The sequence below is a fragment of the Anomaloglossus baeobatrachus genome, chromosome 8, assembly GCF_048569485.1.
Source record: "Anomaloglossus baeobatrachus isolate aAnoBae1 chromosome 8, aAnoBae1.hap1, whole genome shotgun sequence".
In the NCBI taxonomy this organism is placed as follows: domain Eukaryota; kingdom Metazoa; phylum Chordata; class Amphibia; order Anura; family Aromobatidae; genus Anomaloglossus; species Anomaloglossus baeobatrachus.
The window spans coordinates 99247079-99319167 of record NC_134360.1 but is presented as its reverse complement, the minus strand read 5'-3'; the positions used below and the strand labels follow the sequence as shown (position 1 = coordinate 99319167).

Genomic DNA, 72089 nt, shown 5'->3' with positions numbered 1-72089 from the left:
CATTATGCTACTCTCAGATTAGGTGTTAAAAACCTGGTAACAGATTCCCTTTAAGCAATAACTGGCTTTCTTTGTGGGAAGCATGAAGGGAAGTTCTGCCACCAATGTCAAGGGCGGTGACCCATGATCATTCATGGAGGGCTCTTTGTTCTGTTTAGAACCCATATCCCGTATGCGGCTAGACACTCGTCCAACTATACAAACACTGTTAATTGTATGGAGGGTCAGGATCCCCAAGCTGGAGACCCAAGGGTAGACACCTCGACCCATACTGCACTGCAAGGCAGAATCAAAGCTACTTGGTCCTATTCAGGTTTCTTATATGGAATCCCACTGAACCCTTCTACATTCTCTCTATTGCAAAAAAAAGTAACAGAAAATTGCCACTACCACTAAGGCCTGCAACACACATCCGTGTCTCCGGTACGTGCAAAAACGTACCATTTTTGCACGTACCGGAGACACGTTGACCAATGTTACTGACTCGCCCACCCCAGGGCTATGGGACACCCGGTGCTGGGCCGGACTAGTCTGGGAATCGTCAGTGGTGGCTGGGCCCGACTCCGTACCCTGGTGGGGTCAATTAATATGGCTGGTGACTTAGGGGTGATTAAAGTTTATAATTCGTGACGCCACCTGTGGTTTGCGGCTACTAAGCCGCCGCTGCTGTATGAGGCCTCCGGGGCTGGTGGAATGGCAGCTTGGATGGTCCTGCTCCCCACAGGTGGAGCGGTGCCCCGGGGACACTGTTGGTGCTTGTGAGTGTCGATGTAGTTGCGGTGTAATGCAGGGCCGACAGGGCAGTGAAAGGACCGGACACAAACAACAGTCTCTTTACCTTCTCCTCTTTTACTGTGCAAACGGTTAGTCCTGGGAGACCGTTACAGGTGGTAGAGGGCTCCGGCCGGCCTAGAAGTAACTGAGGTATCTTTTTGGCCAGCTGAGTATGAGGCCTACTCCCTGTTCTTTCTTTCATAGGACCCTGCACTCTGAGTCAGCAATGGCCCTCTTGCTGCTGGGACCGGTGGTACGTCCCTCTCCCTGTGTGGTAGGCTGCGCAGGCCCTCTCTGATGCTTCTCTGCTGGCATCCACACCGGGCCCTGGTGATGCAGCTCTACCTTCAGGTTGCTTTGGGGGGCCAGGAGACCTGCAGTCCTCCTGCCCTTCGGATTCGGCTACCAGGGAAGGGTTTTACACCCTGGCAACCACAGACTCCGATGTCTAATTCTCCTCTGTGCCTCTCTGCCAATCCTGCTTCACTGGGCCAAGCTATTCCAGCTCCAGGCCCCAGTCCACAGGACAGCACCACTCTGTGTCTTCACTCTCCAACTTCCCTCTCAGACTGAACACTAACTCCTCCCCCAGGTCAGGCTTGAGGAATGCTCCCTGGAACTCCAGGTTCAGAGCTCCCTCTGCTGGCCTGAGGGAGAAACTGCGTTGGATGTTGGTACCTACTGGCCAATGATTTCCCCAATTACCTCCAGGCTCAGCATTAACCCTTTGGAGGGGCAATGCTGTTGTGGCGACCAGGTCCTGGGGCGCCACACTCCCCCTTAGTTAAAACCAGTACTCCCGAACTGAGGAAACAAAAACAAAAACATAACAAGACATAACATGTTAGAACATTTCATCCCATTATGGGAGGCGCATTACTTAAATGTTACAACTTAAATAACAACTATAATGAGTCTAGTGTGGCTCCCTGCCGGGTGTCCATTACACTGCTCCATGGGGGACCCGCCGCGATAAAACCCCCAACGTAGGCTCTGGGCATGCGTAAGAGCATTGATGACCCCACTATGCACGCCGGACGGGTTTTTCCTTTAGGAGTGCTGAGCACACTGGTGCTAACTATGTACAATTAAAGTGTTGGCCACCCATAGTCCAGTGGCCCAATTGTCCATTTACTTAATCACCTAAAATAAAACATTATAGACAGACATTTTCACATAACTATTTACACTCTGATTGGTATTCTATATTCTATATCTTGGAGGGGGCTGTCCCCGAGTACTACGTTGGGACCTGCGTAGTTGGGGTTGTAATTCTTCGCTATCTGGTGTGTGTACTACCTCGATGTTGCATGTTGGCCTAGCCGGTAGGGTTGGCAATCTCCTACGGGGTCTTAGGTTCGCCAAGGGTACGACAGGTTCACCACTGGCAGGGGGTTGATTCTCCTGTTCCACTGCTGGTGGGACATCTATTGTTGGGGCCGACTTGTCTTCAGGTGGATCCGGGACCTCGTCCGCTTCTGGTTCGACCATTTGCGGGAATGTCAATACTGGTACCACTATTGCATTGTTTATTCGGGTCCATGTTTTGGGGAATTTTCCAAGTATTGTTTGGATCATCTCTTCCTCTTTTTCTTGCATTTGGGGACTTTCTTGTACTTCTTCTACTTCCTTTTGGATTTTGCACCGTTCAGGGCACACTTTCAGGCGGTCTCTGGAAACTGCTTGATAGGTCTTGCCTTCATCTTTGCTTATGAGACACACTTTACTATTGTCAAAATTGGAGGGAATAATGGTGTAGGGTTCATTCTCCCACTGATCATCTAATTTATGCATTCTCCGCTTTTTCTTGAGGACCTGTTCTCCAGGTGCTAAGGGAGTTGCTGGAGCTGTTTGATTGTAGTTCTTTTCTTGTCTCATTCTGGCTTGGGACAGGTTCTTTTCCACGCATTCCTGAACTTTGCGGTACTGTTGTTGTCGCTCTGTATCCCAATCTTCTATCTCTTGAACTGCTTCAGGTGACACAGTTCCCATTTCAAAGTCTACAGGTAACTTGCCAGGTCTTGCTCGCATCAGGTAAGCAGGGCTGCAGTTGGTCGAGTTTACTGGGATATTATTGTACAAGTCCACTAGATCTGGTAACTTCTCTGGCCATTGGTTTCTTTCTTCCAGAGGTAGAGTCTTGAGCAAATCAATAACCACATGGTTCATCTTCTCGCACAATCCATTGGTTTGGGGGTGGTACGGTGTTGTTCTTATTTTCTTACAGCCGTACATGTTACAGAACTCTTGGAACACTTCTGCCTCGAATGCAGGGCCTTGATCAGTCAGTACCCTTTCAGGATAACCGTGAGGTCGACAAAAGTATGCTTGAAATGCTCGAGCTGCTGTTCTGGCTGTCTGGTCTTTCACAGGCACTACTACCAGGAAACAAGAGTAATGGTCCACAATGGTGAGGGCGTAAACATAGCCTGACCGGCTTGGTGTTAACTTCACGTGGTCCAGGGCCACCAACTCTAGGGGCTGCTTCCTGACAATTGGCTGTAGGGGAGACCTCTGGCTGGTATCATCCTTCCGCCTCAGGTTATATGGACCACAGTCTCTGCACCACTTCTCGACTGCCTTTCGCATGTGCACCCAGTAGAACCGATCACGGAGTAAGACCTCCAACTTCTTCCACCCGAAGTGTCCTGCTCTGTCATGTTAAGCTGCTAGGAACATTGGAGCATCCCTCTGTGGGACCACTATCTGCCAGACGAGTTCATTCGTTCGCCAGTTGACATATCTCTTGCAGAGCTTGCCTTTGTAGAGAAACAGTTTTCCCCTCTCCTTCCACAGCTGTTGGGATTCTTGTGGAGCATCGGGACCAAGATTGGTTTCGGCTTGTGCCAGCTTTTCTTTAACTAATCGGATTGCCGGGTCACTGTTCTGGGTTTCTTCCCATTTATGGTGGAGTAATGGGTTGATAGAAACCTCTTGCTGACTCGAGCGCTTTCTTCTTACAGCATGCTCACACTGGGAGACACCTTGTCCATGGAAAGCTGGTAACTCTATCATTTCCAGTTCATCCAGGTCTTCTCCAGACTCGAGTAAGTGAGGCATTCTGGACAGCGCATCTGCATTGTTATTCTTCTTGCCAGCCCGGTACTTGATGGTAAAGTCAAAGTTGGACAGTCGATCCATCGCTGTTCTAGTGCACCTAGCTAAGCTGTTGCCAGGTGAGTCAACGGATTGTTGTCCATGAAGATGGTAAACTTGGCTGACGCCAGATAGTGCTTGAAGCGGTCAGTCACTGCCCAGACAATCGCGAGGAACTCCAGCTTGAAGAAACTGTAGTTTTCTGGATTCCTTTCTGTGGGACGAAGCTTCCTACTAGCGTAAGCTATCACCTTCTCTCTGCCTCCCTGCACCTTGGACAGAACTGCTCCCAATTCCACGTTGCTGGCGTCTGTGTACAGTACAAACGGCTGGCTGTAGTCAGGGTAGGCCAGAATTTCTTCTCCGGTGAAAGCCATCTTCAGCCGGACAAAGGATGCTTCTATTTGGCTGTTCCATTCAAATGGAGGGCTTTGCTTCTTAGCCTTCTTTGGCTGGCCCACCAGGAGATCTTGAAGAGGCGCTGCTATCTTTGTGAAACCATCTATGAACCTTCGGTAGTAGCCCACCAGCCCAAGGAACTGCCGCCCCTCCTTTACCGTGGTGGGTCTTGGCCAGTCCTTGATTACTGTGACTTTCTCTGGATCAGGTGGCACACCTTCTGCGCTGACCACATGACCCAGGTACTGTACCTTTGGCTTCAAGAGGTGACATTTGAACGGTTTTATCTTCAGGTCATACTCTGACAAGGACTCGAACACTTCTGCTAAGTGCCTCAGGTGGTCTTCGAGTAGACTATGACGTCATCCAGGTACAATAGCATGGTTTCAAAGTTGTAATGGCCTAAGCAGCACTCCATCAATCTCTGAAATGTTCCTGGGGCGTTGCAGAGCCTGAATGGCATACAGTTGAACTCGCAGAGGCCCATTGGTGTCGTGAATGCAGTCTTCTCCTTGTCCGCCTCTGCCACAGGAACCTGCCAATACCCACAGGTAAACTGAAAAATAAGGAGCGCTGATAGTGTAATACCAACAGATCAGTGAGGTAGATCAGGAAAAATACACTCACCTGAAAAGGTTGTGATAGTCACAACCACTGATAGAGCATAGGATGATGGCGTCTGCTGCAGCCCCACGTGGATGTGCATACAAATCAGAGTGAAGAGGGGGTTAATGCCGCGCATCAGCCAAAATGAAGATGTAGCACGTTGATGTTATAAACGCATTCTTTTATTCCATCGGTCTACGCGTTTCGAGGATATACCTCTTCTTCAGGACCAGTGCATCAACATAGTATCAGATAGTGGAGAAATAGTTAGCTGATTTTAAAGCTGCTAATGATTCTTCTATTCTGGGTAGTGGATAAGCATCTTTATGTGTAATGCGGTTAATTTGCCTGTAGTCAACACACATTCTCATTGTGCCATCTTTTTTCTTTACAAACACTAGGGGAGCTGCCCAGGGGCTACAACTATCTCTGATAACCCCAGCCTCCTTCAGTTCCCGTAACATTTCTTTGGCACGCTGATACTGTGCTGGGGGTACAGGGTGGTATCTCTCTTTAATGGGATGATGGTCACCAGTGGGGATTTGATGTTTAACCCCTTTTACCTGCCCAAAATCTAGGGGGTGTTTGCTGAAGACCCGCTCGTATTCCTGTACCACCCGGTAAACCCCATGCTTTTGGTGTGAGGGGGTGGAGTCGGTGCCCACATGTAATTTTTGGCACCAGTCTTCCAGCTGTCCCTTGGAGCCATTGTCTTCCGCCTGGTCGGACGGGATCAAGGGTTCCACTGCTTTGATGGTATTGTTACAGACAGTGTACAGTTTTGCTACAGTGGCGTACTGGGGCAATTTGGCTTCCTCCTCCCCACAATTCAGGACGCGGACGGGCTCTCTTCCCTTGGGGACGTCTGCTACCGCTCTGGCTATCAGGACTCCAGGCCTACTGTCTGAATACACAGGTTCCACCAGGGCCTGGTAATCTTGACCCTTGAGGCCTATTGCTGTCCGACACCATATTAACATTTCACTTTTTGGGGGAATTACAAAGGGGAGAGGGTCACTTACCCTTACACTGCCAATTTCTCCTCCGGCCAGCTCTACCTGCTGCCTTCTCATCAGGGCTCTAATCTCCCTCTGTAGGGCATGATGCTGCCCGGAGCTGGCATTTTCGGATACCTGCTGCAACAAAATTATCACTTCGGCAAGACAATTTTCCATCACATTTGTACCAATGGTTAGCAGTGCGTTAGATTCTTTGCGATCAATATCTACAATTATCATCCCCTGACATGGCAATTCAACCCACCCCATTTTAATGGTTACTTCCTTATACCCAATTTGAGGCAAGGGCTGACCATTACTGGCCACAATTGTTAAATCATCATCTGGGCCATGGTCAATGTCTGAATCAGCCCAATATCTTTTGTACAGTTTGTAAGAGATGGTTGTTACCTGGGACCCCGTATCCAGGAGGGCATTCAGAGGGATCCCATCCAGCACAATAGGAAGGACCAGTCGTCCTCCCACATACTTGCTGCGACTGGGAGTTGAGCCGGGATTTCTTACACCTGGGGGTTGGCTCCTGGCCCCAGGGTCGGCCCATTTGAAGGACAGTACCTCGCTATGTGGCCCGCCTGGCTGCAGCGGCGGCAGATCGGTTGTCCAGCTGAATCATACCGGTCTGTGTCTTTTCCTCGGGTCGGCGGAATCCTCCTCTGCCGCATCCATGGGACGTCATCTGGACTGGAGGCCAACTCGATTCTTGCAGGTGATGGGGTGACTTGTAGAGACTGCACGGTCTTTGTAAGGGCAGCCACAGTCTTGTCTTGGTCAGCTCCTGGACCTGTTGCCTGAGCTCGGCAGCGGGATCTTTATCCAGGGACTGCGCCTCAGCCCCTGCAGTGGCTCGGGTTGCAGGCACTACCTCCGGGTATGTGATAGCAAGTAGCCGGAGGGGTATTGGGTCATTTGGTGTAGATTCTCTCAGTACCCGAATGGCCTGGTCCTTAAACTTTGCAAAGTCCAGAGCAGGGTTCTGCAGGACCATGATACGCAGCTGGGTCCTGTGAGCGTCTGACAGGAGCCCTTCTATGAACTGCTCAGTTAGGAGCTTGTCTTCTTCACGTACACTCTCTGGGTCCACCTGTTTAACGGCTCTAAGGGCCTCCTGCAAGTTTAAGGCATAGTCCCGTATGCTGTCTGTGGCCCGTTGCTTGCACCCAAAGAATCTCATTTTTATTTCTGCTGCGGTGCGTGTGTCAAAAGTACTCTTTAACTTAGCCAGTATCTGGGTTGCTGTCCCTTTATCTGTGTCAGGCCAGGACTTCACTTCACGCTGGGCCGCGCCGGCTAGCTGCCCCATTAATATGCCCACCTTCTGGCTCTCAGTCAAAGGATACACTCTAAACAAGCTGTGCAGTCTTTCTCTGAAGTCGCTCAGGGTATGTGACTCCCCGGAATACTGCGGTAGCCAGTCCGCTCCCGGAAGGTATGGCATGGTGAGCGGCATTACAGGCACTGCAGCGGGGGCTGGGGTGACGACGACTGGGAGTGCATCGGCTGGTGCTGCGACGTCTTGGGCTACAGCACCCACCTGCCCTTCCTCGACGTTGGACATCTTTCTTCCCCCTTAGCGAACTTTGCCAGGCTCCGCTTTCTTTTTCAAATCTCTTCTGGGTCGCGCGGGGTTAACAGCTCTCCGCTCTGCTGGCGCGCTTCCTTCGCGCTCTTTTTTGGACACGCCCCCTTTCTTCCTGCGCTCAGCAGCGCTAATGGCGGCGGCAATTTTACAGTCAACCAGTCCTTAAACACACAGTCTTTTCAGGCGCACAGTACCCGGTTGGTCCGGGCACGAAATCCTGTTCGTGACGCCAAAGTTGACTCGCCCACCCCAGGGCTATGGCACACCCGGTGCCGGGCCGGACTAGTCCGGGAATCATCAGTGGTGGCTGGGCCCGACTCCGTACCCTGGTGGGGTCAATTAATATGGCTGGTGACTTAGGGGTGATTAAAGTTTCGTGACGCCACCTGTGGTTTGCGGCTATTAAGCCGCCGCTGCTGTATGAGGCATCCGGGGCTGGTGGAATGGCAGCTTGGATGCTCCTGCTCCCCACAGGTGGAGCGGTGCCCCGGGGACACTGTTGGTGCTTGTGAGTGTTGATGTAGTTGCGGTGTAATGCAGGGCCGACAGGGTGGTGAAAGGACCGGACACAAACAACAGTCTCTTTACCTTCTCCTCTTTTACTGTGCAAACGGTTAGTCCTGGGAGACCGTTACAGGTGGTAGAGGGCTCCGGCCGGCCTGGAAGTAACTGAGGTATCTTTTTGGCCAGCTGAGTATGAGGCCTACTCCCTGTTCTTTCTTTGCTTTCATAGGACCCTGCACTCTGAGTTAGCAATGGCCCTCTTGCTGCTGGGACCGGTGGTACGTCCCTCTCCCTGTGTGGTAGGCTGCGCAGGCCCTCACTGATGCTTCTCTGCTGGCATCCACACCGGGCCCTGGTGATGCAGCTGTACCTTCAGGTTGCTTTGGGGGGCCAGGAGACCTGCAGTCCTCCTGCCCTTCGGATTCGGCTACCAGGGAAGGGTTTTACACCCTGGCAACCACAGACTCCGATGTCTAATTCTCCTCTGTGCATCTCTGCCAATCCTGCTTCACTGGGCCAAGCAATTCCAGCTACAGGCCCCAGTCCACAGGACAGCACCACTCTGTGTCTTCACTCTCCAACTTCCCTCTCAGACTGAACACTAACTCCTCCCCCAGGTCAGGCTTGAGGAATGCTCCCTGGAACTCCAGGTTCAGATCTCCCTCTGCTGGCCTGAGGGAGAAACTGCGTTGGATGTTGGTACCTACTAGCCAATGATTTCCCGAATTACCTCCAGGCTCAGCATTAACCCTTTGGAGGGGCAATGCTGTTGTGGCGACCAGGTCCTGGGGCGCCACATTAGCCTATGGTAGATGGCACACACATGTAAAATCACACAGAATGTGTGTCCGTGTGGTAAATACGTGTGTGCGTTTTCCCACACGACCGACATGTCCGTTTTTGGCAGTCAGCACGCATGCACGGACCCGCTAAAGTCAATGGGTCCGTGCCTGCACGGACGGCACACGTAGCATGTCCGTGTTCAGCACGTATTGTCCGTGTGCGTTTTTAATCCAAACATCAGCAACACTTGTTTCCAATCGTGCAGGTCAATTGAAGGCCATTAATTCTGGCGCCAAACACTCATATCCTGTCTCATTTGCAAGCCAGATGGCAGCTGGGCACCTGTCCTCTCACTGCAGGGGAACACTTAGCTAATACAACACCACAGGTACTCATAATGGCGCCTAGGATCGATACAGAGAGGCTGATTGGGGAAGTAGAGAGGCATCCAGAGCTATGGAACACACGTGTTGATGGATACCACGACAGGTTGATGGTGGAGAGAGCAGGGATGCCTGTATCTGAACAAGTCTACCCCAGAAATGGATGGTCTCAAAGCACCCCTGGAAGGAAAAATAAATATGGTGAGTACAGATATTTTCATGGCTTCTGTCATTACCTACATGTGCTCAGTCTGTAGGGAGATTTTATCATTATTTTCATAGCATATTAGGCATTTTTTAATGCCCCTGACTCATTTTGAGCTACACTAGTGGCACACATACTGGAAAGTGTGGATTTTGTTGGTTTTGGATACATCTTTGCTTTTTCCATAATGTACAAATGGATATTTGGCCTTCTAAGCATTTCATGCATTTTCCAAATACATTTCATGTTGGTAAAGCTACAGGCCTACATGTTTTAAATCTGACATACCTATATAGTATATTGTTGTTGTGCAACATCCCTATACACATTGCTTCACCTGCATAGGACTGCAAGGGGTTTTTGTTTGTGTTTGGATCCATTTTTTTAAATGTTCTATTCTTTTTTATAGTCTTTGTGTTCACAAATAGTACACATATGGCAATGCATGTTTTTTTGGTCAGTATTTTTGTCAAGGTTTATGTATGCCTTAACAGTTGTTGTGTAGATACAAAAAACAAGCTGGATTTTTTACATTAGAAATTTGTATTGTCATATGAACTGGGTTATTATGGATTGCTTATGTGTTTAAAATGACACTATATGCTAGACTTAGTTGTTGGCTGTGTTTTCTTAAAAATTTTATAAAGACATATATTATGTAGGAACATTACAAGAACTTAGTGGCATAGATTTGGTAATTTGATTATTGTTCTAAAAATACTGTTGTTGAATTGTTACAGTGGATATGGTGAAACGGCGGTGGCGGTCTGCACGTGACCAATTTCGTCGTGAATTTAACCCAGTGGCTACCACAGCTGCAGCTTCCAAGAAGAAAAAAATATGTCCATTATGACAGACTCAGCTACCTTATGCCAATTATAGAGGTGACAAAGTAAGTATAAAACATGTGATCACATGGGTTTATTGATTAAATTTAAACCCTCATTAATATTCATTTCTTCACATAGTACCAAGGATAATCTTGAAGACAGTGAGGAAGCACAGTCCACAATCTTATCAGCAACAGCAACATCAGCATCAGAGATGGAGCCAACCTCCTATCAACAACCCACAACCCAGAACACCATCCAGCCAGAAGCAGACGAAGTGTCATCTGATTTAGGTTTGGGAACAAGTCAATCCACTATTCCAATCACAGGCCAGTCTACAGGGCAACAAAGTGGTCCTTCACCAGTTCTTGCAGAGAGTAGTCCACAACAACATGTTAGCACACAGCCAAGAAAAACAACAAATAACCTGCGCACAATAGCTCAATATATCTATGGACGCAGACATAGACGTTATGAGGATTTACGCTCCCTGCCAGATATCATTGATACCAGAATAATACACATGATGAATTCACTGATACCAGAGAGTGATGGAGAGAGATTTTGTCGCTCCCTCTCTCCCTCTCTTGCATTGGTTGCACCTTATAGGCAGGACAGATTGAGGGCATCCTTAATCACACTGATTTCTGCTACCCAACATCAGCCTGAGCCCATATATGTTTTCGAAGTGATAGAGCAATGGAGAGCAAATCCACATGACCCACACACAAACACGACACGACTAACTGTGGAAACCCAAATTGGTGAACATACATCTAATTCTCAACAAAATACTGTAGTGCAACAAACACATATACAGTGGCCATCTACTTCTTTGGGTAGTGACTCACAAAATAGGCCAACAACTATCCCACACCAAACAGGTACGTTATTTACGCAAATGCCATCACAATAGCCATCTATTTACCAACAAGGCCCCCAACAGACACCTATGCAATCCTCTATTAGCTATCCAAGTAATGTAAGTAATGTTCATAGACTACCACAAATGGTTCATCAACCAGCATCCTTCCATATGCAACCTAATCCACAGCAACAGTACTTTCAAAGTCAGCCTTACCCTACCAACTTCACATACACACATACTCAGCTTCTGCCGTCACATCAATATGTACCACCTACACTTGGTCTTCCATCTGGTCAAACAACTACAGCTATGTTTGTTCCAAACAACTTATCCTTGCAATGTAAAGAGCTGCAAAACCTGCGCTCATGTAGAGACCAAAGACTGGATACAGATCCCTAACACAGAAGGACTATAAGATTACTGGGACATTCGCCAAAGGGAGAAGAAAAAGAGTATACCCACAGAGGGATCACCAAGAGATTATAAAAATAGAAAAATCTTTATTACAATTAGGAATGCATATGGAACTCCACGCTGGGAGTAAACACACAAAGGACAATTAAAAACATTTAAAACAAACACATATCCCCTATGCCAAAGCACATATGAAATTGGTACTGAATAGATCAATATTATACACCACCCCTTAAATAAGTACAACCAGCAGTACTATGACCTACTGTAAACTGGACACACTGATATTTATTACGGTGCTAGAAAATAATAATATACAATATATCCGCATCAAAAAGGCTGAAAATACCCTTAGAAACACATTGGTAAGGTCACAGATATATGAAGCACTCCCATAGCATCTATAGTACAGGCAAAAAAAAAAAAAAAGGGGTGAGTCAGGCTCAGGTTTAGCATGTAATAAAGCACACAGGGTGTAACCCTGAGCGACAGAGCCTAAACCACAAGATATTATTGATAGGACTTCTGAGAAAGGCTTGGCTATATTTTAGTGAAGTATATAAACAGGATTAGACATAACATCCATTCAACAGTTAAATGAGCCAGATGAAAAATATTAAACCAGTGCACATTAGTAGTGTGCATTACACATGATCCATCAAAAGTAATCTGACAGGTGCCCCGCCCCTATCAAAATGTGTCAAAGTTGTGCTGTAGCACGCCCCTTATCTATCAAACTGTATCAAAATGTGTTTTCTTTTATTGATTCGTGATATATTTATTGGATTTTGATAAATCTTGGTGTTGTAATTCACAATCTATATTCGTGATATATTTATTGGCTTTTGATAAATCTTGGTGTTGTAATTCACAATCTATAATATTAGTTCATAGGACTAATATTATAGAATGTGTATTACAGCTTACAATTAACACCAGCAGTTGAAGAGACGGTGTAGAGAACTGCTTATAAAGCGCTTTTCTACATTTGTGCTTGAAAGTTTCAAATAGCATATTCTTTAAAAAAAAAACAAAAAAAAAACTACAGTGCTGAGCATAGGATCGTGTGTCACTCTGATTAAGTCCCATTATCTTGCGTGTGCCCACATCTAGCAAAAATGTGAATGACCATACATTAGTGTGTGAGTTTGATTAACTGCTTTTAGCCTGTGTGATGACCACAACTAACAAGAAATGATAAGCCTGAAATGCTGTCCATGGCTGTGTCCAGAGATTACATGTCACAATTAACAGGGTCAGAAACTGCAGTGTGTGCAAAGAGGAAAAACAGGATAGCATACACACTATTAGTTAATAGAATATTGCTATTATATCATATTAGAGTTGTATTTAACTCTACTAGTGTATTTCACAATGTATAATATGTCAGGATTTTTTGAAACAGTAATCTGTAATGCGTCATGACATGTTGTGTTCTCTTTTATTGCCAGTGATATATTTATTGTTTTATATCAAAACTCTGCTAGTGTAATTGAGCCTGTATAATATTAGTTACTATAATAATATTATTCTGCTACTGATATATTTCTTGTTTCAATATCAAAACGCTGCTAGTGTAATTGAGCTTGTATAATATTAGTGACTATAATAATATTATTCTGCTAGTGTAATATTAGCTAATATAATATTATCTACTATCATTCAAGTGTGTATTTGATTTTGATTGGGTATATTATGTACATGCTCAATCACACTATTAGCTGACCTGGGCTATTAATCATGTTTTATAAGTCACCGAGTATAAAGTTATACTGTTTGTATAAAAGACAGACACATTAAAAGTTTAAAAAGTTTATTGAGACCAAAAAGTAATTACATTTTAGATAAAAACCAAATACATTTTCAATGGCTCAGTCACAGAACAATCTGATACATTTACAGAATATCATTAGAGCATTAGAACACATCATTTCTGCTTATAGGGTCAAATATCATCTTCTGTAAAGCTATATTGCTGACCATACAATACTGTGCCAGGCTGCTTAACTAGCTTAATTTTGCTTACATACAAATGACCATACAGCTGTGTTGAGAGATACCATACTACCGGCTCATCAATGGTTGCAAAGAGCTATGCAAAACTGCTTATGTAGACAAATTGAAAAGTCAGTGTGATTAGATAATTTAGCCTGTACAAAAGCAGATACTATACGGTCATTACTGTTTGAATCAGTAGTAAAGCATTGTAATATTTTATCGAATGATGTACCCCGTGCTAAATGGTACAAAATGTAAACGCAGTACTGCCCGCAAACACGTGAATATGTTGATTGTAATTTATTATTTTGATAACAATATAGTTCAGCGTTTCTGTTTAAGAAGCTTACAAACTCAGCAGGAAAAATTATGGAACAAGGCGGGTAGCCATAACTATCAAAGAATATTGCCTTCTTATCATCGCAGAGTACAATTAATATCCAATGACGGCCGCTTTGACTGGCGGTGTCTGTGTTCACGATGTAAGCAGCGGGTCTCTGATTCACTCTATATGACGGTAGCAAATCACACGGAAACACACCAGTAAATATACGGTCTGTATAACGATCGGACTTCAGCAGATTTGTGAGTTGCAGGGTATTCATAATTAGATATAATCAAATAATACTTCTCTTCTGTTGTTGATTTCAAGTATAGTTGAGCTGAGAGCATATACGATCATATTTACAGTATGTGGTGTAGCTACCGCAAACCGCACTTCAGCGCGTAGGTTACCGGTTTTCACAAGCGAGAAATGACCACCGGGCTCTTGATAGGGGGATAAATCAAACGCAAATAATGTGAATCCATCCATAAATTCTTCACGGTCTATTGCCAAAGCAGAATCGGACCTTTGTTTCCCAGAAATCTGGGCTAACGACATAAACTCTCGAACGGCTAAATCAACATTGAAATTAGGTTGGTATGGCCGTGCTGGTATTTGTTGGCCATCGACATAAATTGCTGCCTGGCTTATGTTGAAATGAGCAAAGCACAAAGGATTTTTATTATATGAGCCACTAAATGCTTCATTATCTACAAATCCTAAAATTACTGTTGAAGGAATTTGGCCTAAGAAGAGGTTCTCGTGGTTTGAAATGCGTGTACCAGCCGGTATACTGTATACTTTCATGCAGGCCCTATCAATAGCATATTTGGCGGTTGCAGCTAGTAGGGCCTGACTGTGGCCTATTCGTACAGCTGGAGAGACCTGAACTTTTTTTACATACAGAGCAGCGTGTGAGATTTCCACTTTATATTGCTCAGCGTCAGCGGACATCAAACAAAAACTATCCTTATTTCTTGACAACTTGATCTTGAGGTCAAGACCGTTAAGTATGAGCTTTGGTTGATTAGATATATCTCCAAAAATTGGCCCCATGAGATCTACAAGTTTAGAGTTGGCTGATATAAAGGCTCTTTTGACAAAACCAGCATTTGCGCCATCCAAGGTCCGATCATTATGATGTCCTGCAGTGTCTTTATAGAACAATCCAGCAGTAAATTGCGATGATAATGTTTGTGAGCTGTAATTTAAAAGCGTTTCAATGTACGCTCTATAACTGTAGAGGTTATCCGACTGTGAGATAAGGCGATCGCCCAGAGTGATGTCAACCTGATTAAAGAGCGTAGCGAGGGGGTAATTTATAAAAGATACTCTGGTGTCAGCGCCGATAGCTGTATTATCTTGTTTGACGATGCGGCAATTTATGTACAGCAGCGTATTGTTTAGATCATAATAATATTCACCGCTGCCCGATATAAAAAATTCCAAGGGTGCATTGTCTGACAGAGCCGCAATAGGTTGAACTTCTACAAAAAGCGATTTCTCTATACTTGTCTGTGTTGGAGGAGGTCAAAAATATCCAGTTCGGATTTTGCACACTCGATCGATGCTTCATGTATGAAAGCCATGATAAGCGATTAGAAGATGTCACCGAGAGAGCGTCTCACCCTTTTCTGGCGGTTTCGTCTCTTGGTAGTATTTTTAACCATGAGCATAGGGGGTTGTGAATAACGAGCCTGCCTTTTTCTTTTCTGCTGTTTTTTAGCAACATAAATAATTCCAGAGCCCTCCTGTGGGTCCGTGTTTATCCGATTCATTACGGCTGATGAGAGGGATGTGACCGCATCTCTAGCTATGTTTTTGACAGCTGTCTTTACGTGCGGTTTTACTAATTCTATACCTTTCCTAAACAACGGTACGGCTCGCCTAAAAAGGCCTCTAAAAATACCTGCAAGACCCCCGCCATACATGTGCGCATCACCGCGAAAGCCCTCTAAACCATGGCCCGTTTGAGCCATATAATACCTTGCATAAATTGCTGGCTCGCCATACACCCTTTGAGACACCATTTTACTGTGTTAGCCCTTTCTCGGTCGAAAGTGTAATCGAATAATTACCTTGCCGTGTTTGAATTTAACAGGCACACCCTGATCTGATAATATAGAGATCGTCACAGAATCAAAATGTTGCTTGCAAAGCGGTACATAATCGGGCCTTGTGTATTGGAGAGTGGTCAGTTCGCCACTCTTTCCCGTTACTTGCGCTGTTCGCAGAAGCTGAACATAACTATCCCCCACAAGCTGGTGTTGTATTATATCTGTGTACACATATAATGTATAAAACCCATCTATATATATAATTGCCTTATTCTGTCTGTCTGTCTGTCTGTCTGTCATGCTCCGAAATTGTGTCCTTACGGTGACACAAAGCTGATTGGCCGCTGGGCTCGCCATGGCCCCGCCCCCCCACACGGATTGGCCTCTCGCCCCGGCTCTCTGCAGGCCCCGCCCCCCTCACGCAATGCACGCTCGCTGTGGCCCAACTGACACGGGGCTCCGATTCCCAGGTGAGTACACACACATCAGATCACACTCACTCTCACACACACCTCACACATCACATCCACACATCACAACATGCTGGGATATCACTTGCTTCTACACCGGCTCCGTCAGGATCCCGGCAGCGCCAGACATAACCTTGCGATGCTGGGATCTTAACGGAGGCCGTGAAAGCTGGTAACCATTATACACATCGGGTAACTAAGGTCCCTTAGTTACCCGATGTGTATCATAGTTACCAGTGTACACCGGCTCACACACACATCACATCGCATCCACACATCAAGGTCCTGCAGCTGCGGAACATACATAACATAACAGCACACACACACACACATCAGATCACACTCACTCACACACACACATCACATCGCATCCAAATACTCACAACATCCTGGGATATCGCTTGCTTCTCGGCGGCGATATTGTGCTGTGAGCTTCCAGGACCTGACGGAGGATCACATGGCCAGAAGCATGTGATATCCCCGGATGTTGTGAGTATCAGCGCGTATGTGCAATATCGTCAGTGTCTGTGTGTGTGAGTGTATGCGATCGGGTGTGTGTGAGTGGATGCGATCGGTTGTGTGTGTGAGTGGATGCGATCGGTTGTGTGTGTGAGTGGATGCGATCGGTTGTGTGTGTGAGTGGATGCGATCGGTTGTGTGTGTGAGTGGATGCGATCGGTTGTGTGGGTGAGTGGATGTGATCGGTTGTGTGGGTGAGTGGATGCGATCGGGTGTGGGTGAGTGTCGGCAGAGGAGCACGGCGTGCTGGAGGAGGCTGGGAGCAGAGAGGCTGATCTTGGGGAAGGCTGGGAGGGGGAGGCTGATGCTGAGGGAGGCTGGAAGGAGAGAGGCTGAGCAAACGTGCTCCATCCGCCATACTGCGCACTCCCCATCGTGCTGCATCCCCCATGCTGCGCACTCCCAAACGTGGTCCATCCGCCATGCTGCGCACTCCCAAACGTGGTCCATCCGCTATGCTGCGCACTCCCAAACGTGCTCCATCCGCCATACTGCGCACTCCCAAACGTGCTCCATCCGCCATACTGCGCACTCCCCATCGTGCACCATCCGGCATGCTGCGCACTCCCAAGCGGATGGAGCATGATGGGGGGTGCGCAGCATGGCGGATGGAGCACGTTTGGGAGTGCGCAGCATGGCGGATGGAGCACGTTTGGGAGTGCGCAGCATGACGGATGGAGCACGTTTGGGAGTGCGCAGCATGACGGATGGAGCATGTTTGGGAGTGCGCAGCATGCCGGATGGTGCACGATGGGGAGTGCGCAGTATGGCGGATGGTGCACGATGGGGAGTGCGCAGTATGGCGGATGGAGCACGTTTGGGAGTGCGCAGCATGGCGGATGGAGCACGTTTGGGAGTGCGCAGCATGGCGGATGGACCACGTTTGGGAGTGCGCAGCATGGCGGATGGAGCACGTTTGGGAGTGCGCAGCATGGCGGATGGAGCACGTTTGGGAGTGCGCAGCATGGCGGATGGAGCACGTTTGGGAGTGCGCAGCATGGCGGATGGAGCACGTTTGGGAGTGCGCAGCATGCCGGATGGTGCACGATGGGGAGTGCGCAGTATGGCGGATGGAGCACGATGGGGAGTGCGCAGCATGGCGGATGGAGCACGTTTGGGAGTGCGCAGCATGGCGGATGGAGCACGTTTGGGAGTGCGCAGCATGGCGAATGGACCACGTTTGGGAGTGCGCAGCATGGCGGATGGACCACGTTTGGGAGTGCGCAGCATGGCGGATGGAGCACGTTTGGGAGTGCGCAGCATGGCGGGTGGAGCACGTTTGGGAGTGCGCAGCATGGCGGATGGAGCATGATAGGGGGTGCGCAGCATGGCGGATGGAGCACGTTTGGGAGTGCGCAGCATGGCGGATGGAGCACGTTTGGGAGTGTGCAGCATGGCGGATAGAGCACGATGGGGAGTGCGCAGCATGGCAGATGGAGCACGTTTGGGAGTGCGCAGCATGGGGGATGCAGCACGATAGGGATTGCGCAGTATGGCAGATGGAGCACGTTTCGGAGTGCGCAGCATAGCGGATGGACCACGTTTGGGAGTGCGCAGCATGGCGGATGGAGCACGTTTGGGAGTGCGCAGCATGGGGGATGCAGCACGATGGGGGGTGCGCAGCATGGGGGATGGAGCACGATGGGAGGTGCACACCTCCCCCCAGCACACACACACACGCGCACTGCACAACACACACACACTAGGAATCACAAACAACGCCCTACACAGACACCCACACACATAGACAACGCTGCACACACAAATATACGCACATACTGCACAACACACACATTGCTCAAAACATACCTCCCCCCAAAACACACCACACCCACACAAAACGCACAACACACACACACACAACGCTACAGACACACAGCGCTCCACAAACAACGCAACACACGCAACACACATACAACACCGCTCTCACCCCCCGCGACACTCAGAACATGTACAGCGCCCTACACAAACACTTGGTAACTACACACAACAACATCTATATATATATATATATATATATATATATAACAAAAATCATACATGAACTACACAATACGTAAATTCTAGAATACCCGATGCGTAGAATCGGGCCACCTTCTAGTCTTTTATATCTGCATACGTCTTTTTCCTTTCCAGATGTGCATTATCTACAGACGCCTCAATATAGGGTGGTAGTCCTAAAATATGCGCGAGTTTCTGCCCTGGCGCAAAATGTATAGTCGGTGAATCCGACATGGTAACAGTTCTCTTCACATCGTCGTATCTTAGTTTAAAACCATCAGGTGCTACCTTCAATGCATCAATACGCTCATTAATGGCTCTTATGAGTTCAGCAATGTTTGAATAAAATCCCGGTTTCAAATAAAACTCCTTCATAACTTCACCACGCTTCCCTATAAAGAAATTTCCATCATTCTGTTCAAACGTATACCATGTATGCGGGTATTGAATCTCGGTGAGCGCGACTTCAAAAGGTCCAGAAAGGTGTACAGGCTTTGCCAATTTGGTGGTATAAGTTGATATTGTGTTCTCAGGATATATTCTAGAAGATGCATTGCTCGGTAATGTTATATAAAATGATTCCGCCTCCATGATTTAGATGTCTGTCAGCTGATCTTCTTTAATCCAACTGTTAAACTTTGAAGGAAAACCAAGCCACTTAACTAATACCAGTCGCTCACCGCTCTTACGCTTGCGTCTCAAAATTTTTTCGACTCTGTAGATGCGGTTCTCATCCATTGGTATTTTTTGCAGCTCTTCTTTATAAAACGAGCCCTGTACATCTTCACCGCTCAAATCAGCAATTTTATAGAGAGGTTTTTGAAATTTGACATTGATGGCTGTAATAACAAATATCTCATCTATGTACGTTTGTTCATAACCCTTAGCGAAAATGCCTTTATAGCGTGACACTCTTACATGATCGCCAATTTTTAAAGAAGGTTTAATAGACTTAGCAGCGTTACTAGAAGCGTAAATATTTCTCCAGATTTGTAACGAGTTATGTTTGGTCACATCAATGGGTCTACAACGAATTGCAGTGTGATACGATTGATTATAGCTATACACCAAATCAGGTAAAATATCAATATATCTAAAGGTATTATTCTTCGTAAAATATCGCCAGATTTTCGACTTAAGTGTTCGATTAAATCTCTCCACCACGGCGGCCTTTACTGTATTGTTAGTAAAAAAAAGATGAATGTTATGTATATTACACACGCGCTTCACGGCATTATTCATAAACTCGCGCCCCTGATCCGTCTGTAACTTCCTTGGTATCCGCTGATCATTTTCAAATATTAATTCGAGTGATCTGGCAACACTTGTTCCTGTCTTGTTTGATAAGGCCACGCACCATGCATATTTCGATAGGATATCAATAACTGTTAGAATGTATCTTATATTGTTATTTTCTCTTGAATAATCAATCATACTGACAAGATCGGCTTGCCACTGGGAGTCGATGTTTGCCACGATTATTTTATTGGTCAAAATTTTTTTTCTGACTGGCTTGTGTAAAGAATATGTATCTTGATTAGCCAACCAATTAAGCACATCTTTCTTTGTAATATTGTGGTTACGAATTCCTCTATATAAACTTGCAACACCTCCAAAAGAACCAATATTTTTAGGATTGTAGTACTGTTTTTGTAATATCTTTTCACAATGCCCAGACATCATCCTTTAAGTGTGTTGTGTATCTGTCAAAGTGTATCAAAATGTGTTGTCTATTATTGCTTAGTGATATATTTATTGGGCTGTATATATATATATATATATATATATATATATATATATATATGTGTGTGTGTATATATATCTCAAAATTCGTGTATCAATATGTGTTCTTTTTTCTTTTTTTTTTTTTTCTTTTTTTGCTTAGTAATATATTTATTTAATGCTGATACAGCAAACGTGCGTAACTGGTCAGTTCTTAAGGGCGTAAACGGTAGATGTGTTATCTCTGTACAGCTTTAAATACAGAGCGAGAGCTCTTGTCAAACTAAGTGTCCTGGCTACTATCAGCGACTGACCGACACGCTCCCTCTCGACGCTTTCAGGAAAACTTCAAAGATTCTATAAGCTGTAAGTATTTAACTTTTAACATCTAATATGCTTTTGCTGGTATTAAATCTAAATAGTGTATTTAATAGTGACTATGTTTATTTATAACAATAATAGATATATTTGTTAAGTTATAGAATGTAGCTTATTTATTATACACGCTATTATCTGTATTTGTCCTCGATATAAATATGTATCAAATACTATAGAAAATTCACACAGACCTAATATTTTAGATGGACGCCCAAAATAGTGTGGATCAATTCAGTGATATTCTCCCAGATGCGCAACAATGGGGTAGGCATTATATTTAATAGTTATATATTTAATAGTTATTATATTTAATAATTTCCTATGTTTTGCACATTATTTTCATATTATTTCATTCCTGCTTAAGGTGAATTCATGGATTACCGTGATGACGATGCTTTTTTAGAAGCTATGAATACGGGTGTTTCTGTACCGCCTAATACCCCGGCAAATTCAGAATGTATGATGAATGAGGATAGAGAAGGTAACATCTCTTTTATTATAGAAAAGTCAGCATATAGTGATTAAGGTTTTGATTGTACATTATTTTTATATTATTTCATTCTTGTTTAAGATGACTTCATGCAGATCGAAATTGATCCGGCATTTGTAAAATTTATGAATACAGCAGCGATACCGACTGGCAGTAATACTAGAGGAGAAACAAGCCAAATTAATTTTCTGCAATCTATAGCCAGTAAGTTGCATATACATTATATATATATATAAACGTAATTTAAACATGTATTTAGACATGAAAGTAAATACTAGTTCTTATACAGATGTTGTGCAACCGGGCTACATTATTGGAGATGGTGATGTTTCTATACCGGCTATTACCCCGACATTGCCAGAATGTGTGCTAAATGAAGATAGAAAAGGTAATCTCTCTTCTATTATAGAAAAGCCAGCGTCTCTTTGAAAAATTGCTTTTGCGCATATGTATGGCTCTCTTTGAAAATTTGCTTTTGCTCATATGTATTTACACATGCAACTAAAAATAAACTCTTATACAGGTGATGGTAAGATGCGTCAAGCGGCCTACATGACTGGAAGTCGGCAGCTTTCTAAAACACCTAAGAAACAGGGCAAGCCGCTACACCTGAAGACAGCGAATAGGAAAGGTGATGATGAGTATATGAAAAACAGCGTGCAGAAGAAATGCATTTGTACCTCAGGTTAATGGTTATATTTTATTCACAGACCGTAAACTGAGTGGTAGGAAACTCATATTCTCCAAAGAGAATACACCCAAGTTGTCAACTACCCAGACACTTCCTAGCACATGTAAGTATATATTTAGATTTATTTATTTTTTTTTTTCTATGCAGGCTTTATAAAGGCCCTGTCACACACACAGTTGTATCTGTGTGTGTGACAGGGCCTTAAAACAATGTTACACAATGATTCAGGTATATCTGACACAACTGTAACTCTTTTCTTTTAGCCACACAAAGTGTCCAGAAACAAACAACTTCTACTCTACAGCCTCTAGCGGAGCATGACGGAAACATCGCTGCAGCACAGTTCACACTACAGACAGCATATGGATCTGCGAGAACACGCCCCGTATCCCCATTTTCTGTGGTACGACAAGAAGGAAGTGCTGTGCCAGCCAAGCATCATGGGGAGAGATGGCCAAAACCGACAACCCGTAAATACAAGCCACGTTCAATCAAGACAGCTACGATACCACTACCCACCATCACGCCGCAGACCATGACCACGATTGACTTGACACAGACTGGTTGTGGAGTGTCAGCAACACAGATCATTCCAACGATTGACCAGACACAAGCTGCTCGTGAAGCACTCGATAGAGAAATTGACCAGTTAGCTGACGGTAAGAATGTGTGTCATGATTTTAATATCGTGAATCCTTTGAAGAGGAGGCGAGCACATTCAGTACCGAGTAAAAGTAAAAAGCAGAGAGTTGACTCTACATCAGTTTACACAGTGAAACCTGTGTGGTCTGATGAACAGGAAAACATGCTTCACGCTATGTCTGGTCAGTACGTCCAAAGCAAAATCTACCAGAACAAACTAAAATATTTCTGTGAAACGTATGAAAGATTGATAAATGCATGCCCAACACATGACATTATCGCAGAACTATATGCATTCAATAGAGAACATGCTATTGTATCATCACAATCTAATAAAATTAATTTGCTGTGACTAGGCATGGTTGGTTATGGGCTGCCGAAATTGCCCAAAATAGGACCACAGAGGTCTTATAGATCGAGAGTAATTAAAAGGGCTCTAGCGCTGATGGCTAGATCGAAACGCTCACTAGCAGATAGAAGACGACGGGTGGCAGCTCGCAGATCTATAACTACACAAAATCCACAGATACTGATACATGCACAGAGTCCATCCTTACACACTCAAGATGTTCCTGGTGGCATTAGCCCCAATGTGTCTCCAAATGCTCAAAGCAGCACCCATCTTGAAACACACGGTGAAAATGTAAATGATGGTTCCGTTGTCTCTGGTGTTGGTGATAATGTGCGGACCGTTAATGCTGATGTTTTACAACATTTTTATCATCACCAAAGACAACTCTGCAATTTTAATGCCCTCATGTATACCGATCATTTCAAATTTGTAAATTTAGATCGTATACAATCATTTGAAGAGGCCCTGAATGTTGTCCATGAGGGCATTCAATCATTACTGGACAGAATCATCAGAGACATTGAGCCTGGTGACTTTATTCAGTTAAGACTTGAAGGAGGTGACACGTTAGATCCCATTTTTACTACAAAACAAAGTCGTGAGAATTTTAGCTCTGAATCGTTTTTAAATTCTGTTGCTCGCACACTGCAAAGTAATGCAGAATGCATAGCATCCAACACCCTGAAATTAGTTGTAACAATAATTAAAAACAGAAGGGGCGGCATCAAACGCTGTTTAAAATCCATAGCAAGCACCCAGATACTTAAACAAAAGAGACGCTGGCTGTACGACTTTAACAATTACAACACAAATCTGTGCTTTGCCGCTAGTGTGTGCGCACTGATTGCTGACAGTGATGTTGGGGATACAATTTTGCTGAATCGTGCTAAAGCCGTACAAGCAGCGCTAAATATCCCTGAGAATCACCTAGTAAGCTTTAGTGATATTGCGAGTTTTGAAAAACATCTGAACGTCAACATAAAAGTGCTGTACTATAGCTGGGGTGATTGGCGTTACTTTGACACAGGTAATTCATCTGGTGCCAAAACTGTTTTCATACTGCATCATGATAATCACTACTATGGTATAAAGAATATGAAGGGTTTTATCGGCGAATCTTACTTTTGTGAGAGGTGCAACTCAATGTATCACCACAAGTATAACCATTCTTGTCAGTATTTTTGTAAAGCTTGTCAAAGAGAGGGTTGTGTGGAGAGCCCTGGTGCAGAACAACCCCGGTGTCCTGTCTGTCGGCTGTATTGTCGCTCAAGCGAGTGCTTAGTCCAACACACACAACTAGCTGTAGTTAATCCAGCTTTTTGCAGACTTAAAACATTCTGTGATGAATGTCACCATTTTGTGCCCAGAAATAGTGAGACCGAGCATAAATGTAGAGGATTGCGCTGCAGTGTTTGCGGCATTCGTCTAAATAAATTTGATGCTCATCTTTGCTACATACGGCCGTATGTACCAAAGGGCGAGACAGATCGATATATGTTTTATGACTTTGAATGCATGCAGGAGACAGGCACGCACATCCCAAATTACATTTATGCAACAACGCTGTATGGTCACCCTTCCTGGGAGTTTGAAGGTAAAACATGCACTCATGACTTTGTTCAGTTTCTAACCAGCGGTAAATTTTCAGGCTATACGTGTATAGCGCACAATGCCAGCAGATATAACGCATACTTTATTGTTAAGGAGTTGATATCTGAAAAACTACAAGTGAAGCTGATAGCCCAAGGTGGTCGTCTCTTGTGTGTGATGCTGCCTGATTTGGGAATAAGATTCATAGACTTGCTCAATTTCATTCCCATGAAGCTTAGTAAACTACCGCAGGCTATGGGGTTTTCAGGATCAAAAGGACATTTTCCACACTTTTTTAACACCGAGGAAAATCAAAACTATGTGGGTCCCCTACCACCTGTAAAATATTACGGGGTGGAGTATATGACATCTAGTGAGAAAACTGAATTTATAGAATGGTATGAGGGCCACACAAACACAACTTTTGACTTTAAGACGGAACTAAAATCTTATTGCAAGCAAGATGTTGAGATTCTGAGGCGCTCGTGTGAACTCTATAGGGAACGTGTTATGGACATGACGAGAAAAAATGTTAAAATATACTGTAAGCGAGAAAAGAAAAAAATTGAAGTGTGCAGATGCGTTGATCCGTTTCAACTCATCACCTTGGCATCTGTATGCATGTCAATGTACAGGTTTAAATTTCTTCCTAAACATACCATCGCTATTTTACCCGGTGATAATTATCACAAAACAAAAAAGCGTTTCTCGTCCCCCGCTATACAGTGGCTCATGTTTGTAGCACACACAGAGAACATTACCATTCAGCATGCTTTGAGAGGTGGTGAAAAACAAGTCAGTAAATATTTTTTAGACGGCTATGCCTATGTTAACAATCAACACATAGCCTTTGAATTTCAGGGATGTTTTTACCACGGCTGCCCTGTGTGTTATAATGAAAATGATACCAACAAGGTCACAAACACATCCTACGGTCAATTATATTACGCCTTTCTAGCTAAAAAGCGTTACTTGCAGTGCTGTGGGTACACACTTAGATTGATGTGGGAACATGAGTGGAATGAAATGGTTGAAAAAGATTCTAACCTTCAAACATTTCTTCACCAAATGGATTTCCCTACACCTTTAGACCCCCGCGATGCGCTTTATGGGGGTCGGACTAATGCCATTAAACTCTATCACAGTCTGAAAGATGGGGAGACATTACATTACTATGATTTCACAAGTCTGTACCCTTTTGTAAACAAAACTAAAACATCATCCGCACATTATCTATGAGAATTTTGGGTTCATTAAAAAATACTTTGGTATTGCCAAAGTCAAGGTCTACCCTCCAAGAGATTTATTTTTTCCTGTTTTGCCGGTAAAACTCAATAAAAAATTAATGTTTATTCTTTGCCACACATGCGCTGTAAATTCACAGACAGAGGTTTGTGGGCATACTGATGAGGAGAGATCGCTGACCGGTACATGGTGCACTATAGAACTTGAAATGGCCATAGAAAAAGGGTATAGGATAGCGCACATCTATGAAATCTGGCATTTTCCTGAAACCAGCGATGATTTGTTTGCCCCATACATTAAATTACATCTTAGGGATAAACAGGAGGCTTCCGGCTATCCCAGCTGGTGCACTGATGACGCCAAGAAACAACAATACATTGACTCCTTTCTAGAGAGAGAAGGTGTGCAATTACGCCCTGAAAATATAGGGGTGAATCCGGCTAAGAGACAGATCTCTAAATTGTTCTTAAATTCTTTATGGGGCAAGTTTGCACAGAGATCTAATTTACCATGTACCAGTATTGTTAGTGACCCCGATGAGCTTTTTCAGCGTGTGTTTCTACCGTACTATGACATCTCAATGGTTCATTTTATTGATGATGAAACAGTCACCATCAATTGGAAATATGTAAAAGGACACCACACCGTCAACAAAAACACAAACATTTTTATCGCCTGTTTTACAACGGCGTATGCCCGACTAGAGCTGTATTCTCTGCTGGACAGGTTGCAGGAAAGATGTCTTTATCATGACACAGATTCAGTAATTTTTGTGCAGAAAGCTGGTGAGTGGAACCCGACTTTAGGTGATTACCTGGGGGAATTGACCAGTGAAATACCTGATGACACGTACTTCACTGAATTTGTATCTGCGGGACCAAAAACCTACGGCTACAAACTCAACACTGGTAAAACTGTCTTAAAAGTGAAGGGTATAACACTAAATGTTGCTAACACACAGTCTATTAATTTCAACAGTCTAAAAGATCTAGTTCTGGACTACCAGCGTAATTCTGACTCAGAAACACAGAGACGCATTATCATTGAACAACCGGGTATTGTGAGAAATAAAAAGTACTGGGACATTGAGACGAGGCCATTGCGCAAAACACAAAAGTGTGTTTATACAAAGCGGCGACTGTTAGACAATTTTACCACCCTACCCTTTGGCTATTAGTTGTGACTCAAGATGGACCCAAGACTGCAGCACCCATTCTCATGTATTCTAGCAGGGCCGTCTAATTCTGGAAAAAGTTATTTTGTAAAACAGTTATTACATAATATTGATACTCATTTTTCGCACAAACCAGATAATATTGTTTGGTTTTATTCGTGCTGGCAAAAATTATATGACGAAATTTCTCTCTCTTTTCCCAACATCAGATTTGTGGAGGGTCTGCCGCATACATTCGTAGATGATAATTTATTCCCGCCTGACAAGGTAAATTTGACTATTGTTGATGACCTCATGGAGAGTGCTAGTGATAACTGTGAGATAGAAAAAGCATTTACCAAGTATGTGCACCACAGAAACCTCAGCATTTTCTACCTGGTACAAAACATATTTTGTCAGGGCAAGAAAAGTCGCATGATAAATTTGAACACAAAGTACATGGTACTTTTTAATAACCCTCGAGATAAATTACAAATTGTAACTTTAGGTCGCCAAATGTACCCCGGAAAAACACGCTTCTTCTTAGAAGCTTTTGAGGACGCCACACGGGAGCCTTATGGGTATTTGCTGTTAGACTTGAGAGCCAATACCCCTGAGGATCTGCGCTTAAGGACAGGCTTGTTTCCACCAGCTTTGCCAGCTGTGTATATTCAAAAGAAAAATACTTCTAAAAAGTGAATTTTACAATAAATCAGACATTCTATGCTGTGTACGCAGTGTTGTAAAGATGTCTGAGAGAATCCGCCGTAACTGGGCTCTCTTAAAAACGCTAGTGAAGGCAACTCCTGCTGTCAGAAAATCTATTTTATGCACTGCAAAGCGTGATTTAATTATCGCCATTGGAGAGATTGCATTAAACATCTTAAAAGGCCGAATTCCTCTGAAAGAGCGTCAAAAAAATATACTAAAAAAGTGGCGTAAAGCTATAAGAACCCTGAGTGATAAATCACAGCCCATAAAGAAAAAGAAACGTCTACTAAACCAGACCGGCGGGTTTATAGGTCCTCTTTTAGGGTTTGCAATCCCGATAATAACAAGTCTACTCACGGGCAAATAATGCAGCATACAGAGAAAATGTATCTAGTCCCCAAACAAGATCTAATCAAACTAAGCCCCCCTGTTACAACCAACATACGGCAGAATGTCATTCGCCGCCTTGATGATGAAATTAGTGACATTTTACAGCGTCGTGACATACCTGACGACGTGAAAATTAAAAAATATAGCGAGGTACTACAGAGATACTTGGTTCATGCTAAACATGATGCGATGGAACTATCAACTTTAAAGATCATTAACACTCCTGAGTCTGATCATCGGCAAATGTCAAATCCAGACCCTGATGAAAACAAAACTGTTATTGAAATTGTAAGTCATGTAAACCAGCGATATAAAAAGAATGCTGAATTTTTACTAAACAGACTGCTGCAGAACAAAAATATTGCAACATGGAATGATAAAAGCGAGTTTATTTTCAAAGGCTCTGTAATACCGGGCTCGAACATGTTGGATTTAGTGCGTAATACAACACAAAGTCATGCCTTGACTAACAGAAATTTACCCCAGGGATGGAATACGTTTATGCAGGCATTGGCCGAGTTAAATATACCGTCGACCATTGTGGGTAACCCCACTACTAGAGCGGTTTTAGACGGATTGAAATTGCCTATCAATGAAGCTAATGGTGTATCTAAACCTCAGACTCTATCCACACCGCGACGACCAATTCAATCTCTACATTCTCCATTAGGTATCACACAAGCAAGTTTGATGCCTAAAAAAAGGACTCTCCCGATACTACAATCAATGTGGCTCACAATGTAACAGCCAGAATGCTGAAATGTAATGTAATAAATTTTTATGTAAGAGAATTAATATATATTTGTATTTTATTAAATAGTGCATTATACTATTGCTTGTAATACTTTTATATTGTTCTGTTTTAATACAGTATTAATTATAATCCTCTGACATTTTACTGATTGCAATTGACATTTTGATCAATAAAGAATTTAAACTTTTAATGTGTCTGTCTTTTATGCAAACAGTATAACTTTATACTCGAGGAGTTATAAAAAACTCATTACTAGCACAGGACGGGGGTAATAGTATAATTGGCCATATACATAATATGCCCAATCAAATGTTAATTGTAAGCTGTAATACACATTCTATAATATTAGTCCTATGAACTAATATTATAGATTGTGAATTACAACACCAAGATTTATCAAAAGCCAATAAATATATCACGAATATAGATTGTGAATTACAACACCAAGATTTATCAAAATCCAATAAATATATCACGAATCAATAAAAGAAAACACATTTTGATACAGTTTGATAGATAAGGGGCATGCTACAGCACAACTTTGACACATTTTGATAGGGGCGGGGCACCTGTCAGATTACTTTTGATGGATCATGTGTAATGCACACTACTCACATTGTCTGTATAGATCAATCCCTGTACAGATAATCAATTCTAGAAACTAGTGCATTCAGTTGGAGCACACAAACGGCAAATAGGGCATAAAGTAAGACTTAAACACAAAAACAGCAGCACATTGGATACGTGCTGCTGCTATGTCAGCTAGCCGAACATTGATACCAAAAACCTTTTCAGTGGCCCAGGTGTTACAGAAAAGCCCATACTCACTATCCTAATAACCAGGGAGCACAGACAAAAACCAAGTTGTAGGAAGGGGGGGAAAGCTTTGGCAGAGTTACCCCACGCGTATCGCCTCCAAACAGGAGGCTTCCTCAGGGGAAGAAAAATAGACAGTGTGTAGTCCAAAGTGTGTCATATTTAAATCATGCAGCAAATTGGGTAATTACTCACCAGCTTGCAGCTTGAGAGAGTGCAGCATTATAGTATAAGGTGTTTCTGCATGGCGGCCGCCATTTTGGCCGAATCACATGATTCGGCTGAAAACCCTCCCTAAGTCTCTACAGCTCATGCGTCCACAAGATGGCGCTGTTTAACATCAAAACTCATATTGCTCTGATGTGCAAGTCCTTATAGGTGGAACATAACGGTATATAGGTAAAGTAACACATTTTGATTAAGTAGAATAACTTTACAGGGATAGGTATATCATACTCGGCGGCGCATGCGCAGTAACCGTTTATGGGAACTTAGTGCATAACTTGAGGTGTCACAGCACACTCGTACAGGAAATATCGGTAGCCACCAATATAAAACCCTAATAGTATAGAGAGCTTATTTATGCTTATTTTCTTTTATTTTACCGTCCCACTTCGGATATATAAGGTATTATAGATAACACCCAGCAATAAATACATGTGGTTAGTACAGGAAAACACAGAAAAAAAAAATAAATAATTGGTATACCCAACTTGGCGGCGCATGCGTAGTAGCAGTTTATTGGGACTTAGTGCATAACTTAAGATGTCCCAGCACACTTGCACAGGGAATACCGATGGCCACCACTCTAAACCCCTGATGGTACACAATACTTATTTATGCTTATTTATGCTTATTTAAGCTTATTTTACAGCCCCACTTCAAATGTATAGGGTATTATGAATAACACCCAGCAATATATAGATAGAATACAATTCTGTTCAACAAAGGTACAGTCTGCCAGCTTATGTGGCATATGTGCAATAACAATTTTATTGGGACTGAATACATGGCTTGTCAAAGCTCCCCATACCATGTGCAGGGAACACCAGTGACAACCACTGGAATACCCCATCACATGTGAGGCTTGTCAAACAGCCTCATCAAGCCTATAAGACAGAGGATAGAGGAAGTTTTAGGGATCCAATACAGTCTGATATCACTCAAGGTGCATAGTCTAAGGGGATGGGCCCAGACAGAAGTCATCCTTCAATCCCATGAAAGATAACATTCTGGTACGGCTCCGTCAGTAGAACTCTAGAAACCTGTGGGTATACTCTTTTTCTTCTCCCTTTGGCATATGTATCCGTATACCCGGAGATCCCATTTAGGTGGTGCCCTTCCCCCCTTCCTCTAATTACTGGGACATTCACATGCTCCTCTTCCAACGTGGTGTACTTAATCCTGTGCACTATATGTCCTATTGGGGGCCTCTATGTTGGAGAAACAGGACAGAGGCTGAGAGCAAGGATGAGATCTCACCGGCACACAATTACAGACAAAAAAATCCATTTACCTGTGGCCAAACATTTCTGTGCTCCAGGACACAACATAAACCACATGAAAGTTGTCATATTAAAAGGCAACTTCACATCACAGAGCCATCGCCATCGCAGGGTCTGGGAATACAAATTCATCACAATGTTTAACTCTGTGGACACAGGACTCAATCTCTCAGAAGAATTTATGACTCATTACAAAATCTGAGAGGTCAGCTCCAGAGACTACGAGGGCACCAGGCCTCTGATCCTACATGGATATTGGGACAATAAAACTCACACCACTAATCAAATCTAATTAAGGATTCACTTTCCAAGCTCAGTGTTTATTTAAATATCCTTTTACTATGCATCCCTCTGCCCTGTTTTGTGTATATATTTGTTTCTTCAGTTTCTTCAGATATTTTTTTTTCTTCAACTTTTTATTTTTGAAAGAAGATTTTTAAACAGGTTTTACAGTAAAAAAGGAAACAATAATACATGTAAAGGAAACATTTCCCAGGTATGCAGTTAGATACATTGTGTAATACACAAATTAGAAGTCAAGTGAAGGGTGGGTAGCTTCACAGCGCACATCGGACTCGGAAAGGGGAAAGAGATCAACACCACATCTATGGGGTCTCAAGATACGTGCTCGTCTCCTCTCAGTCTTGTGTATAATAGGAGTACCCATTGCAGTAAATACCTATTCAGCCTTCAAATCTGGAAAGTGTTTCCAAAGTCATCCCATAGAGACCATGTCGTTATGAATCCGTCCATTGAATTGTGGAGCTGGGCCGTCAACCTCTCCATATTTCTAACATCCTTCATCCGAGCATATAGATCTGAGATAGACAGCGGAGCCCCCTCTTCCAGAATAGCGATATTAGACATTTGGCAGCTGTGAGAATATGTAGGAGAAGCTTTAATTCAGGTTTGCTTAAAAACGGTGGAAGGGCATTTAGTAAATACACCACCGGGTCCCTACTCACATTTCTACCTACTAATCTACCCATCAGGGACTCCACCTCCTCCCAGAAATCACTGATACCTGGGCATGTCCAGAATATATGGTATAAGGATGATCCCCCAAGTCCACATCTCCAACATACATCTGGGTAGGTGCGGTTGAACTTATGCAGAAGCTCTGGAGTGTGATACCATGTCATAAGGACCTTGACTTGATTCTCCTTATAGAGCAGACCTGGGCAAGGAGTTGGAGACGTGGTGCTGCTTTTCCTGCCGGGCAGGAACTTTTCAAATGACACACGCCCGCTGTACTGACGACATCAGGGCGCGCGTGTGTCACAGAGAACGCTGCAGGACAGGGAACAGAGGACAGATTCCTGCGTTCCGCTGCTACACTGTGCGGAGCTTCAGGATCGGTCCTCTGTTCCCTGCGGCAGCTTTCTCTGTGACACACACGCGCCCTGATGTCAGCAGTACAGCGCGTGTGTGTCATTTGAAAAGTTCCCGCCCGGCAGGAGAAGCGGCACCAGCCAGTGCCTGAACAGAGAGACTCAGCGGCGGGGGCAGGGGCCGTACAAGAACAACAGCGGCGCAGCCAGGGCCCATACCAGGGAAGAAGCAGCTCAGCGGGGGACCCGTACGGAGGTGCCTAAGGAGGGAGAGATGAGTGGTCACTAATAACCTGAGGGGGAAGGGAAGGGGAAGGGGGGAGGGGGTAACTGGTGTAATATTTGGGTGTAGTGATGTAGTATATGGGAATGTAATGATGTAGTTTTACAGGTGCAGTATATAGTGCTGTAGTGTATTACAGGTGCAGTATATAGTGCTGTAATGTATTACAGGGAAAAAAACCAAGGAGAAAATTGTAGAAAAAATACCCTGACTATAAATAAATAAATTGCAAGTGCTTAATAAACAGGGTACTTAGTATATACATTTTTGCAAAAAGGTAAGAAGCTGTCTCACCTCGTCACGGTGTACCCATCTGAGACAGTCCCTAACCTACTAAAGTTAAAAACATATTCTGTACCTGACTAGTGTCATGTCAAAACTTCAATATGGATGGTAAAGTGGTTAGCTGGGTCCCAGATTAAATACACAGCAAAAAGTGAGAAGCAGGTAATTGTTCAGCCTCAGTATCAGGAGGGCTGCACCCCCAACTTGCAATTAAAGCAAGATAACAGACAAAAAACCCAAAAAACTGAGCTGTGACAAATGTTCAATAAACATGCAACATTACAAGCATGTGAATTGCAGCCTCAAGACTAGAAAAAAACCAAGGAGAAAATTGTAGAAAAAATACCCTGACTATAAATAAATAAATTGCAAGTGCTTAATAAACAGGGTCCTTAGTATATACATTTTTGCAAAAAGGCAAGAAGCTGTCTCACCTCGTCACGGTGTACCCATCTGAGACAGTCCCTAACCTACTAAAGTTAAAAACATATTCTGTACCTGACTAGTGTCATGTCAAAACTTCAATATGGATGGTAAAGTGGTTAGCTGGGTCCCAGATTAAATACACAGCAAAAAGTGAGAAGCAGGTAATTGTTCAGCCTCAGTATCAGGAGGGCTGCACCCCCAACTTGCATTAAAGCAAGATAACAGACAAAAAACCCTAAAAACTGAGCTGTGACAAATGTTCAATAAACATGCAACATTACAAGCATGTGAATTGCAGCCTCAAGACTAGAAAAAAAACAAGGAGAAAATTGTAGAAAAAATACCCTGACTATAAATAAATAAATTGCAAGTGCTTAATAAACAGGGTACTTAGTATATACATTTTTGCAAAAAGGTAAGAAGCTGTCTCACCTCGTCACGGTGTACCCATCTGAGACAGTCCCTAACCTACTAAAGTTAAAAACATATTCTGTACCTGACTAGTGTCATGTCAAAACTTCAATATGGATGGTAAAGTGGTTAGCTGGGTCCCAGATTAAATACACAGCAAAAAGTGAGAAGCAGGTAATTGTTCAGCCTCAGTATCAGGAGGGCTGCACCCCCAACTTGCATTAAAGCAAGATAACAGACAAAAAACCCAAAAAACTGAGCTGTGACAAATGTTCAATAAACATGCAACATTACAAGCATGTGAATTGCAGCCTCAAGACTAGAAAAAAACCAAGGAGAAAATTGTAGAAAAAATACCCTGACTATAAATAAATAAATTGCAAGTGCTTAATAAACAGGGTCCTTAGTATATACATTTTTGCAAAAAGGCAAGAAGCTGTCTCACCTCGTCACGGTGTACCCATCTGAGACAGTCCCTAACCTACTAAAGTTAAAAACATATTCTGTACCTGACTAGTGTCATGTCAAAACTTCAATATGGATGGTAAAGTGGTTAGCTGGGTCCCAGATTAAATACACAGCAAAAAGTGAGAAGCAGGTAATTGTTCAGCCTCAGTATCAGGAGGGCTGCACCCCCAACTTGCATTAAAGCAAGATAACAGACAAAAAACCCCAAAAACTGAGCTGTGACAAATGTTCAATAAACATGCAACATTACAAGCATGTGAATTGCAGCCTCAAGACTAGAAAAAAACCAAGGAGAAAATTGTAGAAAAAATACCCTGACTATAAATAAATAAATTGCAAGTGCTTAATAACAGGGTACTTAGTATATACATTTTTGCAAAAAGGTAAGAAGCTGTCTCACCTCGTCACGGTGTACCCATCTGAGACAGTCCCTAACCTATTAAAGTTAAAAACATATTCTGTACCTGACTAGTGTCATGTCAAAACTTCAATATGGATGGTAAAGTGGTTAGCTGGGTCCCAGATTAAATACACAGCAAAAAGTGAGAAGCAGGTAATTGTTCAGCCACAGTATCAGGAGGGCTGCACCCCCAACTTGCATTAAAGCAAGATAACAGACAAAAAACCCAAAAAACTGAGCTGTGACAAATGTTCAATAAACATGCAACATTACAAGCATGTGAATTGCAGCCTCAAGACTAGAAAAAAACCAAGGAGAAAATTGTAGAAAAAATACCCTGACTATAAATAAATAAATTGCAAGTGCTTAATAAACAGGGTACTTAGTATATACATTTTTGCAAAAAGGTAAGAAAGCTGTCTCACCTCGTCACGGTGTACCCATCTGAGACAGTCCCTAACCTACTAAAGTTAAAAACATATTCTGTACCTGACTAGTGTCATGTCAAAACTTCAATATGGATGGTAAAGTGGTTAGCTGGGTCCCAGATTAAATACACAGCAAAAAGTGAGAAGCAGGTAATTGTTCAGCCTCAGTATCAGGAGGGCTGCACCCCCAACTTGCATTAAAGCAAGATAACAGACAAAAAAACCCAAAAAACTGAGCTGTGACAAATGTTCAATAAACATAAAATGTTTTGACATGACACTAGTCAGGTACAGAATATGTTTTTAACTTTAGTAGGTTAGGGACTGTCTCAGATGGGTACACCGTGACGAGGTGAGACAGCTTCTTACCTTTTTGCAAAAATGTATATACTAAGTACCCTGTTTATTAAGCACTTGCAATTTATTTATTTATAGTCAGGGTATTTTTTCTACAATTTTCTCCTTGGTTTTTTTCTAGTCTTGAGGCTGCAATTCACATGCTTGTAATGTTGCATGTTTATTGAACATTTGTCACAGCTCAGTTTTTTGGGTTTAATGTATTACAGGGGCAGTATTTAGTGCTGTAATGTATTACAGGTGCAGTATATAGTGCTGTAATGCATTAAAGGAGCAGTATATAGTGCTGTAGTGTATTACAGGTGCAGTATATAGTGTTGTAATGCATTACAGGTGCAGTATATAGTGCTGTAATGCATTACAGGGGCAGTATATAGTGCTGTAATGCATTACAGGGGCAGTATATAGTGCTGTAGTGTATTACAGGTGCAGTATATAGTGATGTAATGCCTTACAGGTGCAGTATATAGTGACTGTAGTGTATTACAGGTGCAGTATATAGTGCTGTAATGCATTACAGGAGCAGTATATAGTGCTGTAGTGTATTACAGGTGCAGTATATAGTGCTGTAATGTATTACAGGTGCAGTATATAGTGCTGTAGTGTATTACAGGGGGAGTATATAGTTCTGTAGTGTATTACAGGGGGAGTATATAGTGCTGTAATGCATTACAGGTGCAGTATATAGTGCTGAAGTGTATTACAGGTGCAGTATATAGTGATGTAATTGACTCGCCTAACCCCAGGCCTATGGGACACCCGGTGCCAGCCGGACTAGTCCGGTGGTAGTCAGTGGTGGCTGGGCCCGGCTCCGTGGCCCTGGCGGGTGTCAGTAGAATATGTGGCTTGATGAATAAAGTTTGTGTTCGTGACGCCACCTGTGGTCTGCGGCTATTAAGCCGCCGCTGCTGTGTGAGGCCTCCGGGGTGATGATATAGCAGCAATGGTGGTACTGCTCCCCACAGGTGGAGCGGAGCCCCGGGGACACTGTTAGTGCTCGTGAAAGTCTATGGTGTTGTGTGGCTAACACGGTGCAGGGCCGACAGGCAATGAAAGAACCAGGCACAAACAACAGTCTCTTTACCTTTTCCTCTTTTACTTTGGGAACAGTCCAGTCCTGGGAGACCGTTACAGGTGGTGATGGGGATCCGGTCGGCCTGGAAGTACTTGGGGTGATCTTTCTGGCCAGCTGAGTATGAGGCCTACTCCTGTGCTTTTCTTTGTTATGATAGGACCCTGCTTCTCTGAATCCAGCAATGGCCCTCTTTGCTGCTGGGACCGATGGTACGTCCCTTTCCCTCTGTAGCAGGCTGCGCAGGCCCTCTCTGGTGCTTCTCTGCTGGAGTCCACACCGGGCCCTGATGCTGCAGCTGTACCTTCGGGATGTTTTTGGGCCAGGTGCTTGCAGCTCTCCTGCCCTTCGGATTCGGCTACCAGGGAGTATTTTAAGCCCTGGTGGCCACAGACTCCGATGTCCGAGTCTCTCCGCTGCCTCTCTGCTACTCCTGCTTCCCTGGGCCAAGCTACTCTAGCTCTAGGCCCCAGATCCACAGGACAGCACACTCTGCGTCTGCTCACTATCACTTCTCTCTACAGACTGAACCTACTTCCTCCCTCAGGTCAGACTTGAGGAAGGCTCCCTGGAATTCCAGGTTCAGAGCTCCCCCTGCTGGCCGGAGGGAGAACTGCGGTGGATGTTAAACTTGCTGGCCAATGGACCTCCCCATTACCTCCAGGCACAGCATTAACCCTTTGGAAGGGCAATGCTGTTGTGGCGACCAGGTCCTGGGGCGCCACACTCCCCCTTAGTTAAATTCAGTACTCCCGGACTGTAGAAAACAAAACAAGACATACATGTTACAACCTTAAACAACTATAAGAGTCCAGTGTGGCTCCCTGCCGGGTGTCCATTACACTGCTCCATGGGGTACCCGCCGCGATAAAACCCCCAACGTAGGCTCTGAGCGTGCGTCAGAGCATTGATGACCCCACTCTATGCACGCCGGACGGGTTTTTCTTCAGGGGTGCTGAGCACCCTGGTGCTAACTATGTACAGCTAGGTGTTGGCCACCCATAGTCCAGTGGCCCAATTGTCTATTTTCTCAATCAAATAAAAGAAAAACATTTTGTACACAACATTACAGACATTTCACATTTACATTCTAATAAGTACTCTTTCTTTTTACTCTCTATACCTTGGAGGGGGCTGTCCCTGAGTGCTGCGTTGAGACCTGTGTAGCTCTGGTGTTTGTCCCTGACTACTTGGTGTGTCTTCTACCTCAGCACTACAGGTAGGCCTAACCCTGATAGGTAAGCGTGATGATTGCCTATGTGGTCTAAGAGTCGCCAAGGGTATGACAGGCTCACCACTGACAGGGGGTTCATTCTCCTGTTCCACTGCTGGCGTGTCATCTCGTGTTGGAGCGGACAGTTCTTTAGGTGGATCTGGAACCTCTTCTGTTTCTGGCTCGACCAACTGCGGGAACGTTAACACTGGTACCACTATGGCATTGTTTATTCGGGTCTAAGTTTTGGGGAACTTTCCAAGGATTGTTTGGGTCATCTCTTCCTCTTTTCCTGGACTTTGGGGACTTTCTTGTACTTCTTCTACTTCTTTTTGGATTCTGCACCGTTCGGGGCATGCTTTCAGGCGGTCTCGAGAAACTGCTTGATAGGTCTTGCCTTCATCTTTGCTTATGAGGCATACCTTACTATTGTCAAAGTTGGAGGGGATAATGGTGTAGGGTTCATTCTCCCACTGATCATCTAATTTATGCGCCCTCCACCTTTTCTTGAGGACCTGTTCTCCAGGTGCTAAGGGAGTTGCTGGAGCTGTTTGATTGTAATGCTGCTGTTGTCTCGTTCTTGCTTGAGACAGGCTCCTTTCTACGCATTCCTGGACCTTGCGGTACTGCTGTTGTATCCCAATCTTCTATCTCCTGAACCGCTTCAGGTGACACAGTCCCCATCTCAAAGTCTACAGGTAACTTGCCAGGTCTTGCTCGCATCAGGTAAGCAGGGCTGCAGTTGGTTGAATTTACCGGGATATGGTTGTACAGGTCTACCAGATCTGGTAACTTCTCTGGCCATTGGTTTCTTTCTTCCAGAGGTAGAGTCTTGAGCATATCAATAACCACATGGTTCATCTTCTCGCACAATCCATTGGTTTGGGGGTGGTATGGTGTGGTTCTGATTTTCTTACAACCGTACATGTTACAGAACTCTTGGAACACTTCTGCCTCGAATGCAGGACCTTGATCAGTCAGTACCCTTTCAGGGTAACCGTGAGGTCGACAAAAGTATGCCTGAAATGCTCTAGCTGCTGTTCTGGCTGTCTGGTCCTTCACGGGCACTACTACCAGGAAACGAGAGTAATGGTCCACAATGGTGAGGGCGTACACATAGCCTGACCGGCTTGGTGTTAACTTCACGTGGTCCAGGGCCACCAACTCCAGGGGCTGCTTCGTGACAATTGGCTGTAGGGGAGACCTCTGGCTGGCATCATCTTTCCTCCTTAGGTTACACGGACCACAGTCTCGGCACCACTTCTCGACTGTCTTTCTCATGTGCACCCAGTAGAACCGATCACGGAGTAGGGTCTCCAACTTCTTCCACCCGAAGTGTCCTGCGTTATCATGATAAGCTGCTAGGACCATTGGAGCATCCCTCTGTGGGACCACTATCTGCCAGACGAGTTCATTCGTTCGCCAGTTGACATATCTCTTGCAGAGCTTGCCTTGGTATGTGAACAGTCGTCCCCTCTCCTTCCACAGCTGCTGGGCTTCTTCTGGAGCATCTGGGCCAAGATGGGTCTCAGCTTGTGCTAGCTTTTCTTTGACCAATCGCACGGCCGGGTCACTGTTCTGTGTCTCTTCCCAATTATGGTGGAGTAATGGGTTGACCGAGACCTCGTGCTGGCTCGAGCGCTTCACTCCTACAGCATGCTCACACTGGGAAACACCTTGGTGATGGAAAGCCGGTAACTCTATCTCTTCGAGTTCATCCAGGTCTTCTCCAGACTCGGGTAAGTGAGGCATTCTGGACAGCACATCAGCATTGTTATTCTTCTTGCCAGCCCGGTACTTGATGGTAAAGTCAAAGTTAGACAGCCGGGCCATCCATCGCTGTTCCAACGCACCTAACTTGGCTGTTGCCAGATGTGTCAACGGATTGTTGTCCGTGAAGATGGTGAACTTGGCCGATGCCAGATAGTGCTTGAAGCGTTCAGTCACTGCCCAAACAATAGCGAGGAACTCCAGCTTGAAGGAACTGTAGTTTTCTGGATTCCTTTCTGTGGGCCGAAGCTTCCTACTGGCGTAAGCTATCACCCTCTCTCTGCCTCCCTGCACCTGGGACAGAACTGCTCCCAGTCCCACGTTGCTGGCGTCTGTATACAGTACAAACGGCTGGCTGTAGTCAGGGTAGGCCAGAATTTCTTCTCCCGTGAGAGCCCCTTTCAGCCGGACAAAGGATGTTTCTATTTGGCTGCTCCATTCAAATGGAGGGCTCTGCTTCTTAGCCTGCTTTGGCTGGCCCACCAGGAGATCTTGAAGGGGCGCTGCTATCTTTGTGAAACCATCAATGAACCTTTGGTAGTAGCCCACCAGCCCAAGGAACTGCCGCACCTCCTTTACCGTGGTGGGTCTTGGCCAGTCCTTGATTACGGTGATTTTCTCCGGATCAGGTGCCACACCTTCTGCGCTGACCACATGATCCAGGTACTGTACCTTTGGCTTCAAGAGGTGACATTTGGACGGCTTTATCTTCAGGCCATATTTCGACAAGGACTCAAACACTTCTGCTAAGTGCCTCAGGTGGTCTTCATAAGTCTTGGAGTAGACTATGACGTCATCCAGGTACAACAGCACGGTTTCAAAGTTGTGGTGGCCCAAGCAGCACTCCATCAACCTTTGGAATGTCCCTGGAGCGTTGCAGAGCCCGAATGGCATACAGTTGAACTCGCAGAGGCCCATTGGTGTCGTGAATGCAGTCTTCTCCTTGTCCGCCTCTGCCACGGGAACCTGCCAATACCCACAGGTGAGATCCAAGGTGGAGAAATAGTTCGCTGACTTTAAGGCTGTTAGTGACTCCTCTATTCTGGGTAGTGGATAAGCATCTTTATGTGTAATGTGGTTAATTTGCCTGTAATCTACGCACATTCTCATTGTACCATCTTTTTTCTTTACGAGCACTAGTGGAGCTGCCCAGGGGCTACAACTATCTCTGATAACCCCAGCCTCCTTCATTTCCCGTAACATCTCTTTGGCACGCTGATACTGTGCGGGGGGTACAGGGCGGTATCTCTCTTTAATGGGATGATGATCACCCGTGGGGATTTGATGTTTAACCCCTTTCACCTGCCCAAAATCTAGGGGGTGTTTGCTGAAGACCCGCTCGTACTCCTGTACCACCCGGTAAACCCCATGCTTTTGGTGTGAGGTGGTGGAGTCGGTGCCCACATGTAATTTTTGGCACCAGTCTTCCAGCTGCCCCTTGGAGCCATTGTCTTCCGCCTGGTCGGACGGGATCAAGGGTTCCACTGCTTTGATGGTATTGTTGCTGACAGTGTACAGTTTTGCTACAGTGGCGTACCGGGTCAATTTGGCTTCCTCCTCCCCACAATTCAGGACATGGACGGGCACTCTCCCCTTGCGAACGTCTGCTACCCCTCTGGCTATCAGGACTCCAGGCCTACTGTCTGAATACACCGGTTCTACCAAGGCATGGTAATCCTGACCCTTGAGGCCTATTGCTGCCCAACACCATATCAACATTTCACTTCTTGGGGGTATTGCAATGGGGAGGGGGTCACTTACCCTCACACTGCCAATTTCTCCTCCGGCCAGCTCTACCTGCTGCCTCCTCATCAGGGCTCTGATCTCCCTCTGTAGGGCACGCTGCTGCCCGGAGCTGGCAGTTTCAGACGCCTGTTGCAACAAAATTATCACTTCGGCAATACAATTTTCTATCACATTTGTACCAATGGTTAGCAGTGGGTCAGATTCTTTGCGATCAATATCTACAATTATCATCCCCTGACATGGCAATTCTACCCGCCCCACTTTAATGGTTACTTCTTTATACCCAATTTGAGGTAAGGGCTGACCATTACTGGCCACAATTGTTAAATCATCATCTGGGCCATGGTCAATGTCTGAATCAGCCCAATATCTTTTGTACAGTTTATAAGGGATGGTTGTTACCTGGGACCCCGTATCCAGGAGGGCATTCAAAGGGATCCCATCCAGCACAATAGGAAGGACCGGTCGTCCTCCCACATACTTGCTGCAGCTGGGGGTTGAGCCTGGCTTCCTTACACCTGGGGGTTGGCTCCTGGCCCCAGGCTCGGCCCATTTAAAGGACAGTGTCGTGCAATGTGGCCCGCCTGGCTGCAGCGGCGGCAGATCGGTTGTCCCGTTGAATCATACCGGTCTGTATCTTTTCCTCGGGTCGGCGGAATCCTCCTCTGTCGCATCCATGGGACGTCATCTGGGCTGGTGGCCAACTCGATTCTTGCAGGCGATGGGGTCACTTGTAGAGACTGCACGGTCTTGGCAAGGGCAGCTACAGTCTTGGTCAGCTCCTGGACCTGCTGTCTGAGCTCTGCAGCGGGGTCCTTATCCAGGGACTGCGCCTCAGCCCCTGCAGCGGCTCGTGTTACAGGCACCACCCCGGGGTACGTGATAGCAAGAGGCCGGAGGGGTACTGGGTCATTCGGTCTAGATTCTCTCAGTACCCGGATGGCCTGGTCCTTAAACTTTGCAAAGTCCAAAGCAGGGTTCTGCAGGACCATGATACGCAGCTGGGTCCTGTGGGCATCTGACAGGAGCCCCTCTATGAACTGCTCAGTTAGGAGTTTGTCTTCTTCACGTACACTCTCTGGGTCCACCTGTTTAACTGCTTTCAGGGCCTCCTGCAAGTTTAAGGCATAGTCCCGTATGCTGTCCGTGGCCCGTTGTTTGCACCCAAAGAATCTCATCTTTATTTCTGCTGCGGTGCGGGTGTCAAAAGTACTCTTTAGCTTGGCCAGTATCTGGGTTGCTGTCCCTTTATCTGTATCAGGCCAGGACTTCACTTCACGCTGGGCCGCGCCGGCTAGCTGCCCCATTAATATGCCCACCTTCTGGCTCTCAGTCAGCGGATACACCTTGAACAAGCTGTGCAGACTTTCTCTGAAGTCGCTCAAGGTATGGGACTCCCCGGAGTACTGCGGCAGCCATTCCGCTCCCGGGATGTACGGCATTGTTATCGGCATTACCGGCGCTACAGCGGGGGCTGGGGCGACGGTGACTGGGATTGCTTCGGCTGGTGCCGCGGCATCTCGGGCTATGGCAGCCACCTGCCCTTCCTCCGAGTCGGACATCTTCCTCCTCCTTAGTGAACCTTACCAGGCTCCGTTCACTTTTCAAATTCCCTTCTGGGTCGCGCGGGGTTAACAGCGCTCTGCTCTGATGGCGTGCTCCCTTCGCGCTCTTTGTCAGGCACGCCCCCCTTCTTCCTGCGCTCGGCGAGGCTAATGGCGGCGGCAGTTTACAAACAGTAACACAGTCTTTTAAGCACAGTTTCTGCAGGCGCACAGTACCCGGTGGGACCGGGCACGAAATCCTGTTCGTGACGCCAAAGTTGACTCGCCCACCCCAGGGCTATGGCACACCCGGTGCCGGGCCGGACTAGTCCGGTGGTAGTCAGTGGTGGCTGGGCCCGGCTCCGTGGCCCTGGTGGGTGTCAGTAGAATATGTGGCTTGATGAATAAAGTTTGTGTTCGTGACGCCACCTGTGGTCTGCGGCTATTAAGCCGCTGCTGCTGTGTGAGGCCTCCGGGGTGATGATATAGCAGCAATGGTGGTACTGCTCCCCACAGGTGGAGCGGAGCCCCGGGGACACTGTTAGTGCTCGTGAAAGTCTATGGTGTTGTGTGGCTAACACGGTGCAGGGCCGACAGGCAATGAAAGAACCAGGCACAAACAACAGTCTCTTTACCTTTTCCTCTTTTACTTTGGGAACAGTCCAGTCCTGGGAGACCGTTACAGGTGGTGATGGGGATCCGGTCGGCCTGGAAGTACTTGGGGTGATCTTTCTGGCCAGCTGAGTATGAGGCCTACTCCTGTGCTTTTCTTTGTTATGATAGGACCCTGCTTCTCTGAATCCAGCAATGGCCCTCTTTGCTGCTGGGACCAATGGTATGTCCCTTTTCCTCTGTAGCAGGCTGCGCAGGCCCTCTCTGGTGCTTCTCTGCTGGAGTCCACACCGGGCCCTGATGCTGCAGCTGTACCTTCGGGATGTTTTTGGGCCAGGTGCTTGCAGCTCTCCTGCCCTTCAGATTCGGCTACCAGGGAGTATTTTAAGCCCTGGTGGCCACAGACTCCGATGTCCGAGTCTCTCCGCTGCCTCTCTGCTACTCCCGATTCCCTGGGCCAAGCTACTCTAGCTCTAGGCCCCAGATCCACAGGACAGCACACTCTGCGTCTGCTCACTATCACTTCTCTCTACAGACTGAACCTACTTCCTCCCTCAGGTCAGACTTGAGGAAGGCTCCCTGGAATTCCAGGTTCAGAGCTCCCCCTGCTGGCCGGAGGGAGAACTGCGGTGGATGTTAAACTTGCTGGCCAATGGACCTCCCCATTACCTCCAGGCACAGCATTAACCCTTTGGAAGGGCAATGCTGTTGTGGCGACCAGGTCCTAGGGCGCCACATAATGTATTACAGGTGCAGTATATAGTGCTGTAGTGTATTACAGGTGCAGTATATAGTGATGTAATGCATTACAGGTGCAGTATATAGTGCTGTAGTGTATTACAGTGGCAGTATATAGTGCTGTAATGCATTACAGGGGCAGTATATAGTGCTGTAGTGTATTACAGGTGCAGTATATAGTGCTGTAGTTTATTACAGATGCAGTATATAGTGCTGTAGTGTATTACAGGTGCAGTATATAGTGATGTAATGCCTTACAGGTGCAGTATATAGTGCTGTAGTGTATTACAGGTGCAGTATATAGTGCTGTAATGCATTACAGGAGCAGTATATAGTGCTGTAGTGTATTACAGGTGCAGTATATAGTGTTGTAATGCATTACAGGTGCAGTATATAGTGCTGTAATGCATTACAGGGGCAGTATATAGTGCTGTAATGCATTACAGGGGCAGTATATAGTGCTGTAGTATATTACAGGTGCAGTATATAGTGCTGTAATGCCTTACAGGTGCAGTATATAGTGCTGTAGTGTATTACAGGTGCAGTGTATAGTGCTGTAGTGCATTACAGGGGCAGTATATAGTTCTGTAATGCATTACAGGTGCAGTATATAGTACTGTAGTATATTACAGGTGCAGTATATAGTGCTGTAATGCCTTACAGGTGCAGTATATAGTGCTGTAGTGTATTACAGGTGCAGTATATAGTGCTGTAATGCCTTACAGGTGCAGTATATAGTGCTGTAGTGTATTACAGGTGCAGTATATAGTGCTATAATGCATTACAGGAGCAGTATATAGTGCTGTAGTGTATTACAGGTGCAGTATATAGTGCTGTAATGCATTACAGGGGCAGTATATAGTGCTGTAATGCATTACAGGGGCAGTATATAGTGCTGTAGTGTATTACAGGTGCAGTATATAGTGCTGTAATGCCTTACAGGTGCAGTATATAGTGCTGTAGTGTATTACAGGTGCAGTATATAGTGCTGTAATGCATTACAGGGGCAGTATATAGTGCTGTAGTGTATTACAGGTGCAGTATATAGTGTTGTAATGCATTACAGGAGCAGTATATAGTGCTGTAGTGTATTACAGGTGCAGTATATAGTGCTGTAATGCATTACAGGAGCAGTATATAGTGCTGTAGTGTATTACAGGTGCAGTATATAGTGCTGTAATGCATTACAGGGGCAGTATATAGTGCTGTAGTGTATTACAGGTGCAGTATATAGTGCTGTAATGCCTTACAGGTGCAGTATATAGTGCTGTAGTGTATTACAGGTGCAGTATATAGTGCTGTAATGCATTACAGGGGTAGTATATAGTGCTGTAGTGTATTACAGGTGCAGTATATAGTGCTGTAATGTATTACAGGTGCAGTGTATAGTGCTGTAGTGTATTACAGGGGCAGTATATAGTGCTGTAGTGTATTACAGGTGCAGTATATAGTGCTGTAATGCATTACAGGTGCAGTATATAGTGCTGTAGTGTATTACAGGGGCAGTATATAGTGCTGTAGTGTATTACAGGTGCAGTATATAGTGCTGTAATGCATTACAGGGGCAGTATATAGTGCTGTAGTGTATTACAGGTGCAGTGTATAGTGCTGTAGTGTATTACAGGGGCACTATATAGTGCTGTAGTGTATTACAGGGGCAGTATATAGTGCTGTAATGCATTACAGGTGCAGTATATAGTACTGTAGTGTATTACAGGGGCAGTATATAGTGCTGTAGTGTATTACAGGTGCAGTATATAGTGCTGTAGTTTATTACAGATGCAGTATATAGTGCTGTAGTGTATTACAGGTGCAGTATATAGTGATGTAATGTATTACAGGGGCAGTATATAGTGCTGTAGTGTATTACAGGGGCAGTATATAGTGCTGTAGTGTATTACAGGTGCAGTATATAGTGCTGTAATGCATTACAGGGGCAGTATATAGTGCTGTAGTGTATTACAGGTGCAGTATATAGTGCTGTAATGTATTACAGGTGCAGTGTATAGTGCTGTAGTGTATTACAGGGGCACTATATAGTGCTGTAGTGTATTACAGGGGCAGTATATAGTGCTGTAATGCATTACAGGTGCAGTATATAGTACTGTAGTGTATTACAGGTGCAGTATATAGTGCTGTAGTGTATTACAGGGGCAGTATATAGTGCTGTAGTGTATTACAGGTGCAGTATATAGTGCTGTAGTTTATTACAGATGCAGTATATAGTGCTGTAGTGTATTGCAGGTGCAGTATATAGTGATGTAATGTATTACAGGGGCAGTATATAGTGCTGTAGTGTATTACAGGGGCAGTATATAGTGATGTAATGCTTTACAGGTGCAGTATATAGTGCTGTAGTGCATTACAGGGGCAGTATATAGTGCTGTAATGCATTACAGGTGCAGTATATAGTGCTGTAATGCATTACAGGGGCAGTATATAGTGCTGTAGTGCATTACAGGTGCAGTATATAGTGCTGTAATGCATTTCAGGTGCAGTATATAGTGCTGTAGTGTATTACAGGTGCAGTATGTAGTGCTGTAATGCATTACAGGGGCAGTATATAGTGCTGTAGTGTATTACAGGTGCAGTATATAGTGCTGTAGTGTATTACAGGTGCAGTATGTAGTGCTGTAATGCATTACAGGGGCAGTATATAGTGCTGTAGTGTATTACAGGTGCAGTATATAGTGCTGAAGTGTATTACAGGGGCAGTATATAGTGCTGTAGTGTATTACAGGTGCAGTATATAGTGCTGTAATGCATTACAGGTGCAGTATATAGTGCTGTAGTGTATTACAGGTGCAGTATATAGTGCTCTAGTTTATTACAGATGCAGTATATAGTGCTGTAGTGTATTACAGGTGCAGTATATAGTGATGTAATGTATTACAGGTGCAGTATATAGTGCTGTAGTGTATTACAGGTGCAGTATATAGTGATGTAATGTATTACAGGTACATTATACAGTGCTGTAGTGTATTACAGGTGTAGTATATAGTGATGTAATGTATTACAGGTGCAGTATATAGTGCTGTAATGTATTACAGGGGCAGTATATAGTGCTGTAATGTATTACAGGGGCAGTATATAGTGCTGTAATGTATTACAGGGGCAGTATATAGTGCTGTAATGTATTACAGGGGCAGTATAGAGTGCTGTAATGTATTACAGGGGCAGTATATAGTGCTGTAATGTATTACAGGGGCAGTATATAGTGATGTAATGTATAAGGGGCAGTATATAGTGATGTAATGTATTACAGGTGTAGTATATAGTGCTGTAATGTATTACAGGTGCAGTATATAGTGATGTAGTGTGTATATGTCGCGTGCGGGGAGGACGCCGTCACTGCTGCGCTCTCGCTAACGCTCGGGTCCGGCGCTGCTGCTGCTGCTCGGTGGCTCGAGCGGTGGGCCGGATCCAGGGACTCGAGCGTCGCTCCTCGCCCGTGAGTGAAAGGGGTGGTTGGTTTGGGGGATTTAGTCCGTGACGCCACCCACGGGTCGTGGTGAAGATGGGCACCACCGCTGCTGGTGACGGGGATCCCGGGAGCGATGGTAGGGAGCAGCTGGAATGTTGTTTTCCCCCTCCGTGGGTAGGGGTCAGTGGTCCCGGGGCCCGGTGATGTTGTGACGGGGAGGCAGGGTTGGTGAGGTGCAGGGTTGCATGGACAGCGCGGCGCGGTGCCGGATGGCATGGGTGTACTCACTCAGCAAGAAAGGTACAAAGTCCTCGGTAAACCAAACGGCCGGATGGACAGGTCCCGCAGCCGGCTGCAGTGCTTCTCCCCGGACAGGTGATGGCGGCTGTCTTTCCCTGCACCTTGATGTTCTTCTTTCTGACTACTTTGGATTCCCAACGGTAGTCCGCTCCCCGGTGTATGGGTACCGGAGGAGCCCGTTTGCCCGCAGACGCTGACCCTTGGGTCTCTAGCCTTAGGCGGTAGCTGTATACCCTCACGGTGTGGGCTGTTGCCTTCAATCGGGACTTTTGCTGTTGTGAAACCCCTGGGGTTCCAGTCACATTCGGATCTGACTATTGTCGGCGGCTCCAGGCCTGGTCAGGGTCCGATGGCCCTGCCTGTGTGTGCTGGCTTCACTTCGCTCCCCGGTCGGTACCGGCGGGCCGTCGCCCGTCCCCGGTCCTACGGTTCCGCGTTGCTCCACCACTCCTGTAGACGGCCACCACCGTCTGCCAACCTTGCTGTTAGTGCCTGGGGCACAAACCCAGACACCCAAGTGCTCACTCCTATATATATATATACACACATACATACAGTATTGGGTAGAATTGAGTTAAGTATATCAGTCCGGCTCTCTAAAAGGATCCCAAGTTCTCATGCGGCCCCATGAGAAATTTAATTGCCCACGCCTGTTATAGAGAGTGCTGATTGAGGACCGAAATGTCCTAGTCCATATCACCGACCAGAGTGCTTCCGATAGAGGTCGTCCGACCCAGCCCTCCCATCTCTTCATATATGTGTGCTTCACTGTCTCTGGAGAATTCCCACTTATCAATATGTTGTAAATGGCTGAGATTAAACCCTTGGTCGAAGTGCGCCCCAAGCAGAGGGTCTCAAATGCCGAAGGGTGACTTATCGTCATCTGCCCCCTGATGTCTGAGAAGAAATGTGTTATCTGTTGGTATGAGAAATAGAGGTAGAGAGGTAATTTGTACTGGTGTCGTAGGTCTGAGAATGGCTTTAATTTTAGCGTGACTGGGTTAACTATATCACGGAAACAATACAGGCCCGCCATTGCCCACTGCCCCACTACCCCCGGGCTCATGCCCTCCGTCAAGTGTGGAGTAAACAGGAAGGGAGTCAGCAGAGATGACTGCGTTGCCAGTTGGAACTTTATCCTACACTGCCGCCACAGCTCTCTTATGAATGTCATTGGGCCCAAAAGGTCTCTAGAGGGAGTTTCACTAGTTCGACCCCAGATTAGAGAGCTTGGGTGGAAAGGTGCCATCCAGAGCTTCTCAATCTATTTATTATCGGCTGGCAGGGTTGTCCATGAGGCCAGGGTACGCAAATGAGAAGCATAATAATAAAGTATAAGATTCGGGCACGACAGACCTCTTGTACGTGGTGCGCACAGGACTGAGTCTGGAATGCGATACCTCCCCGAGTGCCAGATGAATTGCGTAAGCATTGACATCAACACCCTCATGGGAACTCGCACCGGGAGTGTTTCGAACAGACACAGAAATTTTGGGATTATCGACATTTTAATTGTGGCTATTTTACCTAAAAAGGAGATCTGTAGGGATGACCACTTCCTTAAGCTATTTTCAACGTCTCGTATCAGGGGTGGGAAATTTGTCTGATATATTGTTTTATAACTGGGGGTTATTTTAACTCCTAAATATCGCAGGGAATCCGAACGCCAGTAGTACTTAAAGTTTTGTTTTAGGGACCGCACTTTAGCTTCTGGAATGTTGATGGGTAATGCCTCCGTTTTATCTAAGTTAAGTTTATATCCCGAGAACCTAGCATACTGGGCTAAGACTGCATGCAGGTTTGGTAGGGAGATGAGGGGGTTAGTCAGGGACAGCAAGACATCGTCCGCAAATAGGGCCACCTTGAAGGGTTTTTCCCGAACCCTGACCTCCACAATATCTGGATTAAGCCGGATTTGTGCCGCCAGCAGCTCAATGCTAAGAACATATAGGAGAGGGGACAATGGGCATCCCTGCCTAGTTCCATTTTGGATCGGGAGGGATTCTGAATGAGCGTGAGGGAGGCGAACGAATTGTCGCCGCTGGAAACGAGTATAACCCTCTTAATGCAGAGACAAATGGCCCCGACAGTCCAAAATAGTCCAACACAGAGACCATGAAGGACCAGTCCAGCCTGTCGAAGGCCTTCTCTACGTCCAAGCTCAAGAGAAGAGCCTCCACTCCTTCCCTATTTGCCACCTCCACCAAATCCAGGATCCTACGGGTGTTGTCCTGCCTGACGGTAGCAAACAAACCCTACTTGGTCTTTATGAACCAAGTGCGGGAGCCAATTATTTAGATGTTCAGCCAAGAATTTAGTGAATATCTTGAGATCAGAGTTTAAGAGGCTATACGGGCGGTAGCTCGCACAGTCCATCGGGTCCCTACCTGCTTTGGGAATAATAGTTATATAAGAATGTAGAAATGTATTTGGGATGTCTACACCCTCCATAAACAGGTTGAAGAGGTGTGTCAGGTGAGGAGACAGCTCCTCTACAAAGGTCTTATAGTATAGGTAAGTGAACCCATCCGCGCCCGGGGCTTTATGGCCCGATAGGTCTTTGATAACTTGGTGTATCTCATCTGGCAGTATTTTCCGATTGAGTTCCTCCAATGCCTCCTGGGATAATTTTGGGAGGTGACAGGTGGTCAGGTAGTCACTCACTATTTTTGCTCTGTCTGGTTGGGACATTGGGAATGGCGGAGGGATAGAATATAAAGATGTGTAAAATGCATGAAACAATTGGGCTATTTTTGTGGGGTCATAATGAGGGATACCTGAGGTGTCTTTTATAGCGCAGGGGGCAGTAGTTATCGTTTGGTCTCTAAGCTTTCTGGCTAACATTGTATGCGGTTTGTTCCCGTATTCATAGTATTTCTGGTGGGAGTACCGGAGGAGTTTCTCTATGTGCCCATGCGTAATCTCTTTTAATTTAGATCTCAACTCTATCACTTTTTTCAGGCGAGTCTTAGAGGGACGGGTACGGAGATGTTCCTCTGCTGAACGTAGATCCTTTTCATATTGGCGATAGAGCTGTTGAGAGTCCTTTTTAAGCTTAGAAGAGAGGGCTATGCACTCCCCCCTAACGACTGCCTTGTGGGCTTCCCATATCATCGGGAAGGATGGAAGTGAGTGAGAGTTTTCCATAAAGTAATTCCGTATGGCCCGGCGGAGAGATTCTCGAGAAGAGGTGTTGGTTAATAAAGATTCATTAAGTTTCCAGTGGGTTTGTTTTAGAGGGGCAGTCGTAAGATCCAGAGATATCGATATGGGAGCATGGTCAGACCAGGTGATACTACCAATCCGTGCCTGCTGAAGTGTTCTAAGTGTGGGGATATTGCCAAAGAAGGAGTCTATTCGACTATGTGAATTATCTGGGTGTGAGAAGAAGGTGTATTGTCTTGCTGTTGGGTTGTCTATTCTCCAGAGGTCATACAATTGGTGTTTGCGAATCAGTCTGCGGAAACCGATAGCTAATTGTGATGGTCTATGTAAGCTTGCGGGGTGTGAGGGTGCATGCAATCTATCAGCATTCTCCGAAAACACCATATTAAAGTCCCCCCCTATAATGTGTATGGTCCCACGATCTGATGGGAGGCATGACAGAACAGAGGAAACAAATCTAATCTGATTGGCGTTGGGGGCATAGAGGTTACATAGGATTAGCCGTATCCCATTCAAAGTTCCCTGGACAATCAGGAAGCGACCTAAAGGATCCGCCTCCGACTTACTCACTAGAAATGGGCAAGTGTGAGAAATCATTATGGCCACCCCAGCTTTCTTTTTTGTGTTTGTGGCCGAAAAGAATTGGGGAAACAAATGGCGGGCGAAGTTAAGAGAACCTTTTTCTATAAAGTGTGATTCTTGCAGGAACACCACTGCAGCCCTTGATTTCCGCATCTCCTGGAGGACCAGCCTCCTCTTCACATCAGAATTCAGCCCCTTAACATTAATGCTCATTAACTTAGCCATCCCGTGACCTCCAGATATGCTAGTGTGAAGGCTAGTTTCTGAGACTTTCGTTTAGTGTGCGTGGTAGGCGTTCCCCATGAACCCTCCTGTGATAAAGCGTATATACTTTGGTGAATTTCATACCTGTGGATATTAACATTCAGAGGGATAGAAAGTGAGGCTTCCTTTCCTCTACACTGACCCACAACCCGGCCACTGTACCCTCCTGCCCTTTTTTGCAAAGCCATTTTAAGTGCAGAGTGCTGCCAGTTAGTGCCATCCAAAGAGTGGCTGTTGTACTCCATTATTATGCCACTTCTGCCAAGCAAGCCCCACCACCTCTGCATTCTCCACTCCTGCACATTTTTGCAAAGCCATTTTAATTTAAAAGAGTGCTGCCAGTTAGTGCCCTCCAAAAAGTGGCAGTTGTACTCCATTATTGTGCCACTTGTGCCAAGCAAGTCCCACCACCTCTGCAGTCTCCCCTCCTGCACATTTTTACTAAGCTATTATAATAGCAAAAAATGCTGACACTTAGTGGCAACCAAAAAGTGGCTGTTGTACTCCATTAGTGTCCCACTGGTGCCAAGCAATTTCCAGCACCTCTGCATTACACCATCCTGCTCATTTTTACTAAGCTATAATAGCAAAAAATGCTGAAACTTATTGGCATCAAAAAGTGGCTGTTGTACTCCATTAGTGTCCCACTGGTGCCAAGCAACTTCCAGCACCTTTGCATTACAAACTCCTCCTCATTTTTACTAAGCTATAATATTAGCAAAAACTGCTGAAACTTAGTGGCATCCAAAAAGTGGCTGTTATACTCCATTAGTGTCCCACTGGTGCCAAGCAATTTCCAGCACCTCTGCATTACACCATCCTGCTCATTTTTACTAAGCTATTATAATAGCAAAAAATGCTGAAACTTATTGGCATCAAAAAGTGGCTGTTGTACTCCATTAGTGTCCCACTGGTGCCAAGCAATTTCCAGCACCTCTGCATTACACCCTACTGCTCATTTTTACTAAGCAATAATAATAGCAAAAACTGCTGAAACTTAGTGGCATCCAAAAAATGGCTGTTGTACTCCATTAGTGTCCTACTGGTGCCAAGCAATTTCCAGCACCTCGGTCTGCATTACACCCTCCTGCTCATTTTTACTAAGCTATTATAATAGCAAAAAATGCTAAAACTTAGTGGCATCCAAAAAGTGGTTGTTGTACTCCATTAGTGTCCCACCGGTGCCAAGCAATTTCCAGCACCTCTGCATTACACCCTACTGCTCATTTTTACTAAGCTATTATAATAGCAACAAATGCTGAAACTTAGTGGCATCCAAAAAGTGGCCGTTGTACTCCATTAGTGTCCCACTGGTGGCAAGCAATTTCCAGCACCTCTGTCTGCATTACACCCTCCTGCTCATTTTTACTAAGCTATTATGATAGCAAAAAATGCTTAAACTTAGTGGCATCCAAAAAGTGGCTGTTGTACTCCATTAGTGTCCCACTGGTGCCAAGCAATTTCCAGCACCTCTGCATTACACCCTTCTACTCATTTTTACTAAGCTATTATAACAGCAAAAAATGCTTAAACTTAGTGGCATCCAAAAAGTGGCTGCTGTACTGAATTAGTGTCATACTGGTGCCAAGCAATTTCCAGCACCTCTGCATTACACCCTCCTGCTCATTTTTACTAAGCTATTATAATAGCAAAAAATGCAGAAACTTAGTGGCATCCAAAAATGGCTGTTGTACTCCATTAGTGTCCCACTGGTGCCAAGCAATTTCAAGCACCTCTGCATTACACCCTCCTGCTCATTTTTACTAAGCTATTATAATAGCAAAAAATGCTGAAACTTAGTGGCATCCAAAAAGTGGCTGTTGTACTCCATTAGTGTCCCACCGGTGCCAAGCAATTTCCAGCACCTCTGCATTACACCCTTCTGCTCATTTTTACTAAGCTATTATAATAGCAAAAAATGCTGAAACTTAGTGGCATCCAAAAAGTGGCCGTTGTACTCCATTAGTGTCCCACTGGTGCCAAGCAATTTCCAGCACCTCTGCATTACACCCTCCTACTCATTTTTACTAAGCTATTATAACAGCAAAAAATGCTAAAACGTAGTGGCATCCAAAAAGTGGCTGCTGTACTCAATTAGTGTCATACTGGTGCCAAGCAATTTCCAGCACCTCTGCATTACACCCTCCTGCTCATTTTTACTAAGCTATTATAATAGCAAAAAATGCTGAAACTTAGTAACATCCAAAAAGTGGCTGTTGTATTCCATTGGTGTCCCACTGTTACCAAGCAATTTCCAGCACCTCTGCATTTCAGCCTCCTGCTCATTTTTACTAAGCTATTATAATGGCAAAAAATGCTGAAACTTAGTGGCAGCCAAAAAGTGGCTGTTGTACTCCATTACTGTCCCACTGGTGCCAAGCAATTTCCAGCACCTCTGCATTACACCCTCCTGCTCATTTTTACTAAGCTATTATAACAGCAAAAAATGCTGAAACTTAGTGGCATTGAAAATGTGGCTGTTGTACTCAATTAGTGTCATACTGGCGCCAAGCAATTTCCAGCACCTCTGCATTACGCCCTCCTGCTCATTTTTACTAAGCTATTATAACAGCAAAAAATGCTGAAACTTAGTGGCATCCAAAAAGTGGCTGTTGTACTCCATTAGTGTCCCACTGGTGCCAAGCAATTTCCAGCACTTCTGCATTACACCTTCCTGTTCATTTTTACTAAGCTATTATAATAGCAAAAGATGCTGAAACTTGGTGGCATCCAAAAAGTGGCTGTTGTACTCCATTAGTGTCCCACTGGTGCCAAGCAATTTCCAGCACCTCTGCATTGCACCCTCTTGCACATTTTTGCAAAGCCATTTTAATTGAAGAGTGCTGCCAGTTAGTGCCATCCGAAAAGTGGCTGTTGTACTCCATTGATGTGCCACTTGTGCCAAGCAAGTCCCACCACCTCTGCATTCTACCCTCCTGCACATTTTTACTAAGCTATTATAATAGCAAAAAATGCTGAAACTTAGTGGCATCCAAAAAGTGCCTGTTGTACTCCATTAGTGTCCCACTGGTGCCAAGCAATTTCCAGCACCTCTGCATTACACCCTCCTGCTCATTTTTACTAAGCAATAATAATAGCAAAAACTGCTAAAATTTAGTGGCATCCAAAAAATGGCTGTTGTACTCCATTAGTGTCCCACTGGTGCCAAGCAACTTTCAGCACCTCTGTCTGCATTACACCCTCCTGCTCATTTTTACTAAGCTATTATAATAACAAAAAATGCTGAAACTTGATGGCATCCAAAAAGTGGCTGTTGTACTCAATTAGTGTCCCACTGGTGCCAAGCAATTTCCAGCACCTCTGCATTACACCCTCCTGCTCATTTTTACTAAGCTAATATAAAAGCAAAAAATGCTGAAACTTAGTGGCATCCAAAAAGTGGCTATTGTACTCCATTAGTGTCCCACTGGTGCCAAGCAATTTCCAGCACCTCTGTCGGCATTACACCCTCCTGCTAATTTTTACTAAGCTATTATAATAGCAAAACATGCTGAAACTTAGTGGCATCCAAAAAGTGGCTGTTGTACTCCATTAGTGTCCCACTGGTGCCAAGCAATTTCCAGCACCTCTGCATTACACCATCCTGCTCATTTTTACTAAGCTATAATAGCAAAAAATGCTGAAACTTATTGGCATCAAAAAGTGGCTGTTGTACTCCATTAGTGTCCCACTGGTGCCAAGCAATTTCAAGCACCTTTGCATTACACCCTCCTCCTCATTTTTAATAAGCTATAGTAATAGCAAAAACTGCTGAAACTTAGTGGCATCCAAAAAGTGGCTGTTATACTCCATTAGTGTCCCACTGGTGCCAAGCAATTTCCAGCACCTCTGCATTACACCCTCCTCCTCATTTTTACTAAGCTATAATAATGTCAAAAACTGCTGATACTTAGTGGCATCCAAAAAGTGGCTGTTATACTCCATTAGTGTCCCACTGGTGCCAAGCAATTTCCAGCACCTCTGCATTACACCATCCTGTTCATTTTTACTAAGCTATTATAATAGCAAAAAATGCTGAAACTTATTGACATCAAAAAGTGGCTGTTGTACTCCATTAGTGTCCCACTGGTGCCAAGCAAGTTCCAGCACCTTTGCATTACACCCTCCTGCTCATTTTTACTAAGCAATAATAATAGCAAAAACTGCTGAAACTTAGTGGCATCCAAAAAATGGCTGTTGTACTCCATTAGTGTCCCACCGGTGCCAAGCAATTTCCAGCACCTCTGCATTACACCCTCCTGCTCATTTTTACTAAGCTATTATAACAGCAACAAATGCTGAAACTTAGTGGCATTCAAAAAGTGGCCGTTGTACTCCATTAGTGTCCCACTGGTGGCAAGCAATTTCCAGCACCTCTGTCTGCATTACACCCTCCTGCTCATTTTTACTAAGCTATTATAATAGCAAAAAATGCTTAAACTTAGTGGCATCCAAAAAGTGGCTGTTGTACTCCATTAGTGTCCCACTGGTGCCAAGCAATTTCCAGCACCTCTGCATTACACCCTTCTACTCATTTTTAATAAGCTATTATAACAGCAAAAAATGCTAAAACTTAGTGGCATCCAAAAAGTGGCTGCTGTACTCAATTAGTGTCATACTGGTGCCAAGCAATTTCCAGCACCTCTGCATTACACCCTCCTGCTCATTTTTACTAAGCTATTATAATAGCAAAAAATGCTGAAACTTAGTGGCATCCGAATAGTGGCTGTTGTACTCCATTAGTGTCCCACCGGTGCCAAGCAATTTCCAGCACCTCTGCATTACACCCTCCTGCTCATTTGTACTAAGCTATTATAATAGCAACAAATGCTGAAACTTAGTGGCATTCAAAAAGTGGCCGTTGTACTCCACTAGTGTCCTACTGGTGGCAAGCAATTTCCAGCACCTCTGTCTGCATTACACCCTCCTGCTCATTTTTACTAAGCTATTATAATAGCAAAAAATGCTTAAACTTAGTGGCATCCAAAAAGTGGCTGTTGTACTCCATTAGTGTCCCACTGGTGCCAAGCAATTTCCAGCACCTCTGCATTACACCCTCCTACTCATTTTTGCTAAGCTATTATAACAGCAAAAAATGCTAAAACTTAGTGGCATCCAAAAAGTGGCTGCTGTACTCAGTGTCATACTGGTGCCAAGCAATTTCCATCACCTCTGCATTACACCCTCCTGCTCATTTTTACTAAGCTATTATAATAGCAAAAAATGCTGAAACTTAGTGGCATCCAAAAATGGCTGTTGTACTCCATTAGTGTCCCACTGGTGCCAAGCAATTTCAAGCACCTCTGCATTACACCCTCCTGCTCATTTTTACTAAGCTATTATAATAGCAAAAAAAAGCTGAAACTTAGTGGCATCCAAAAAGTGGCTGTTGTACTCCATTGGTGTCCCACTGGTACCAAGCAATTTCCAGCACCTCTGCATTACACCCTCCTGCTCATTTTTACTAAGCTATTATAATGGCAAAAAATGCTGAAACTTAGTAGCATCCAAAAAGTGGCTGTTGTACTACATTACTGTCCGACTGGTGCCAAGCAATTTCCAGCACCTCTGCATTACACCCTCCTGCTCATTTTTATAAGCTATTATAATAGCAAAAAATGCTGAAACTTAGTGGCATCCAAAAAGTGGCTGTTGTACTTAATTAGTGTCCCACTGGTGCTAAGCAATTTCCAGCACCTCTGCATTACACCCTCCTACTCACTTTTACTAAGCTATTATAACAGCAAAAAATGCAGAAACTTGGTGGCATCCAAAAAGTGGCTGTTGTACTCCATTATTGTGCCACTTGTGCCAAGCAAGTCCCACCAACTCTGCATTCTACCCTCCTGCACATTTTTACTAAGCTTTTATAATAGCAAAAAATGCTGAAACTTAGTGGCATCCAAAAAGTGGCTGTTGTACTCCATTAGTGTCCCACTGGTACCAAGCAATTTCCAGCACCTCTGCATTACACTCTCATGCTCATTTTTACTAAGCTATTATAACAGCAAAAAATGCTGAAACTTAGTGGCATCCAAAAAGTGGCTGTTGTACTCCATTATTGTGCCACTTGTGCCAAGCAAGTCCCAATATCTCTGCATTCTCCCCTCCTGCACATTTTTACTAAGCTATTATAATAGCAAAAAATGCTGAAACTTAGTGGCATCCAAAAAATGGCTGTTGTACTCCATTAGTGTCCCACTGGTGCCAAGCAATTTCCAGCACCTCTGCATTACACCCTCCTGCTCATTTTACTAAGCTATTATAATAGCAAAAAATGCTGAAACTTAGTGGCATCCAAAAAGTGCCTGTTGTACTCCATTAGTGTCCCACTGGTGCCAAGCAATTTCCAGCACCTCTGCATTACACCCTCCTGCTCATTTTTACTAAGCTATTATAATAGCAAAAAATGCTGAAACTTAGTGGCATCCAAAAAATGGCTGTTGTACTCCATTAATGTCCCACTGGTGCCAAGCAATTTCCAGCACCTCTGCATTACACCCTCCTGCTCATTTTTACTAAGCTATTATAATAGCAAAAAATGCTGAAACTTAGTGGCATCCAAAAAGTGGCTGTTGTACTCCATTAGTGCCCCACTGGTGCCAAGCAATTTCCAGTTTCTCTGTCTGCATTACACCCTCCTGCTCATTTTTACTAAGCTATTATAATAGCAAAAAATGCTGAAACTTATTGGCATCCAAAAAGTGGCTGTTGTACTCAATTAGTGTCATACTGGTGCCAAGCAATTTCCAGCACCTCTGCATTACACCCTCCTGCTAATTTTTACTAAGCTATTATAATTGCAAAAAATGCTGAAACTTAGTGGCATCCAAAAAATGGCTGTTGTACTCTGGTAGTGTCCCACTGGTGCCAAGCAATTTCAAGCACCTCTGCATTACACCCTCCTGCTCATTTTTACTAAGCTGTTATAATAGCAAAAAATGCTGAAACTTAGCGGCATCCAAAAAGTGGCTGTTGTACTCAATTAGTGTCCCACTGGTGCCAAGCAATTTCCAGCACCTCTGCATTACACCCTCCTACTCATTTTTACTAAGCTATTATAACAGCAAAAAATGCTGAAACTTAGTGAAATCCAAAAAGTGGCTGTTGTACTCCATTATTGTCCCACTGGTACCAAGCAATTTCCAGCACCTCTGCATTACACTCTCCTGCTCATTTTAACTAAGCTATTATAACAGCAAAAAATGCTGAAACTTAGTGGCATCCAAAAAGTGGCTGTTGTACTCCATTATTGTGCCACTTGTGCCAAGCAAGTCCCAATACCTCTGCATTCTCCCCTCCTGCACATTTTTACTAAGCTATTATAATAGCAAAAAATGCCTAAACTTATTGGCATCCAAAAAGTGGCTGTTGTACTCCATTAGTGTCCCACTGGTGCCAAGCAATTTCCAGCACCTCTGCATTACCCCCTCCTGCTCATTTTTACTAAGCTATTATAATAGAAAAAAATGCTGAAACTTGATGGCATCCAAAAAGTGGCTGTTGTTCTCAATTAGTGTCCCATTGGTGCCAAGCAATTTCCAGCACCTCTGCATTACACCCTTCTGCTCATTTTTACTAAGCTATTATAACAGGAAAAAATGCTGAAACTTTGTGGCATTGAAAAAGTGGCTGTTGTACTCAATTAGTGTCATACTGGTGCCAAGCAATTTCCAGCACCTGTGCATTACACCCTCCTGCTCATTTTTACTAAGCTATTATAATAGCAAAAAATGCTGGAACTTAGTGGCATCCAAAAAATGGCTTTTCTACTCCATTAATGTCCCACTGGTGCCAAGCAATTTCAAGCACCTCTGCATTACACCCTCCTGCTCATTTTTACTAAGCTATTATAATAGCAAAAAATGCTGAAACTTAGTGGCATCCAAAAAGTGGCTGTTGTACTCAATTAGTGTCATACTGGTGCCAAGCAATTTCCAGCACCTCTGCATTACACCCTCCCGCTCATTTTTACTAAGCTATTATAATAGCAAAAAATGCTGAAACTTAGTGGCATCCAAAAAGTGGCTGTTGTACTCCATTAGTGTCCCACTGGTACCAAGCAATTTCCAGCACCTCTGCATTACACCCTCCTGCTCATTTTTACTAAGCAATTATAATGGCAAAAAATGGTGAAACTTAGTGGCATCCAAAAAGTGCCTGTTGTACTCCATTAGTGTCCCACTGGTGACAAGAAATTTCCAGCACCTCTGTCTGCATTACACCCTCCTGCTCATTTTTACTAAGCTATTATAATAGCAAAAAATGCTGAAACTTAGTGGCATCCAAAAAGTGGCTGTTATACTTCATTAGTGTCCCACTGGTGCCAAGCAATTTCCAGCACCTCTGCATTACACCCTCCTGCTCATTTTTACTAAGCTATTATAATAGCAAAAAATGCTGAAACTTAGTGGCATCCAAAAAAAGGCTGTTGTAGTTAATTAGTGTCCCACTGGTGCCAAGCAATTTCCAGCACCTCTGCATTACACCCTCCTACTCATTTTTACTAAGCTATTATAACAGCAAAAAATGCTGAATCTTAGTGGCATCCAAAAAGTGGCTGTTGTACTCCATTAGTGTTTCACTGGTGCCAAGCAATTTCCAGCACTTCTGCATTACACCCTCCCGCTCATTTTTACTAAGCTATTATAATAGCAAAAAATGCTGAAACTTAGTGGCATCCAAAAAGTGGCTGTTGTACTCCATTAGTGTCCCACTGGTACCAAGCAATTTCCAGCACCTCTGCATTACACCCTCCTGCTCATTTTTACTAAGCAATTATAATGGGAAAAAATGCTGAAACTTAGTGGCATCCAAAAAGTGCCTGTTGTACTCCATTAGTGTCCCACTGGTGCCAAGAAATTTCCAGCACCTCTGTCTGCATTACACCCTCCTGCTCATTTTTACTAAGCTATTATAATAGCAAAAAATGCTGAAACTTAGTGGCATCCAAAAAAAGGCTATTGTAGTTAATTAGTGTCCCACTGGTGCCAAGCAATTTCCAGCACCTCTGCATTACACCCTCCTACTCATTTTTACTAAGCTATTATAACAGCAAAAAATGCTGAAACTTGGTGGCATCCAAAAAGTGGCTGTTGTACTCAATTACTGTCATACTGGTGCCAAGCAATTTCCAGCACCTCTGCATTACACCCTCCTGCTCATTTGTACTAAGCTATTATAATAGCAACAAATGCTGAAACTTAGTGGCATTCAAAAAGTGGCCGTTGTACTCCACTAGTGTCCTACTGGTGGCAAGCAATTTCCAGCACCTCTGTCTGCATTACACCCTCCTGCTCATTTTTACTAAGCTATTATAATAGCAAAAAATGCTTAAACTTAGTGGCATCCAAAAAGTGGCTGTTGTACTCCATTAGTGTCCCACTGGTGCCAAGCAATTTCCAGCACCTCTGCATTACACCCTCCTACTCATTTTTGCTAAGCTATTATAACAGCAAAAAATGCTAAAACTTAGTGGCATCCAAAAAGTGGCTGCTGTACTCAGTGTCATACTGGTGCCAAGCAATTTCCATCACCTCTGCATTACACCCTCCTGCTCATTTTTACTAAGCTATTATAATAGCAAAAAATGCTGAAACTTAGTGGCATCCAAAAATGGCTGTTGTACTCCATTAGTGTCCCACTGGTGCCAAGCAATTTCAAGCACCTCTGCATTACACCCTCCTGCTCATTTTTACTAAGCTATTATAATAGCAAAAAAAAGCTGAAACTTAGTGGCATCCAAAAAGTGGCTGTTGTACTCCATTGGTGTCCCACTGGTACCAAGCAATTTCCAGCACCTCTGCATTACACCCTCCTGCTCATTTTTACTAAGCTATTATAATGGCAAAAAATGCTGAAACTTAGTAGCATCCAAAAAGTGGCTGTTGTACTACATTACTGTCCGACTGGTGCCAAGCAATTTCCAGCACCTCTGCATTACACCCTCCTGCTCATTTTTATAAGCTATTATAATAGCAAAAAATGCTGAAACTTAGTGGCATCCAAAAAGTGGCTGTTGTACTTAATTAGTGTCCCACTGGTGCTAAGCAATTTCCAGCACCTCTGCATTACACCCTCCTACTCACTTTTACTAAGCTATTATAACAGCAAAAAATGCAGAAACTTGGTGGCATCCAAAAAGTGGCTGTTGTACTCCATTATTGTGCCACTTGTGCCAAGCAAGTCCCACCAACTCTGCATTCTACCCTCCTGCACATTTTTACTAAGCTTTTATAATAGCAAAAAATGCTGAAACTTAGTGGCATCCAAAAAGTGGCTGTTGTACTCCATTAGTGTCCCACTGGTACCAAGCAATTTCCAGCACCTCTGCATTACACTCTCATGCTCATTTTTACTAAGCTATTATAACAGCAAAAAATGCTGAAACTTAGTGGCATCCAAAAAGTGGCTGTTGTACTCCATTATTGTGCCACTTGTGCCAAGCAAGTCCCAATATCTCTGCATTCTCCCCTCCTGCACATTTTTACTAAGCTATTATAATAGCAAAAAATGCTGAAACTTAGTGGCATCCAAAAAATGGCTGTTGTACTCCATTAGTGTCCCACTGGTGCCAAGCAATTTCCAGCACCTCTGCATTACACCCTCCTGCTCATTTTACTAAGCTATTATAATAGCAAAAAATGCTGAAACTTAGTGGCATCCAAAAAGTGCCTGTTGTACTCCATTAGTGTCCCACTGGTGCCAAGCAATTTCCAGCACCTCTGCATTACACCCTCCTGCTCATTTTTACTAAGCTATTATAATAGCAAAAAATGCTGAAACTTAGTGGCATCCAAAAAATGGCTGTTGTACTCCATTAATGTCCCACTGGTGCCAAGCAATTTCCAGCACCTCTGCATTACACCCTCCTGCTCATTTTTACTAAGCTATTATAATAGCAAAAAATGCTGAAACTTAGTGGCATCCAAAAAGTGGCTGTTGTACTCCATTAGTGCCCCACTGGTGCCAAGCAATTTCCAGTTTCTCTGTCTGCATTACACCCTCCTGCTCATTTTTACTAAGCTATTATAATAGCAAAAAATGCTGAAACTTATTGGCATCCAAAAAGTGGCTGTTGTACTCAATTAGTGTCATACTGGTGCCAAGCAATTTCCAGCACCTCTGCATTACACCCTCCTGCTAATTTTTACTAAGCTATTATAATTGCAAAAAATGCTGAAACTTAGTGGCATCCAAAAAATGGCTGTTGTACTCTGGTAGTGTCCCATTGGTGCCAAGCAATTTCAAGCACCTCTGCATTACACCCTCCTGCTCATTTTTACTAAGCTGTTATAATAGCAAAAAATGCTGAAACTTAGCGGCATCCAAAAAGTGGCTGTTGTACTCAATTAGTGTCCCACTGGTGCCAAGCAATTTCCAGCACCTCTGCATTACACCCTCCTACTCATTTTTACTAAGCTATTATAACAGCAAAAAATGCTGAAACTTAGTGAAATCCAAAAAGTGGCTGTTGTACTCCATTATTGTCCCACTGGTACCAAGCAATTTCCAGCACCTCTGCATTACACTCTCCTGCTCATTTTAACTAAGCTATTATAACAGCAAAAAATGCTGAAACTTAGTGGCATCCAAAAAGTGGCTGTTGTACTCCATTATTGTGCCACTTGTGCCAAGCAAGTCCCAATACCTCTGCATTCTCCCCTCCTGCACATTTTTACTAAGCTATTATAATAGCAAAAAATGCCTAAACTTATTGGCATCCAAAAAGTGGCTGTTGTACTCCATTAGTGTCCCACTGGTGCCAAGCAATTTCCAGCACCTCTGCATTACCCCCTCCTGCTCATTTTTACTAAGCTATTATAATAGAAAAAAATGCTGAAACTTGATGGCATCCAAAAAGTGGCTGTTGTTCTCAATTAGTGTCCCATTGGTGCCAAGCAATTTCCAGCACCTCTGCATTACACCCTTCTGCTCATTTTTACTAAGCTATTATAACAGGAAAAAATGCTGAAACTTTGTGGCATTGAAAAAGTGGCTGTTGTACTCAATTAGTGTCATACTGGTGCCAAGCAATTTCCAGCACCTGTGCATTACACCCTCCTGCTCATTTTTACTAAGCTATTATAATAGCAAAAAATGCTGGAACTTAGTGGCATCCAAAAAATGGCTTTTCTACTCCATTAATGTCCCACTGGTGCCAAGCAATTTCAAGCACCTCTGCATTACACCCTCCTGCTCATTTTTACTAAGCTATTATAATAGCAAAAAATGCTGAAACTTAGTGGCATCCAAAAAGTGGCTGTTGTACTCAATTAGTGTCATACTGGTGCCAAGCAATTTCCAGCACCTCTGCATTACACCCTCCCGCTCATTTTTACTAAGCTATTATAATAGCAAAAAATGCTGAAACTTAGTGGCATCCAAAAAGTGGCTGTTGTACTCCATTAGTGTCCCACTGGTACCAAGCAATTTCCAGCACCTCTGCATTACACCCTCCTGCTCATTTTTACTAAGCAATTATAATGGCAAAAAATGGTGAAACTTAGTGGCATCCAAAAAGTGCCTGTTGTACTCCATTAGTGTCCCACTGGTGACAAGAAATTTCCAGCACCTCTGTCTGCATTACACCCTCCTGCTCATTTTTACTAAGCTATTATAATAGCAAAAAATGCTGAAACTTAGTGGCATCCAAAAAGTGGCTGTTATACTTCATTAGTGTCCCACTGGTGCCAAGCAATTTCCAGCACCTCTGCATTACACCCTCCTGCTCATTTTTACTAAGCTATTATAATAGCAAAAAATGCTGAAACTTAGTGGCATCCAAAAAAAGGCTGTTGTAGTTAATTAGTGTCCCACTGGTGCCAAGCAATTTCCAGCACCTCTGCATTACACCCTCCTACTCATTTTTACTAAGCTATTATAACAGCAAAAAATGCTGAATCTTAGTGGCATCCAAAAAGTGGCTGTTGTACTCCATTAGTGTTTCACTGGTGCCAAGCAATTTCCAGCACTTCTGCATTACACCCTCCCGCTCATTTTTACTAAGCTATTATAATAGCAAAAAATGCTGAAACTTAGTGGCATCCAAAAAGTGGCTGTTGTACTCCATTAGTGTCCCACTGGTACCAAGCAATTTCCAGCACCTCTGCATTACACCCTCCTGCTCATTTTTACTAAGCAATTATAATGGGAAAAAATGCTGAAACTTAGTGGCATCCAAAAAGTGCCTGTTGTACTCCATTAGTGTCCCACTGGTGCCAAGAAATTTCCAGCACCTCTGTCTGCATTACACCCTCCTGCTCATTTTTACTAAGCTATTATAATAGCAAAAAATGCTGAAACTTAGTGGCATCCAAAAAAAGGCTATTGTAGTTAATTAGTGTCCCACTGGTGCCAAGCAATTTCCAGCACCTCTGCATTACACCCTCCTACTCATTTTTACTAAGCTATTATAACAGCAAAAAATGCTGAAACTTGGTTGCATCCAAAAAGTGGCTGTTGTACTCAATTACTGTCATACTGGTGCCAAGTAATTTCCAGCACCTCTGCATTACACCCTCCTGCTCATTTTTACTAAGCTATTATAACAGCAAAAAATGCTGAATCTTAGTGGCATCCAAAAAGTGGCTGTTGTACTCCATTAGTGTCCCACTGGTGCCAAGCAATTTCCAGCACTTCTGCATTACACCTTCCTGATCATTTTTACTAAGCTATTATAATAGCAAAAGATGCTGAAACTTGGTGGCATCCAAAAAGTGGCTGTTGTACTCCATTAGTGTCCCACTGGTGCCAAGCAATATCCAGCACCTCTGCATTGCACCCTCTTGCACATTTTTGCAAAGCCATTTTAATTGCAGAGTACTGCCAGTTAGTGCCATCCGAAAAGTGGCTGTTGTACTCCATTATTGTGCCACTTGTGCCAAGCAAATCCCACCACCTCTGCATTCTACCCTCCTGCACATTTTTACTAAGCTTTTATAATAGCAAAAAATGCTGAAACTTAGTGGCATCCAAAAAGTGCCTGTTGTACTCCATTAGTGTCCCACTGGTGCCAAGCAATTTCCAGCACTTCTGTCTGCATTACACCGTTCTGCTCATTTTTACTAAGCTATTATATTAGCAAAAAATGCTGAAACTTAGTGGTATCCAAAAAGTGGCTGTTGTACTCAATTAGTGTCATACTGGTGCCAAGCAATTTCCAGCACCTCTGCATTACACCCTCCTCCTCATTTTTACTAAGCTATAATAATAGCAAAAACTGCTGAAACTTAGCGGCATCCAAAAAATGGCTGTTGTACTCAATTAGTGTCATACTGGTGCCAAGCAATTTCCAGCACCTCTGCATTACACCCTCCTGCTCATTTTTACTAAGCTATTATAATAGCAAAAAATGCTGGAACTTAGTGGCATCAAAAAATGGCTTTTGTACTTCATTAGTGTCCCACTGGTGCCAAGCAATTTCAAGCACCTCTGCATTACAGAAAAAACAAAAAGCCAGCACCAAATGTGCATTTTAGCACTAAACATTCCAAACTGTACTTATTATAAAAATTTTGAGATTTTTGGCAAAAAATTGCAATTTCTTGAGCTGCCTCGCCACGTCACGGCAAATCTCATTTGAGGCAGTCCTACACTAAAATATTTTTATAAAATGTGCTATACAGCCTCACATATGAATAGTAGAACTGCTCTTAGCAGCACTCACCTGGTCTATTTCAATCCCGTATCCATGACTGAGTCAAGGCTGTGGGCGGGACAGGTCCAAGCAAATGCTGCATGAAGTAAATAGCCTGTGGACAAAGCCTGATGACTTAATGTGAACAGTCACCAACCGCCAAAATCTAGACAGATGGAATACATCCCAAATTGGGGTGCATAGCAAGGTGGAGGTCAACCACCGACCAATTCAGTGAAGAAAAAACAAAAAGCCAGCACTAAATGTGCACTTCAGCACTAAACATTCCAAACTGTAATGAAGAAAAAACAAAAAGCCAGCACCAAATGTGCACTTCAGCACTAAACAATGAAGAAAAAACAAAAAGCCAGCACCAAATGTGCACTTCAGCACTAAAAAGAAAACCTCTGCATTACACCCTCCTGCTCATTTTTACTAAGCTATTATAATAGCAAAAAATGCTGAAACTTAGTGGCATCCAAAAAGTGCCTGTTGTACTCCATTAGTGTCCCAATGGTGCCAAGCAATTTCCAGCACCTCTGCATTACACCTTCCTGCTCATTTTTACTAAGCTATTATAATAGCAAAAAATGCCTAAACTTAGTGGCATCCAAAAAGTGGCTGTTGTACTACATTAGTGTCCCACTGGTGCCAAGCAATTTCCAGCACCTCTGCATTACACCCTCCTGCTCATTTTTACTAAGCTATTATAATAGAAAAAAATGCTGAAACTTGATGGCATCCAAAAAGTGGCTGTTGTACTCAATTAGTGTCCCATTGGTGCCAAGCAATTTCCAGCACCTCTGCATTACACCCTCCTGCTCATTTTTACTAAGCTATTATAACAGCAAAAAATGCTGAAACTTTGTGGCATTGAAAAAGTGGCTGTTGTACTCAATTAGTGTCATACTGGTGCCAAGCAATTTCCAGCACCTCTGCATTACACCCTCCTGCTCATTTTTACTAAGCTATTATAATAGCAAAAAATGCTGGAACTTAGTGGCATCCAAAAAATGGCTTTTGTACTCCATTAGTGTCCCACTGGTGACAAGCAATTTCAAGCACCTCTGCATTACACCCTCCTGCTCATTTTTACTAAGCTATTATAATAGCAAAAAATGCTGAAACTTAGTGGCATCCAAAAAGTGACTGTTGTACTCCATTAGTGTCCCACTGGTGCCAAGCAATTTCCAGCATCTCTGTCTGAATTACACCCTCCTGCTCATTTTTACTAATCTATTATAATAGCAAAAAATGCTGAAACTTAGTGGCATCCAAAAAGTGGCAGTTGTACTCAATTAGTGTCATACTGGTGCCAAGCAATTTCCAGCACCTCTGCATTACACCCTCCTGCTCATTTTTACTAAGCTATTATAATAGCAAAAAATGCTGAAACTTAGTGGCATCCAAAAAGTGGCTGTTGTACTCCATTAGTGTCCCACTGGTACCAAGCAATTTCCAGCACCTCTGCATTACACCCTCCTGCTCATTTTTACTAAGCTATTATAATGGCAAAAAATGCTGAAACTTAGTGGCATCCAAAAAGTGGCTGTTGTACTCCATTAGTGTCCCACTGGTGCCAAGAAATTTCCAGCACCTCTGTCTGCATTACACCCTCCTGCTCATTTTTACTAAGCTATTATAATAGCAAAAAATGCTGAAACTTAGTGGCATCCAAAAAGTGGCTGTTATACTCCATTAGTGTCCCACAGGTGCCAAGCAATTTCCAGCACCTCTGCATTACACCCTCCTGCTCATCTTTACTAAGCTATTATAACAGCAAAAAATGCTGAAACTTAGTGGCATCCAAAAAGTGGCTGTTGTACTCCATTAGTGTCCCACTGGTGCCAAACAATTTCCAGCACTTCTGCATTACACCCTCCTGCTCATTTTTACTAAGGTATTATAATAGCAAAAAATGCTGAAAATTAGTGGCATCCAAAAAGTGGCTGTTGTACTTAATTAGTGTCCCACTGGTGCCAAGCAATTTCCAGCACCTCTGCATTACACCCTCCTACTCATTTTTACTAAGCTATTATAAAAGCAAAACATGCTGAAACTTGGTGGCATCCAAAAAGTGGCTGTTGTACTCAATTAGTGTCATACTGGTGCCAAGCAATTTCCAGCACCTCTGCATTACACCCTCCTGCTCATCTTTACTAAGCTATTATAACAGCAAAAAATGCTGAAACTTGGTGGCATCCAAAAAGTGGCTGTTGTACTCCATTAGTGTCCCACTGGTGCCAAGCAATATCCAGCACCTCTGCATTGCACCCTCTTGCACATTTTTGCAAAGCTATTTTAATTGCAGAGTGCTGCCAGTTTGTGCCATCCGAAAAGTGGCTGTTGTACTCCATTATTGTGCCACTTGTGCCAAGCAAGTCCCACCACCTCTGCATTCTACCCTCCTGCACATTTTTACTAAGCTTTTATAATAGCAAAAAATGCTGAAACTTAGTGGCATCCCAAAAGTGCCTGTTGTACTCCATTAGTGTCCCACTGGTGCCAAGCAATTTCCAGCACTTCTGTCTGCATTACACCCTCCTGCTCATTTTTACTAAGCTATTATATTAGCAAAAAATGCTGAAACTTAGTGGTATCCAAAAAGTGGCTGTTGTAATCAATTAGTGTCATACTGGTGCCAAGCAATTTCCAGCACCTCTGCATTACACCCTCCTCCTCATTTTTACTAAGCTATAATAATAGCAAAAACTGCTGAAACTTAGCGGCATCCAAAAAGTGGCTGTTGTATTCAATTAGTGTCATACTGGTGCTAAGCAATTTCCAGCACCTCTGCATTACACCTTCCTGCTCATTTTTACTAAGCTATTATAATAGCAAAAAATGCTGGAACTTAGTGGCATAAAAAAATGGCTTTTGTACTTCATTAGTGTCCCACTGGTGCCAAGCAATTTCAAGCACCTCTGCATTACACCCTCCTGCTCATTTTTACTAAGCTATTATAATAGCAAAAAATGCTGAAACTTAGTGGCATCCAAAAAGTGCCTGTTGTACTCCATTAGTGTCCCACTGGTGCCAAGCAATTTCCAGCACCTCTGCATTACACCTTCCTGCTCATTTTTACTATGCTATTATAATAGCAAAAAATGCTGAAACTTAATGGCATCCAAAAAATGGCTTTTGTACTCTGGTAGTGTCCCACTGGTGCCAAGCAATTTCCAGCACCTCTGCATTACACCCTCCTGCACATTTTTACTAAGCTATTATAATAGCAAAAAATGCTGAAACTTAGCGGCATCCAAAAAGTGGCTGTTGTACTCAATTAGTGTCATACTGGTGCCAAGCAATTTCAAGCACCTCTGCATTACACCCTCCTGCTCATTTTTACTAAGCTATTATAATAGCAAAAAATGCTGAAACTTAGTGGCATCCAAAAAGTGCCTGTTGTACTCCATTAGTGTCCCACTGGTGCCAAGCAATTTCCAGCACCTCTGTCTGCATTACACCCTCCTGCTTATTTTTACTAAGCTATTATAATAGCAAAAAATGCTAAAACTTAGTGGCATCCAAAAAATGGCTGTTGTACTCCATTAGTGTCCCACCGGTGCCAAGCAATTTCCAGCACCTCTGCATTACACCCTCCTGCTCATTTTTATTAAGCTATTATAATAGCAACAAATGCTGAAACTTAGTGGCATGCAAAAAGTGGCCGTTGTACTCCATTAGTGTCCCACTGGTGGCAAGCAATTTCCAGCACCTCTGTCTGCATTACACCCTCCTGCTCATTTTTACTAAGCTATTATAATGGCAAAAAATGCTTAAACTTAGTGGCATCCAAAAAGTGGCTGTTGTACTCCTTTAGTGTCCCACTGGTGCCAAGCAATTTCCAGCACCTCTGCATTACACCCTCCTACTCATTTTTACTAAGCTATTATAACAGCAAAAAATGCTAAAACTTAGTGGCATCCAAAAGGTGGCTGCTGTACTCAATTAGTGTCCCACTGGTGCCAAGCAATTTCCAGCACCTCTGCATTACACCCTCCTGCTCATTTTTACTAAGCTATTATAATAGCAAAAAATGCTGAAACTTAGTGGCATCCAAAAATGGCTGTTGTACTCCATTAGTGTCCCACTGGTGCCAAGCAATTTCAAGCACCTCTGCATTACACCCTCCTGCTCATTTTTACTAAGCTATTATAATAGCAAAAAATGCTGAAACTTAGTAACATCCAAAAAGTGGCTGTTGTACTCCATTGGTGTCCTACTGGTACCAAGCAATTTCCAGCACCTTTGCATTTCAGCCTCCTGCTCATTTTTACTAAGCTATTATAATGGCAAAAAATGCTGAAACATAGTGGCCTCCAAAAAGTGGCTGTTGTACTCCATTACTGTCCCACTGGTGCCAAGCAATTTCCAGCACCTCTGCATTACACCCTCCTGCTCATTTTTACTAAGCTATTATAACAGCAAAAAATGCTGAAACTTAGTGGCATTGAAAAAGTGGCTGTTCTACTCAATTAGTGTCATACTGGTGCCAAGCAATTTCCAGCACCTCTGCATTACGCCCTCCTGCTCATTTTTACTAAGCTATTATAATAGCAAAAGATGCTGAAACTTGGTGGCAATCAAAAAGTGGCTGTTGTACTCCATTAGTGTCCCACTGGTGCCAAGCAATTTCCAGCACCTCTGCATTGCACCCTCCTGCTCATTTTTGCAAAGCCATTTTAATTGAAGAGTAGAGATGAGCGAACCGGTCGCGGTTCGGCTCAAGGTCGGTTTGCCGAACGGGGGTCCCGTTCGAGTTCGGTTCGTCGAACGTTCGACGAACCAAACTCGAACCTATAGGCTATAATGGGAGGCAATCACAAACACAAAAAAATGCATTATAAATGTACACAAACAGTTAGTAAACATTGCCATAACACTTACCGGTCCTCGCGATCCCTTCTGCACTCTGTCTCCTGCCGCTATTCCATCCGATGATCGCTGAATCCTCCCGGTGACGGCACTGCCAGCAGAGATGCAGGACCTATCGTGACGTCAAAATAGCCATGTGACCAGTCACGTGGCTATTATCTCATTGGCTACAGACTGGTCACATGACTATGACGCGTCATGTAGGACCTGCAAGTGCATCTCTCCGGTACACGGTGCACATATGTGTATCGCCGTGTACCGGCGACATGCTCTAGCACACGGTCGACTTCCCATTCCGTTAGGGACCGGCTGACACAGCCGGTCATTAACGGAGATCACCGTTGCCATAGCAACACAGTTAGCGGTGACGTCACCGCTAACCGCGCCTCCGAGAGCACCGTTGCTATGGTAACGCGTCTGTCAGCGTTACCGCTGTTACCGCTGACAGCCAGCACTGATCACTCACGGAGTGAAGGCTGCACGCT

The 72089-nt window shown here is 44.1% G+C and overlaps 1 protein-coding gene and 1 long non-coding RNA gene across 2 annotated transcripts; one reads left to right on the top strand and one right to left on the bottom strand.

Moving 5' to 3' along the window:
• Window positions 1-14065: 14065 nt before the first annotated feature.
• On the bottom strand, window positions 14066-15561 carry LOC142250035 (uncharacterized protein F54H12.2-like). The gene is made up of 2 exons (XM_075322096.1): window positions 15412-15561; window positions 14066-15298 (listed from the first exon to the last, which is right to left on the bottom strand). Exons 1-2 carry the CDS (start codon window positions 15559-15561, stop codon window positions 14066-14068), a joined length of 1383 nt encoding a protein of 460 aa, XP_075178211.1.
• A 6386-nt stretch (window positions 15562-21947) lies between these two features.
• On the top strand, window positions 21948-22418 carry LOC142249271 (uncharacterized). The gene is made up of 3 exons (XR_012725018.1): window positions 21948-22051; window positions 22131-22214; window positions 22375-22418. It is a non-coding gene; the product is annotated as an uncharacterized LOC142249271 (long non-coding RNA).
• Window positions 22419-72089: the final 49671 nt, after the last annotated feature.

Bases quoted from the DNA above. Each gene is read 5' to 3' on its own strand.
- LOC142250035 (XM_075322096.1), bottom strand. From the start codon at position 15,561: ATGAATCGGATAAACACGGACCCACAGGAGGGCTCTGGAATTATTTAT. The intron at 15,299-15,411 runs GTGAGACGCTCT...CCTCCAACACAG, and splicing joins GACGAAACCGCCAGAAAAGG to ACAAGTATAGAGAAATCGCT.